This window comes from Dasypus novemcinctus, chromosome 1 (genome assembly GCF_030445035.2).
Source record: "Dasypus novemcinctus isolate mDasNov1 chromosome 1, mDasNov1.1.hap2, whole genome shotgun sequence".
Classification (NCBI taxonomy): Eukaryota; Metazoa; Chordata; class Mammalia; order Cingulata; family Dasypodidae; genus Dasypus; species Dasypus novemcinctus.
The window spans coordinates 102,299,484-102,371,572 of record NC_080673.1 but is presented as its reverse complement, the minus strand read 5'-3'; the positions used below and the strand labels follow the sequence as shown (position 1 = coordinate 102,371,572).

The following is a 72,089-nucleotide window of genomic DNA, read 5'->3' as shown; positions in this document are numbered from 1 at the left end:
GGATAATTTTAGAATATTTTTTAGAAGGTACCAAAGAATGAAGGCCAGATCTCATGCTTGGGAAGCAGGTACTCAACCACTGAATTACAACTGTTCCCCCATTTTAGACTATTTAATGGGAAAGTACAATCCATTAAAAGTTAAAATAATATTTTCAAAATGCTTCCATCTGGGCTTCCACCTGAAAACTTCATGAATATTATTATTGTTAAGGTGACCAGTAACACCTTGACCAAACTCAGTGGATCCTTTTCTTTCCTTATCTTACTTCTTTACAACACTTGACCCTGGTGCTGTTGTTCTATCTTGAAAGTTATTTTTCCTTAACAGTAATTGCTCTTGGTTATTCTCTTTATTTTCATGTCACTTGTATTTCCTTGGTCTCTTTTGCATTCCCTCAGGGACCTATCTTCTGAATCCTTCCCCTGACATCCTGTAATTTTCCTTGAGCAATTGTATCAATGCCCAGGAATTCAGTGAACACATGGTGCTGGTCAAATTTCATCATTATAAACAACAGATTCCTCCCAGCCGGTTTATCCAAAAGACATTTACTGAGGATATATATATTTAGCTCACAGAATCTTTGAGACGGTTGAGAATCATTCTATGCTGAAATTTCAGGAATAAAAGTTAATACCTGGTTTGCCAAGTCAGCTGAGCCTTTGCTTTGATAAGTGGGCTGCCCTTGCTTCCATTGTTTTAGAATGGATACTGCCTTTCCAGTTTCTTTGTGACAAAAGCAGTTCTGGATCATGGTCTCCCATGGGTGTATTTGGTTGGCAGAAATTAAATCACACTTACGTACCTGGCAGTTTTAAAAAAATTAAATCTTATGAAAGGAAGATTTATTTTGTACAGAAACATTAGTATCAGAATTGACCCAAAATCTATATATTTTGCTCAGAACACATTGCTTGGTTTTAGCCTTCATTTAGAAAACTCATTTGAACATTCTATAGTTATTTCAAACTTGTCAATTTCAATGCCAAAATTAAAATAGTCACCATAGAAACACAAGCTGGTGTTTAGAGCCCAAGTTGGTGATCCACACCCAAAGGACGAAGACACACATATTGGAATCAGACTTGATTCTCCCAACTCAACCTTGTACTCCACTCACACAAACTTGATGCTAAAGCGCATCTCTTCCTCTGAGTGGGTTATCAAGACCAAATAGGTACCATAGCTTGTATATATTCAAAATATTCAAGTAATTCCAGAATTATAGAAGGATAAACATGGTAGTTAAGACACTCAAGTAAGTTAAGAGAACAATGTTCATGTTCCCTCACCCATCCCCCCCCCATGTTAGTACAAAGATTGTTGTGAAGTTCTGGAACCACTCAGGTCTTCAGAGAACTGACCTAACTTCTCTTTGTACTGTGCCTATTTGACCATAGAGGAGGGGCATGTACCCTAATGGTTCCTGCAGCCTCATTAGCTACTTACCTTAAAAGGAAGAGACCTTCGTTGGAATGAGGTTCCACTTCAGCTAGATCCACTGGACTAGGTCTTGGTTCATACAATGGAGGTGATGAAGCCCCTGCTGGAGGTGCGCTTCAAGGGACTTCCGGGTCTGGACATGGGTCATGGCAAGGTGGGCCTCTAAGAAGGAAGTCATTTAAATATCTTCTTCCTCCTTGGGAGGGTACTTACTCTGTGCTCTGTGGATTCTTTCTGCATAGCACAGCCTATAAGAAACAAATTGCCTCAGATGCCCTACCCACCTCCTTCCCCACCAAGCAATCTCAGGACCTTCCCAGGGTTGAAGGGGGGACTCAGGCCTCATGAACAAATGCATTTTCAGTTTCTGTTGGAGAAAATACAGTGCTTACTGGGACATGGAGACTGAAATGACTATTGATAAAGAAAGATTTATTGAGAGGCTCTCCCAATAGCAGGGTCAGAAGAACAGACTTCCGCCCCCTCACCTGCATGGTGGGGGTCTGAAGAGAGACTTCAGCACCCTCCCCCTCCCCCCCCAAAGGGGGGATTTGGATTTATACAGAACTTTTCTAGGCAGGGAAATGATAGTTGGTGGGAGGGCATTGAGGGTCCGAGAGGAATGAAAGGAAACCAGTAGGAAGCCCTAAAAGGTATAACTTTTTCCTGATAATGACTGGAAGATAGTGGGTTAGGGAGTTATGATTTCTTGGAATGCTGCAGGAGCAGATGTTTCTTTGTTCTGTAGGAATTTTATCTCCCTTTGATTTGTAGGTAAGGAAGGTTTCCATTTCCCTTTACTCCCATCTCTGTGTGGTTTCTTTATTTAACCTGTGGGGAAGCACCATTTCCTTGGACACGTAGGCTTATAGGGGATGGGGTTAGACTTTCCCCAGTGAATAGCAGGGGAAACCGAGCTACAGCTTGCTAATTATTGCAAACCTCAAACAGTTTCTAAGGCATTCTAAAGCATCTCTCAGATCCAAAATGAGGACAGCAGTATTTGGAAGAAGAAAGGCACTTCTAATTAAAAGGAGTTATCTAGTGGCCTAAGCAAATGATACAATAGGTGATAGCTATTCTGAACTCACAGAGAGGGCCTGGTAGACTCCCAAGGGACTCTGCTCAACTTATGCCAAATGCCGAGTCAGGTCTCAAGGACATTTTCACCCTCCACCCAGAACTTCCTTGGATCTACACAGAGTGAGGGCTCTCCCCTACCACCTCTGAAGAGGGAGCTGAAAGTCTGGACAGACAGAGTTTATGTCTAGTGGGAGCCTATCCAGGAACCCCTTTAAAATGGCAGAACCAAAGGAGGGCATAGACAGGCTCTAATTAAAAGTTTTGACTCACCAGTCCTTGCTGGGCATCAGAGAGGGTAGCCTGTCTCTAGAACTCCTGGTTGACACTCACAAAATGAGGTTGGGGAAGAGTTGGATTCCTCTAGGATCTTGGCTATATCATTTTAAAACATGCGAGTTTAATTAGGCCAGTAAAAAGAAATTTTTGAGAAATGGGGGAAAAGAACAGAGATTGCTGAGAAATGGGAGAGAAGGACAGAAATATGCTCAGAGGTTTGATGTGAGCTCCTCTAGGCAAAGAAAGCGATTTGGCTTGTGTGGTTACATTTTGAGCTATTTATTAGTCCTCCCATTGCTAATGTTAGGGGGAGCTCCAGCTGTTTGCTGTTCTGATTGATTACTCCACCAATCAGTTCCCAGGGACCCTAATGGTGAAGCCCCTGGAAGGTATCTGGGTCTTTCCCTCTTTCATTTAAAAAAAAAAAAAAACTGTGTTTTTTAGAAAGATATTTAGATTACATAAATGTTACATAAATGTTACATAAAAAATATAGGGAATTCCCCTATGCCCAACTTCCCACATGGCCCATATTTGCCTCCATTAACAACATCCCTCATTAGTGTGATACATGCTTTGCAATTGTTGAATACATTTTGTTGCTTTGCCATGAAGTGTAGATTATAGTTTCCAGTGTAGTATATACTCTCTACCATGCAATTCTGTAACTTATAGCAAGATATATAATCGCCTGTATCTGTCATTGCAATGTCATTCAGGACAATTCCCAATTACTGAAAATGTCCCCATATTACAACTGTCTTCCCTCTTTCTGACTCAGAACCTCCAGTGGCCATTTCCTCCACATCAGTGGTATAAGTTTTTCCATTGCTAGAAACACAATAATTCTATAGTAGAATATAAGTCCGCTCTAGTCCATTGTTCATTCCCCTATCCTGAGGATTCTTGATGGTGATATCCACTCCACTTCTAATTGAGAGGGGGCTTTAGTCCCATATGGCTGATAGATGGCACTCTCTTATTTGCAGTTGTAGGCTCTCTTGGTTCCTTGGTATGTTGGTTCCTCCTTGTTAGTTGTCCTGGGTGAGTCCAATGAACTGGAGAATAGGTATTGCAGCTCCATTGAGGATCAGGGCCCACCTGGCACATGGATAGTTCAGTGATTCTAGTCTCTTGCATGTGCACCTACCAACTCCAGCACCAAGTGTAGGTTCAAATAGAAGGAACTGAAGAGCCATTTGTAGGGAAACCACAACTAAGGCCAGTTCTGTCACACTTGGGAGCACAAACCCCAAAGTGGGACCCACTGGCAAGGTACCAATCTCATGAGCTATCTACCCTGACCATAGTTCTTGGGTGTCTTCAGAGCCCTCAGGAGCCCAGCTATTTAGGATAGAGTCTATAATTTTCTAATTTAGCAGTCAATGAGATCCTGCTGAGATGTGCGTAAGTGTAAACTCTGGAATGACCCCCAACTCAATTTGAAGTCTCTTAGCCATATAACCTCATTTGTCCTTACCTTTTCTCCCCTTTGGCCAAGGTGTTTTTCCAGTTGCATTGCTAGTGGTGCTTGGTATTAATCACTTGGTGCCAAGGAGGATCATCTGAGGGAGTCATGTCCTGCACTGGGGGAAAGTTATTGCATTTATATGCTGAGTTTGACTTAGAGAGAGACCTCATTTGAGCATTAAAGATGCTTTTAGGATGTAATGCTTAGGCATCCTATAATACTATGCTAAGTTTCTATTTCAAGTATAAAGGTTCAGAGGCACAGCTAACAATATCAAGGACCCATCCTCCTTCACTAATCACTGCAGTTGTACTTAGGGGTTTCTTGCTGTTCCATCAGAGAATGTGGCAGATCTCCTCAGGATGGGAATTCAATATTCTTTCAGTTATTGTGTGAATCTTCACCCTGGAGTTTCTCTTAAACCTGGACAAGATCTCATTCCAGTCTTGTTGCAAATGGGGTTTTTCGTAGGGTCCTTCCAGCAGCTTTCTTGGTGGCAGTCATTCCCTCAGAGTATTTCCAGGTGAGGTTTTTTTAGTGAGGTCTTAAACTTTCTTCCCTTTTCCTATACTACCCTGTATCAACCACCTTTCACAGGGAATTCCAACAATTTTGAGGTTTTTTCCCCCCAGGGAAAAAGAATAACCAAATTTTTAATTATACCATAGAGGTGCTTGGAGATCCAAATATAAGTTAGCTTGTTGAAAAAGTCAGAATTTATAACCATGCATATAGATCCACAAATTCTGTTTTATTAATCTTTTAAGACTGTTAGCCAAATTTATCTCCACAATCTTAATAATGATGTCATAGGTTGGTACTGTATTTTTTCAATGAAATTATAAAACTAGCTCAGAATGTTTGACTAAATTATAGTAGGCCACAAAGTAAGTAGTAGGTCATTTTCACTAATACTTGGATTCTCTGCACATTATCAAGTATTTAGTCGATATGGCAACAAATATCACATTTAGAAATAAAATTATAACTATAATGCAACTTTTCATGACACCTTAAAGATAAAGCAAAATGATAAATCTTTCCCTGTGAGTGGCAAATCAATATTAAACAGGTGCCATGGGTTTCATATTTCTTCCAGGATTATCAAATAAGTTATCAACTTCTTCCAGGATTATCAAATAAGTTACAACATGATAGTTAATAGATGAAAATATTCCTGTAAAAATGTACCTCTGTATATGTGTATATGTATCTTTATTCCCAGAAGCTTCTGTCATTTCTTAGTAGCTCAGTTTACACACTGAGTTCTCAATGGCTTCATTACTATCCCTTTTCTTCAATTCACTATATTAGTTTCTAAATTATCTTATGCTTCGGTTCTTAGTCAATTGTGATTAGCAAGAATAACACATTAAGCATTTTATTGGTAAGAGTTACAGACATTTTGAGTATAGTCCTAGAAATAGTTCAGTTTTCATTTAATATCCAACATCACTTCCCATGTGGCAGGAATCCTGCCTTTATTTCAAGCAAATATCCTATATTTACTTCAAGTAAACAGTAGAAACAGTAAAAACCAATTCCCTTTACTTTATGAAAATGTGTAGCATTTCCCTTGACTTAGTAAGAATTCTCTGGATTTAGATCTTGATTTTCTCCCCTTTTAAATCCGTGCCCACACAGTCTCATGCTGCAGTTTTTACCCCAGAAGTTTTGAACATTTCAGAAGAAGGGAAATACAGGCAGAGGTTATAGAAATAAAAATCAATGGCTACAAGCACAATAGCCCATAGGTGTGTGTTGGGGGCACAAATAATGAGTGGTCTTCTCACTGGGCTTCAGTGACTAAGGGAAGCAAAGGTGCATAAAGGCTTTGAAGTACAAGAAATATCTTTGCTCAGTTAGAAGAACAACACATATCAAATGATCAAGAAGGAAAATTTACTTCTCTCCATTGCTCAACTGATTTTGATTTTCACTTCATCTGTCTCTCACTTGGAGTTCAGACATTTGCTTGAGAAATGATTTCAGGGAGCACAGGGCATTTTTGGACAGTGAAAAAATTCTGTATGTTACTGTAATAGTAGAGATGTGAGATTATGCGTTCATAAAAACCCATAGAGCTATGCAAAATAAAGAGTGTACCTAAATTAACCCATGGACTTTAACAATAATAATGTATCGATATTGTGTTATGAATTTTTACATATATATCCCACTAATGCCAATGATAGGAATAGGAAAAATGCTCATAGATATGGTGGGGAGTGAATATATAGAGAGAACTTTCTGTGCAATTTTTCTCTAAAACTGAAAGTGCTCTAAGAATCATTTATATTAAAAACACGCGCACACACAAAGTAAAGTTTTCCAGCAATTTCTGTTTCTCTGGAAATTCTCCCACGTGTATTTATTGATAACGTCTCTGAAGGGCAGGGTCAATGCTGTTTGGCTGCTGTCCTAGGTGAGGAGGGCCGGGGGCAGTCAGAATGCAGGTGGAGGCGTCTGTGTGGATCAGAACGTCAGCACCGTACGGATACTGATATAAAAAAGAAAAATATCAATTATTTTAGCACAACATATTTGATACTCTTCTTCATGAGAATCCAATAGTATTTGATGTTTTTCTGTGGAAACCTGGCTGTGTTTCAGTCACTCCTTTCCCATCTCTATACATTCACGTGCAAACACGTATAAAGGAAGCTCATCTTTTAATCCTTCTCTCTGATGTATTCTTAAACACAAGACTCACTCGTAACACAGTCACACCTTCTTTTAGACTTAATTCTACAGAAACACTTTCAAAAATCATTTTTGAAATCCCTAGTGACTTGCATATTAATGAATATAAAATGGTAATGGGTAGTAATTGCAGCAGTTTCTTGCTCTCTGCCATGTAGTTTGTAGATGTTTCTCATGGGTTATTTCATTTAAACCTCAACCTAAATAAACATGTGAAAAACAAGGATAAATTTTGTTTACTATGTTCTATGACATTATTTATATATATATACACACACATATGTGCATCTATACATACATATGTGTATTTATGTATGCATATCTGAATTGTGAATCAGTGCAGTGTAATAGAAAATAAATTAGCTTTGCTAAGAAACAGGTCTAAGTTTGAATACTGTCTCACTTGTTCACTAATTGCATGTCCTCTCTGAGTCTTGTTTTCTCCATTCTTAAATAGTGAAATTAAGACTAGATAACAGCATTCACTAGGAGTAACATGAAATAATACTGACTTTATATATTGGCTGGTGTTTTGTTGATTCATGTTTGTTTTCTCAAGATTATATATACATATATATGTATATTATATATATTTATTATTGGATATAGTGTTTAGTACAATATAATATGCATCTGGCTACCTAAGATAAAGAATTTCAACTGATCCCTCATGAGAAGCAGTGTCAAGTTGCAGAAAGATATGGCCTGTTGAGCTAGATGGTGAAGGTTAAAAAAATTGCTGTTACTAGTTGTGCCTTTTATCAATCCAGGTAACAAAATTCATCTCATTAGCTGATGGTAAAACTTAAATTTTAGAAGTACAAAATGGTATTGGCTTATATTCTTAAGGTATTTTTAAAAATAGGATTTTGAATGCTACCCCTTTTCAATAGCTTTCGTTTGTGAGAATATCTTTGAATACTTCAAAAATAACAGTAATAAGTGGTATCTTTTATGAAGATTTATAAAGACAACAGCTCCAGTATAGCTCCACCTTCTCCTATAATGAAAGTTCTGGGCGTCCTGATCATAATCTAAACCTCCATGCATTGAAGGCCAGCCTGCATTAGGGGCCAGGCAGAGGCTGTGGGGGCTCCATGGTCAGAGGATGCCTGGGTGAGTCCAATCCTCTCTACTTTCAAGGGTGAGTGCCCACCTGTCCAGAGGCTGGACTGTGGCTTTCCACACAGTTACATTTGTGGAAAGCCACAGAATTTGTCTTTAGCAGAATTGCAAATGCAAAGCAACTGCTCTTGCAGCCTGAAAGTAAGATCTAAAATATTCTACATGTAAACAAACTTGTAAAGGAAAACCATACTTTCCACCTTCTCATAGATATGTCAGTCTCTGAACAAATTTTTTTCCATGCTAGACTAACCCCTACCATATATATGTATAGAAGAAAATCTACCTCTTTCCAGAGCGAAGCAGGTCAAATCCTTCATTTATTTTTTCAAAACGTAAAACATGGGTTATTAATGGATCCAGTGGAAACTTGTTGGCCAAAAAATCAGCCACAAGTTTGGGGACAGAATCTTTACTCTTAGAGCCTAGAAAGAAGACATCATTGTTAGATTCAGACAGTGTACCATAGTAGAACTGGAGAGGAGAATTTTCAAATAGAATTAAAATCAGTATATAAATGAGGTATATTCCACAGACTGCTATTACTATGGTTAATAAGAAACCATGTGCTTTAATATCCTTTTGCAGTGATTTTACCATTTTTGTTGCTTATCCCTTTTAAGTTAGTGCCCTACATTATCAGCTCTCTCATAGAGTAATTATAAGGCAGATGACTGTGTCCAAATTCAGGGAGCCAATTTAGCAGTTGTCTAAAATTGGACAGAGTGCGGAAATGGTGTATTGGTAAGGATTTTGTCAGTCCTACAGTATATTTCAGTTCATTTTAAAGCCACCAGTATCTAAAGAAGTTTGTTATAAGTATTAGCTAGTTTATTGGGATATCAGAAATTGTGTCTTAAGAGCTTCAGTCTTCACTAGTTCCACTATTAGTGGATTGGAGACTAAAAACGCATCAGGACTTTAAATTAACTTTGACCACATTGTTTTTCATAACTTGGCTTTGTCATTTATAAAACAGAACAAAATCTGAGGTTAAAAATAAAAAATGATAATTATGCTTAACTACGTACCACCCAAAAGTGCCCCTTTCAAGGTGCGTCCAGTCAACAGCAAAATAGGGTTCACGGAGAGGTTTTGGGAAGCTGGAGGCTCCCCTATAATGACACTTACGCCAAATGCCTCATGACAGCATGACAGGGCCTCAAGCTGGAATGAAATTAATTTTAGTATTATAAAAATTTCTGTTCATGATACACTACAAAATTCATGTAGTATCAGTCTAGATTTTGAGTGCATAGAGGACAGGCTTTATTTTTTGCTTCTCTGTTCTACTTTTTGCATACTTTAGTGGCTTTGACATCAGGGAATACATGGAAAATATTTTTAGGTGCAAAAAGTATGGATATAATTGTGTGTGCACACTTTTCCTTAGGATGTATTAAAGAGACAAAAATCATTACCAACACAGATGAAGTTGGTTCCTCAAAAACGTGTGATGTTTCATTTTCATGTGAATCTTAGGCCATCTATTAGGAGGTTAATCATTCTTTAATAATTTATCAAGTAGTTTGAACTTTGCTCTTAGATCAGGTGTTTAAATGGTGTACAAACTGTTTCGTTAATTGCAACATTAAAATTTGCCTCTTGCCGATTGATCCATGTCTTTTTAGTGGATCCCTATTTTATTGTCCATCTCAAAATTGTTCATTTTGTACATGTTGCTTTTATACCCCAAACACGGGTGTGAGTTTTACTCTAAACTTTCCCTACTATTCTAGGATCTCAATAGACAACCCAGAATATCTTCTCCTCCAGTCACGCTTTTAGTATCTTTTTTGTAGAAAGTAAATGGTTTAGGATTCCACAGGATTGTGGACTTCTCAATCCTTCAGATTTGGCTTATGATTTAGAAATCAGACATCTATAGAACTATCAAACATTTTATATCTTCAGATAAAGTATATATCTGTGTCCATGTGAGAATACAGGAGCTATACAATAGAAAAAGAAACCAAAGAAACAAACTGCCATCTTACAAATGTTGGAATCTGTCGGAAGTTCAGTTGCCTGTGGGATATTGTCCCAGAACGAGGCTCTCGGGGTGCTGCTCCACAGCAAGAACGCTGGAGCTTACTAGGAAATCTCAACTTTGTCAGTATGTTCTGGAGAATTCCGGTTAGATGGGATGTAGCTGGAGAGATGTTAGCCATCACAATAGATGATATTTGTATTTATTTAAAAATTGTATTTGAGCAGTCCAAAAATGACATAAGCACTTCAAGATTGGAAATAGTGTTTTATTATAACACCTGCTAAAATTAACTTGAGTGTTTATCCCCAGCCAGGTGGCAATAAGCTAAAGATTGTACATACTTGTAATAATATGTCATGCTATTTTATGTTTGTAATGATTGTGAGAAACGTATGCTTTTTAATGTTATTGTAAATGCATATGATACTATTAGATATGTTTGCATTGAATTTGTTTGGTAGGAAAATCTTTCAGTTGTTTTCATGTTTCCACCCCACACATGGATATTTGGTGCCAATTAAATGACAGGCCCTGTGCTATCTGCTTTGGGAATATATAGTGATGTCTTAAAATAGTAACATTCTTCAGCACATATTTTTTTAATAACGAAATGATTTTTTTGGCCTATATTTTATCATTATTCAATTTAATAACAGTATGACATGTAAAAAGAAATATACATTCCTTAAACCTAAAAATTATTTTAACTTTTTTGTTAAGTATGTGGGGAAAATAAAAAATCAATTTGAGAATAGAATTTGTATTATTTATATTATCTTAAGTTTGAATTTGTTTATTAAAATTTAATAAAAATATATTTATAATGACCTAATATAAAATATCCTTTAAAGGAGAACGATGAAGTGAGTCATATTTGTGTAACTGAATGAATGAAATTTCCTTATAATCATGGAAAAGTAATCATAGATAAGAAACAGGAGATAGACTATTATAATTTATAATTTAATGAGTACTTTTATATATTTGTATTCTTTTGTTTAAAAACAACCTTGATTCCAGAAGCATGAAGTAAAGCATGTAATGTACCTACCACGGTGTCGATCCGACCAATGACTTCAAATGAAAAGTCCACGCCACCCCCGGTCATTTCCTTCAGCACCTCATGGACGGGTTTCTTGAAGTCCTGAGGGCTGATGCACTCAGTGGCTCCCAGCTCTTTGGCTGTTGGAAATTTGCCTTTGTTGATATCCACCCCAATGATCCTGGCTGCTCCAGCCTCCTTACAGCCTATGACGGTAGACAAGCCGACTCCTCCAAGGCCAAACACAGCACAGGTGGAGCCCGGGGTGACCTGTATTTTCAGACAAGAAAAGAATGGATTAAGTAATGATTGTTAGCAACAGTCTAAGCTGAACAATGTGTCAACTGTTAAAGCTTATGATGTGTAATGAGTTTCTCAGTCCACCCTACTGAAGTATCAACAGCTTGTTCACCTCTGATAATCTGGTGAATTTCTTAGGACATGTTCTCAATTCCTCTGGGCATATATTTTACTGATTATGGCTCCTGAAATTCTATAGTGTATATCAGTGCTCTTATGGTTCTAGAAGGAAAGCTCTTACTTAATTTAGAGGAATTATCCATGATTCCTGGGGGAAAATGTTTTTAAAAATTTGAATATATGTAGAGTTGTTGCCTTTTGTCATTCCTACTTTGGCAACGTTGACTGCAGATCCATAACCAGTAGAAAATGCACAGCCAATGAGGCAGACTTTCTCCAGTGGGGCAGCTGCATCAATCTTGACCACCGAGATCTCATCTACCACTGTGTACTCAGAGAAGGTGCTGGCGTGGATGAAGTGGTGGATGGGCTTCCCTCTGCAGGTGAACCTTGTGGTGCCGTCCTGCATGGTCCCCTGGCGGTTTGTCAGTCTGGTCAGTGTGACACAGAGAAAGGAGCAGAAGTCATGAGAAAGGAGCTTAACTGGTGTGCAAATTCATTGGCTATGTGCAAAGTATCAGAAACCTAAACCTACTCCAATTTCTCACAGTAGCTGGCTCCTGGGTGTTTACAAAGGGTACATTTTCCACACTGGGGAACACACAATGGGATGACTTTATCACCTGCAAGAGGATAAAGCAATTTATTATTAAATTCTTACCCAAAATTTAATGGAACAAGAAATTGAGCTTAGATGTATATATTAGAGGCCCATGTCCTGGAAAGGTCTCCCAGGAAATAGAGTGAAATAATCACTACGTCGTTGGTTTATCCATTTTTTTTATGGTCCTGAAGATTCCCAAAGAAAAAAATGCAATATGGGAAACAACATAAATTTGTATTATATTACTGTATGAATAATTAACTTTTACCATGTGTAGATTTCTATTTGGGCTTTACACTCTTCATCTTATTTAATCTTTAGTTAATTAATTCTTAAATAGTCTCACTATAAACATTAATAAAAATTTTAGTTGCATGCTGGCTATCATAATGATGATATGATATTTGTAATAGTTTGGTTATAATAATGAGAGTTTTGATAACAATGATTTTTTAAAATCTCTAGCTTATCTTTACTAGGAAGTGAATGCTTAACTTTTATTTAGTGTTTTTAAAGGAATGTTAAAAAGTATGAGAAAAAAGCTCTTTGTGAAATTTCTCTGAATATTTCCATCATTCCTAATGCAGGAACTTTCTTGTAGGATAAGAAATCCTGACTTAAATGGATTTAGGCAGTTAACTTACTTTGTGAGTTTTTACTTTTTTCAATGGTGTAGGGAGCAGGGGTGAAAATAAGGGTGTCATTTTATTATTTATATTTTCATACAAATGAAATACTACCAGTTCAAACTCAAATAAGACAACGTCTTTATTTTTGATCTTAGGTTGGTTAAATATTTGATAAAGGAAGAGATTGTGTATACTGATTGAATAAATTTTTAAAAATTATACATAATTTTTATTTTTAATCAACCATGCTATTGTTTGTATATAATCAAATAATGATTATATTAAACACATTAAATAATCTTCAGGTGGAATTGATAGCATGGAAATTTTTTTAATGCACCTCTTACTTCTAAATTATTCATCTACATTAATATACAATGCAATTAGTATTGATTAAATGCTAAAAATATATATTTGGTCAATAATTCATAATCGTACATTTTATACTATGGTTAAAGTCATAAAACAGACATTCTTCTGGCAGGATTCTTTCTGCTAGATCTCCTCCATCTGGTCTAATTCATTCATTCTATGTTCAAGAATGGAGATCATATAAAACAACAATTAGTGGACAAAGTTCAGTACTGAACATAACAGATACCACAATGATTCAGCCAAAATCTCACAGCTCCATCTTGTGAATTCAGAAAATCACAGTTAACATATACTAATCCATACACTGACATATTTTTTTTTCTCTTGTCTCATGTAGTTTCCCTTGTCCAATTTGTGGTTCTCTTTGGGCCCTGAAGGTAGGTAGTGCTCAGGAATACTAAAATGGCAGCTGTTAGAGTGTGAACCCCAGGAGGCAGTTACTCTGTCTCCTTTGTTCCAGGATCCTCAGGATCTAACCTGGAGCCTGACATCTAGTAGCAACTCCACAAGCCATGTTTAAGGAGAGAATCAGGAGGTCAGGTCTGCAGACACGCCTGGACACAGGAAGGATGTCAGGCAGGGAGAGGAAACAAACACATCCCTGCCTGGTCCTGGCTCTGTTGCTGGCTTTGTCTGGGGTCTGGTGCAGGTCTTTTCCTTCCTCTGCCTCAGTTTCCTCATCCAGGTTGCATGACCTTAAAGGACCTGAACAAAGACACATTCTTTGAGTGTGAGTCCAGTACCTGGTTTGACTGCAGTCACCCCCTCCCCGATGCTCTCCACGATGCCTGCTCCCTCATGGCCTAAGATCACAGGAAGTGGGGTGACAAAATCCCCATTTATCACATGGTTGTCTGTGCGACAGATCCCTGTAGCCACCATCTGTCAGGGAAGATAGAGTGATTTTATTCAGATAAATGTATGGCCCACAGATAGACTTAAAGCATATAATTCCCTGAAGTTGGATTTCTAGAATTCAGAATTTTCCTAATCCTTACTCTTCCAAATAAAAAAATTCAATCAAATTTTAATTTAGTCTAAAATTATCACTTTCCTTTTTTCTGCATTAGATAACCTTGAATAATCACAAAATCATTGTTTTTGTAACATGTAATATATAATATACAATAATGCATGCTCTCTATAGAAGTAGATATTCCATATTATCACCAGGAAAAGTCTTTTATATTCTAACCTCAATTATTTTGAAATTTTGTACTATATTTCTCTACAAACACATAAATTATTTTATATTTCCCAGAACTATACTGTACATTTTTACTGGGATTACTTTAATCAATTTAAAAATTTTAAATTATATGCCATTTATATTTTTCTTAACAACCAATGTATTTCCATTCAGAATACCATAATTTTTTTTGTCTTTATTTTTTTAATATTACATTAAAAAAATATGAGGTCCCATATACCCCCCACCCCCTCACCCCACTCCTCCCCCCTTAACAACAATCTCCTCCATCATCATGAGACATTCATTGCATTTGGTGAATACATCTCTGAACACTGCTGTACCTCATGGTCAATGGTCCACATCATAGCCCACACTCTCCCACTTTCCACCCAGTGGGCCATGGGAGGACATACAATTTCCGGTAACTGTCCCTGCAGCATCACCCAGGACAACTCCAAGTACCAAAAATGCCTCCACATCTCATCTCTTCCTCCCATTCCCTACCCCCCAGCAGCCACCATGACCACTTTCTCCACACCAATGCCACATTTTGTTTGATTACTAATCACAATAGTTCATGAATAGATTATCAGTAAGTCCACTCTAATCCATACTCTATTCCTCCATCCTGTGGACCTTGGAATGGTTGTGTCCACTCCACATCTATATCAAGAGGGGGCTTAGATTCCACATGGATGCTGGATGCAATCCTCCTGCTTTCAGTTGTAGGCACTCTTGGCTCCATGGTGTGGTGGTTGACCTTCTTCAACTCCATGTTAGCTGAATGGGGTAAGTCCAATAAACCAGAGTGTAGGAGCTGAAGTCTGTTGAGTCTCAGGGCCTGGCTATCACATGGTCAGTCCAGAGATTCAGGTCCCCTGGGTGTATATTAAACCCCAGAACCAACTATAGTTCCGGTAAAAGTAACAGGAGAGGCTTCTGGACAAAGATCACATCTGAGTCCAGCACCATCACTCAGAAATACAAACTCCAAAGTAGGGCCAACTGACATGGCACTGAACTCCATCTGCCATGACCATAGAACCTGTGGGTCTCTGTAGCCTTCAAAGAACCAATACCCGGGATTGTATCTACTTTATTTGTCTCTGGGACTCTGCTGAGGTGTGCATAAGGGCAAACTCCCTCTGATAACCAACCAGCTCTTTTTGGAGACTCATAGCCATATAAACTCATTTGTCCTTTCCATTTCCCCCTTAATTCAGGTCAAAAAGCATTTTTAACTCCTGGTATTATATGTAGATTGAGATATTCTGCTGGTCCGTGTTGACCCTTTTATTCAAGGTCATTTTCTAGTTACATCATCAGCTGGTACTTGGTAGTAATCCCTCGGCACCAGGGAGGCTCATCCCTGGGAATCATGTCCCACACTGGGGGGAAGGCAATGCATTTGCATGCTGAGTTTGGCTTCGAGACCGGCCACATTTAAGCAACACGGAGGCTCTCAGGAAGTAACTCTTAGGCACCCTGCAGCTCTAGGCCTTGTTCTTATTTCAGGTGCACAGGCTCACAAGCATAATCATTAGTATCAAGGGCTCATTGTTGGACCTTCATTCTTTTTTGGTCTTTGCCATTGCACTTGGGGGATTGTTGCTGCTCCTTTAGGGACTGTGATAGAGCTTCCCTGGCTAGGAACTTAGCACTCCCTCAGTTGTTGTTCCCAATTGTAACCACTATGAAAATATCCAAACATTTTTATGTAGCCTGGATATAAGCCCTGGAGAACTCCCTGTCAACCATGTGTTCCCTGTCAATAACATCCCACACCAGTATTCCTCCCCTGCCATTGTTGAACTTCTCTGTGATCCAAAACTTCCTGAAAAGTGAAGCCCAATATATTGCCTGGGTCCATTAATAGTAAAATGGAATATAGTGATGAGTTTAAAGTTTAGATATAGAATACATATTAATTTGAAAAAATTAAGGTAAAAATAATTTCGGGTATCAAAAAATTAAAAAATGCAAAATCTTTGTTTTTGATGTTTTGCCTTCCATCACTGCAATAAGTGTTGCCCTGTACACAAATTGGCAAGGCAACTACTTATGTCTTTTCCTCAGTGTCTATGTCCTATCTTTTTCTTTTCTTTTTCTAATTATTAAGCTTATCTTCACAAGAGTTTTAAATCTCAGTAATTCATATATACAATATACAGTACTCCCGCATATCCAACATAAAACCTTTTCCCTTCCACAGCAATAATCTTTTTACAAATTCATATTATATTTACTGAAACTGATGTACAGATATTGAGCCAATAGCTTTCAAACAAGGTAACATTTGTGTTTACATTGTGGTTTATATTTTAGACTATACAATTTTCTAAATTTTTAGTTATCTTATGGTTTACATTATGATTTACATTTTAGCCTATCAGCCCCTATATATTTTTGGTGTAATTTTACATGTCTTATATCCATCCTTGCGTACTCTTGTGGAATACTTCTATTGCCCAACAGTTACATTGGTTCCATCTATTCAATATCTCTTTCCCCCTCCCCTTAGGGCCCACTGTGACAGTCAATCTTCATTGCTTAAAAGGCCATGTTCAGAGATACTTGCAACAGTGTTGAGGGCTTGACATGCTCAACTTCCCTAATGCACTAGGAGCCACCATTTCTCTTGAAAGATACAATTCCCTGTATTTGAGGGCATCAGTCCTCCCCAGGATGTGGATATACTTTCATTCTCATTATATGGGTCTCTATATAATGATTTAACCCACTATGGCAAAATGAGCATTCACATATTCCCTAGGAGCCTGTCCTGCGTCAGATTATCTCCTTTAAGCATCTTAAACAGGTAACCTTCCTTATTATATTTTTGAAAAAGTTTCTCAGCATTATACTCTCAACCAAATACCTGACAATCTCCTATGTTCATATGTTGCCCCACCCTCCCCCCAATGTCTTGGGCAATATTACCCATCCTCCCATCCCTAGCCCCGCTCAAGCCCTCAAAGCCCCACCCAAAGGTAACCCTATGCCCCCATTTTATCCCTTCCTTATACAAATACTTACCTCCAGCTTATCATAGATTTCACCCATGTAGGTGTCAGCTTACATCCTTCCTCTACACCCCAATTTCCTGTAAGCCTATCATCCAGTCTCTAGCTCTCTGAGGCAGCTTGGTTTACTTATTTCATATCATTGAGGTCATGTAGTATTTGTCCTTCAATGCCTGGGTTGCTTCACTCAACATAAGGTTCTCAAGATTCCATAATTTATTTAAAAAGCTTTTCAGTGGATTTTTCATTGTTGTTACTTTTAATATACTTTTTTATTAATACTTTCTATTTTTTTAGAATGCTTTAGATCACATAAATGTTACATAAAAAATATAAGGGAATCCCATATGCCTCATTCCCTACCCTGCCCATACTTTCCCACATTAGCAACATACTCTATTAGAGTGGTACATTTGTTACAATTGATGAACACACATTGGAGCATTGCCCGGAAGCATGCATTATAGTTTAAATTATAGTTCACATTCTGTCCCCCACAGTTTTGAAAGTTATAACAAAATATATAATGGTTTGTATCCATCATTGCATGGTCATTCCGGACAATTTCAATGTCTCAAAAATGTTCCCATACTACACTTGTTTTAAACACTTTCTCCTTCCCCTGAGGTCCTCCAACAGACACTGCATCCACATCAATGATAAAAGTTCTTCCACTGCTAGAATAACAATAAGTCTATAGTCGAATAACAATGAATCTTCTCTAGTTCATTGTTCATTCCCTCATACTGAGAATGCTGGGATGGTAGTGCCCACTCTGCCTCTAATTGAGAGGGGGCTTAGATCCCATGGTGCTGATTGATGGGATAACATGCTTGTAGTTGTAGGTTCTCTCTATTCCTTGGGATGGGAATTGTCCATCATCATCATCTTATTAATTGTCCTAGGTGAGTTCAAGGAACTGGAGAGAGGTGTTGTAACTTGGTTGAGATTCAGGGCCCAATTGTTACATGGACAGCTCCAAGATTTCAGTCTCTTGGACATATAACAGTCAAGCCTAGTACTAACTATAGATTCCAATAGAAGGTGCAGAAGATCCATGTGTAGGGAAATAAAAAATGAATCCAACTTTGTCACATTGAGGAGCATAAATTCCAAATTGGTTCCAACGGCAGGGTGACAAACTCCTGGTGGTCTGCTCTGCCTATTGTGTCTGGATAACTCTAGAGCCCTCAGGAGCTCCACTATTTGAGACAATATTTACTGTGGCAGTCAAAGAGATCCTGCTGACATGCATAAGCATATCCTCTGGAATGGCCTCATGCCTCACTTTGAAATCTCTTAGCCATAAAAACTCATTTGTTTTTACCCTTTCCTCCTTTTGGTCAAGGACTTTTTCTAGTTGCATTGCTTGTTTGTACTTGGTAATAATCCCTTGGTTCCACGGAATCTCATCCCAGAGAGTCAGGTCCCATGTTGTGCATATATACGCTGAGTTAGGCTTAGAAAGAGGCCACATTTGAGCTACACAGATGCTTTCAGGAGGTAATTCTTAGGCAACATATAATACTAGGCGAAGTTTCAATTTCAAAAGAAAAGTTTCATAAGTATAGTCGTCAATACAAGGGCCAACTTATTAATAAATTAAATAGAGACAGAAAATGGTTTCACCTTAATACGAACTTCATAGGCCTTGGGGGGTGCGACCTCCACCTCCTCAATGGACAAGGGTTTCTTTAGCTCCCAAAGCACAGCTGCTTTGCATTTTATTACCTGCAAAATCAAACACAAGGTAATACCTGTTTTCACCCAATCTTTAACTTAGGGATTTTGTGTTCCCAACTTTTATTGATACATGTATCCCATGTCTAGAACAAATAACCCCTATGTTGAAACAAACCAGTTCTTGTTAGGAAAGTAATAAAAATGAAAAAAAAAAAAAAAGGCAAAAACCAACAACATATAAAGCATTAAGATAGGGAAATAGAAAGAGGATTAGCCATAATAAGACATTGAGATAAATTTGAATAAATTTTTCTAGGTCATTTTTGCATTTCTTTTTTCCCCTTAAATATTCATTCTTGATATATTCTAATGCTAACCAACAGTGGGTTCTTTTTTTTTAAAGTATTTTTTAGCTTTTATTATCTTTTTTTAAAGATACATAGATCACACAAAATGTTACATTGAAAAATATGAGGTTCCAATATACCCCAATCCCCACCCACACCCACACTCCCACATAAACCTCTTTCATCAGTGTGGCACATTCATCACATTTGTTGAACACATTTTGGAGCACTGCTGCACAGCATGGATTATAGTTTACATTGTAGTTTACACTCTCTCCCAGTCCATTCAGTGGGTTATGGCAGGATATATGTATTGCATCTGTCCCTGCAATATCCTTCAGGACAACTCCAAGTCCCCAAAATCCCTCCATATCACATCTTTTCTTCCCTTTCCCTGTCTTCAGCATCTCCTATGGCCACTGTCTCCACATCCATGATACAGTTTCTTCCATTGCTAGAGCCACAATAACTCTATAGTAGAATACCGGTAAGTCTACTCTAATCCATATTTTATTCATTCATCCTGAGGACCCTGTGATGGTGATGTCCATTCCACTTCTAAATCAAGAGTGGGCTTAGATCCCACATGGCTGTTGTAGACTTGCAGTTGTAGACTCTCAGTTCCCTGGTGTGGTGGTTGACCTTCCTTACCTCCCTCTTAGCTGACCTGGGTAAGTCCAATGAACCTGAGACTAGGTGTTACAACTCTGCTGAGGCTCAGGGTCCAGCTGGCACATGGCCAGTCCAGAGATTCAAGTCTCCTGAGCATATACCACTCCCAGCACCAACCACAGGTTCAGTAAAAGTGACAGAAGAGGCATGTGTAGAGAGGTCACATCTGAGTCCAACTCCATCACACTCAGGAGCACAAATTCCAAAGTAGGGCCCACTGACAAGATCCTGAACTCCAGAGCCATCTGCCATGACCACAGGACCTGGGTGTCTCCACTGGCCTCAGGAGCGCCACTACCTGGGTTTGTTTGTTTTTTAATTAATTTTATTTTTTTTTAATTTTGATGATGTGGGATGAGGGAGGAGGTTTGGGTGTGGGGTATATGGGAACCTCATAATTTCTAATATAACATTTTTTGTGATCTATGTACAATGGGCTCTTGACACACAATTTTTGTTGTATATGAAATTCAGAATGACTGTTATTTCATTGATATTGCAGAAGGTTGTCTCTTCACTTAAAACCTACTAATGTAATGTAGGGATTAGTTCCACCACCTCGGCAAGGGCACAGTTAAATGATTTATTGAAGCTCATCTGATCTTGCTTCAGAGCAAAAATAGCTCTGCCCTTGCTTTTCTCTGCACAAGCTATCTCTTATCATTTGAAGTTTGAAAATGGCTTCCTCTTGCCCTTTCTGCCATTAGATAGGTTGTGAGTCTGCAGATAAGGTTTCTTGTTCTAAGACAAAACATCCTTGAGAAATTTAACTTTAACCACAGCCTTTGGCCAAATCCAAAAATACATGATATATAAGCAAGAGAATAAACCAGACAGAACCTCCCTGCATATGAGTTTTGGTGTGCGAGTCTTTCATTTCCACAGCAATGTAATGCTGAAATCTACTTTATGAAAAAACAATCTGAATTTAGGATAACAGGTAATATTTGCCTACTGCTTAGAAAAACATCTTTTTGTTTCACTCTCTCTCTTTTTGCCTTTTTATTAATTATTTTTTCACTTCCTACCACTTGTGTGTGCTCTTGTTGCATTACTCATTTGGGACATTGCTTTTGCCTCTGTTTTATTATCTGATTTATGTGTAGCATCTCCTTTCAAAGCACATTTCAACCAAAAATACACGGTTAAAATACAAGTGACACATGCAAACACAGTCCCATATGAACATATACATAACTCGAAATCAAGAGAACTGTGCTTGTTTGAATAGCAAGTGCAGACATATTAACCTCAAATATTCTTGAAGAGTTAAACACATATTTCCACCATTGTGAATGGTCCTTAAACCCTGTTTTCAAGGTAGCAAAGTTTATACAGATCAAATGCTTCTGTAATAGTGAAATGACATACCTGCAAAATGTGATCAAATCAATTCAATGGGAATGTTTTCCTTTGAAGTTAATTTCCATTATTTAGTTATCAAATCTTGCCAGTTTTCAGGCTTTGTGCTATGGGCAATGCCACAATAACTGACAGGACTTGGAAAATGTGCACTGACCACTGTAGGTCCTGAGTGTTGGTGCCTATGAGGTGACAGGCTCCCTGTGGCTTTTTTGGGCACTTCCATGCTTGACCTTTAACCTTAAAGGGATGCTACCAGGGTGGAACTATTGGAATACTGGCCTTATTTTTCAGAAGCAAATATTGAGGGTAAAAAGACTGAGTAGCTTTCCCAAAAACATAAATCTGGCTATTTCAGGAATTAAGCTGCACCCATCATTATCTTTTTGTGACCACATAACTCATTTGAAGATAACTTCTTTTTTTCCCCAGAGATCTCAGCCTGAAAATGTCAGATCATAACCCTAGATCCCAGCACTTTCATTGACCAAAATCCCTTTGTAAAGAATCTGTTGGATGCTGACCACAATGTCTTCCCTGGGAACACCAAGGGACAGCAGGCAGGGACATCATCCAGTAACTATCTAACTAAAGCACATTTATTTAAAGGAAGGAGAAATATTAATAAAGATGATATATATTCTGGTAGAGAGAAATGGGAATAACCTATTTCCATTGTAGTTTAGGATTGTATATTATATTTCAGTGCTTATTGTTTCTAATTAATAATTGCAATTTAAATTATTGATTAAAACCAGTATGCATTTAAATATTATACAATAAATATAAAATTTTATATTTATTTATTATACATAGAGGACATAATTTCCAAGTAAAATGTTTTTTGCTTACTTTTCCTGCTGTGCTCATGTTGTCTCTTTCTTCTCTGCAGACCAGGGACTGGTGAATTCTTGCACACTTCCTCCCTGTTTGAGGACACAGAGTAAATATATTGCCAGATATTTTGTTTGTATTAGTAATACCTATCTGCACACGTAGTCTGGAATTTTCAAGCCACACCCACCGGTTCTTTCTCAGACCAAGTTGAAGCATTTATGAAAGGGCACCAGACCAGGATTCAAAACTGAACTTTGTCTGCAATATGCAATATGTCAGATATAGTATCTTGATTGCTTTAGGTTCAATACTTCCAATCAAAAAAATTTAATCACTCTCTCTCTATTATACTTTATCTTACTCCCTCCCAATCTCACAAAGGTAATTGAGAGTTCTGCTTTCTCTTATTTGCATTAAACTCCATTTTCCAATACATTTGTTGCAGGAAGACAAGGATGTAAAGAAGCAGGACAGATGAGGCAGGGCAGAGAGAGCCAGCAAGCTGAGGAAGGTGCTGGATTCAGCAGCCTCTTCTTTTTTTTTTTTTTTTTAATTGACTTTGTAATAATATTACATTAAAAAAATATATATATGAGGTCCCATTCAACCCCACCACCCTCACCCCACCTCTCCCCCCCCCAGCAACACTCATTCCCATCATCATGACACATCCATTGCATTTGGTAAGTACATCTTTGGGCACCTCTGCACCTCATGGTCAATGGTCCACATCATGGCCCATACTCTCCCCCATTCCATCCAGTGGGCCCTGTGAGGATTTACAATGTCCGGTGATTGCCCCTGAAGCACCATCCAGGGCAGCTCCATGTCCCAAAGACGCCTCCACCTCTCATCTCTTCCTGCCTTTCCCCATACCCATCAGCCACCATGTCCACTTTTCCCAATCCAATGCCACCTTTTCTATGTGGACATTGGATTGGTTGTGTCCATTGCACCTCTATGTCAAGAGGAGGCTCAGATTCCACATGGATGCTGGATGCAATCCTCCCACTTTCAGTTGTAATCACTCTAGGCTCCATGGTGTGGTGGTTGTCCTTCTTCAACTCCATCTTAGCTGAGTGTGGTGAGTCCAATAAATCAGATTGTAGGTGCTGGAGTCTGTTGAGGCTCAGGACCTGGCTATCACATTGTCAGTCCAGAGATTCAAATCCCCTAAATATATCTTAAACCCCAACACTAACTGCAACTCCAGCACATTAGCATGAAAGTCTTATGAAGAGAGATCCCATCTGAGTCCAGATTCATCACACATAAACACCAGTTCCAAAGAGGGGCCATCTGACCTGGTAGTTAACCCCATCTGCCATGACCATAACTCCCATGGGTCTCTTTAGCCCTCAAAGGAACCAATACCTGGGGGGTGTATCTGCTTTATCTGTCTCTCAGACTCTGCTCAGTTGTGCATAAGGGCAATCCTTCTGACAGCCTCCAGACTCTTTTTTAGAGACTCGTGCAGCCTCTTCTTAAGAGCAGGGAAGTTTTAAACCCAGAAGGTCACAGCAAAGGGGCTCTCTGTCCTGGTATTTCTGCTCCAGGCAATACCAGTCAGCCTTGACTGATGGCCTCCCGGTGTCAGGATGTAATCCTGATACTTAGTGGAAGGCAAAGGTGATTAAGAGATGACATCTACCCAGAGGCAGAGGCAGTGTGGGTCAGTGGCTGTGTTCATGGCCTTTGGGTCCAGGCAGACCCTGTTCCTTAGAAGCCTTGTTAACAAGGACACACTGTTTATCTGGTTTGTGTCTTGGTTTCCTTATTTCTAAGATGATCATGAATAATAGTGCCCACCTCACAGGATTGTTTGTTAATTAAATGAGAAAAATTCATAAAGCACTTTTTATCATCCAGCAGAAAGGAAAACCCTCAATAATTGTAGGCTACAATTTTTATTCCTGAAAGAAAAGTCATAGTCTGTGGGGTAGTAGTGACAGGCAGGCCACAAGGCTTTTCATGTCAGCTGCCTAGAAAATACTGTGTATTAGCTATAAGGTAGCAGTTTGGTAGCAGAGGGGTTGGAGGTTGGTGCTATGCTCAGAATAAAGTAATCTTAGTTTTAAAAGGAGGCTTTTTAGAGGAGCAGGCATTTAAACCAGAATTTGCATCGTCTTAGAAAACAGAAAAATCCTCACTTTGGCATTTCTGTTGTCTTAGATTCCTTGAAACTGGTATGTGTAGGGTGTGCAGAGAATTGGAGTCTGAATTTTCTTTTATCCACTCTAAGAAGTCCTGTAACTCATAGTTCATATAGTTATTTGGTTGGATATTATCTATCTCATGGATATTTTAACATGAAGGACAAATCTCTCTAGTCTTTTCCTGGGAACAATTTCATGGCTAGTTCATGGATATTCAGTAATATCTTATGACATAGTTGTTGCACGATACAAAAAGGCTGGAAACCATTTCACCAGCATAGAGGCAAGTGAGGTCTTGTATTTTCAGGATGTTAATTAGGAAAGATTTGAGGAATGTAAAGTCCCAAACCTTGTATGTGCCTTTTAAGTCCCTTCTCTACCTTACTTTAAAGTTCACATCCACATTGCTCATTCTTGTTTCCTTGTTTTTTTAAAAATTTGTGTCTCTGGGAAGCAGATGTGGCTTAACCCTTTGGGCTCCCATCTACCATATGGAGGCCCTGGGTTCACTTCCCAGGGTCCCCTTGTGAAGGCAGTGTGGTCTGTGCTTGCAGAGGGCTGATGGCCCGCACCCGTGGAGAGCTGACAGCCCGTGCCTGAGGAAAGCTGGCACGGCAAAGATAATGCAACAAAGGGAGACAAGCAAACACAGAAGAATGCACAGGGAAGGGACACAGAGAGCAGACGGCAAGCATGGGGCAAGCATGTGGCAAGGGGGGAGGGAAATAAATAAATTTAAAAAATAAATCTTAAAAAAAAATTTGCTGCATCCATTGTCCCCCAAATCTGAACCCAATTCTCACTCTAGATTTACTCACCCTTTTCTTTCTCCCCAATTTCTCACCCCTTGGATCCATCAAATTTGACCCAAACTGCAACCCAGGTTCTGCTCATGGAGATGTGATCACTCCATCTCACATCACCCATCTGTCCCTGCATCCCTTTAGCACTAGCATCCTTCCACTGTCTTTGGGACCCATTCCCTACTGTTTGCTGTGGAGATGATTCTCTCAAACTCTCTTGGAAATTTCTGGTCAGAGGATTTCTTATATTTAATATGTATATCTTCTTTGGAGAGGTGTCTGTTCAACTATTTTGCCCACTTTTAAATTGGGCTGGTTGTTTTTATGTTGTTAAGTAGAAGACATTCTTTATGTATACGGGATATTAAATCTGTTTTGAGATATGTGGTTTCCAAATATTTTCTCTGATTCTGTAGGTTGTCGTTTTACTTTCATGATTAAATATTTTGAAGCATTAAAGTTTGTAAATATGATGAAGTTCTATTATTTCTTTTGTTGCTGGGCTTTGGGTGTAAAGTCTAAGAAACCAATTATTCACAGACGATCCTGAAGATGCTTCCGTACATGTTCTTCTAGAATTTGAGAGTTCTGGCTATTATATGTATATATTCTGGCTAATTTTGATTTGATTTTTGTGTATGGTTTGAGCTGGGGTCCTCCTCCATTTTTTAAATGGAGATCCAGTTTTTGCAGTACCATTTGGTGAACAACCATCTGATGGTTCATTTCTTGTGTATACAAATAGTACTGGGTTTTTGGGTGTTGATCTTGTACCCCTGTACTTTGATGAATTCACATTTATTAGCTCTAGGAACTTTGTTGCTAATTTTTCAAGATTTTCTGTATATTGGATTATGTCATCTGCAAATAGAGAACATCTTATTTCTTCCTATCCAACTTGGATGCCTTTTATTATTATTATTTTCTTTCCTAATTGCTCCTGCAAGAACATCCAGTACAGTGTTTATTAACTTTCGTAGCAGTGGCATCCTTATGTTTCTCCTGATCTTAGAGGGAAAGCTTTCAGTCTTTCACTATTAAATAAGAAATGCAAACTGCGGGCTTTTCATATATTTCCTTTGTCATGTTCAGGAAGTTTCTTCCTATTCTTGTGTTCTTAGTGTTTTTATCAAGAAAGGGTGCTGAGTTTGACCAAATGCATTCATTGATTTTCTAATGTTGAAACAACCTTGTATACCAGGGATAAATCTCACTTCATAATGGAATATAATTCTTTTAATACGTTGTTGGATTCGGTTTGCTAGTATTTTTTTGGTGCGGATTTTTGCTTCTCTATTCATAAGTGAAATTGACATGTAGTTTTCTTGTGTCTTTATCTGGCTTTAGTATGATGGTGGTACTGGACTCATAAAATAAATTAAGGAGTATTACTGTTCTGCAATTTTTGGGAAGAGTTTGAGTAGAATTGGTGTGAATTCTTCTTGGGAAGTTTAATAGAATTCCTCTATAAGCAATATGGTCCTGGGCTTTACTTTCTTACATGGTTCTTAAGGACTGTATCAATCTCTGTACTACTGATTCATTTGCTGAGATATGCTTTTTCTTCTTGTATCAATGTAGGTAGTTTGTATATTTCTAAGAATTTGCTCATTTTATTTAATTTATCTAAATCATTGATATATAGTTTTTCAGTGTTCTCTTCCTCTTAAAGTTCTTATTTCAGTGTGATTCGTAGTAATATCCCACTTTTCAATTCTGATTTTCACTATTTGTACTGTTTCTTTGTTTTTCGTTGCCAACCTAGCCAAAGGTTTTTCAATTTTACTGATCCTCTCAAAGAACCAACTCTATAATTTGTTGATTCTATTATTTGTTTTTTATTTTGTTTATTTCTGTTTTCATATTTGCTATTTCCTTCCACCTGCTTTCTTTTCCTTTACTTTGTTCTTTTTTATCCTAGTTCTTCCAATTTTGATGTTAGGTCTCTGATTTGAAGCCTTACTTCCTTCATTTTTAATGTTAGCATTTAGAGCTATAATTTTCCCTTGTAGCACTGCCTTTACTGCATCTCTTAAATTACAGTATGTTGCATTTTCATTTTCATTAGCTTTTCTGCCTGCAGCAAGAGTGGGGGTGTGGGCCCAGGTAGGCACTGTGCTGAAAGAGTAATTTTACTCTTCTTTTCCAGACTTTATTAGTTTCTTCCTTCTGCTTTTCCCTGGATGCTATAGCAGTTTCTTTGATTTATGGAGTTTCAAAATAGTTGTTTCAGATAGTTCCTGCCTGTTTAATTGTTTTTGTGGTGGAAGGACTGAGTCTGAGAACTCCCTATGCCAAAATCTTCCTACAATCCTCTTTTGGGATCATTTTTAAAGCTCTGTTTGCTGTATCCACATTATTGGACTCTTTATTGGTCTTTTCCTGATGTTTATTCTTTTCCTTTGGATAGGCCTTCATTTGCTGTTTCTTTGTCTTTTACTTGTTTGTTGCACACTGTAAATTTTAATATTTTTGAATATTTACCCTGGGACTTAATGTATGAGATACTGATTTTTTAAATTTTATAATCACATGGTAATATGGCAGATATTTTCTTGAACTTTCTTTCTCTCTCCTTTCAGAAACTGTGCAGGATCCTCTGTGTTTCTGGGCCTGTGTCTTGTCCTGGATGTTTACTTTAGCTGTTTTGGAGTTCTTCTGTTTACATGTGTTTGGTTGTTTCCTCTGTTTTCCATGAGACAGAATTTCCTCTCCCAGGCTTTTGAAGCTGGCAATCATTTGTCTCAGATTCTCCAGCTCCGTAGTTTCATCAATTGTTTTCCTTGTTTCAAACTATTTGGAAAGGAGGACAAATTCTGGCAGGAAGGTCATGCAAGAGGAGTATTTCCCAATTAATGTTTCTCATCTGAATCAAGGCCAGGGACCCAAGATGCGGGTAAGGATCAATTCCAAAGTTCCATGGGGCTGGACAGGAAGCGTGCCAAGAGCATCTTCCGTGGTTCCCCAAATTGAGCTTCCAGCAAATATAGCCCTTCAATTCTCTGTCCTCTGCCACCCTAAGGAAGCATAGAATATCTAAGTCTTCTCTGCCCTAGCCTTTGTCTGGTGTGAATTGAAACAATGGCCATTGTTACCTTTGCCTGGGGCAGAATGAAACTCTGGCCACACTCAGAGCCAGGTCCCAAGTGATCCAAAGATGCTAATCGAAAACTGGTCTGTACTTAGCCAAGATCACTTCTATCTTAGGAAAGGGGATTTTTATGTCCCTTTCTGTCATGAGTAGGCTAGCCAATGTGTAGACCCTATGGTGGCCTGCCACAATAGTGGGGTATTGGTGCCAGTAGTCACCACATGGAGACAGCAATTTACTGTTCTTTCCCATAATTTATCAGCCTCTTCCTCCCTTTGTTCCCTGGATGTGTTTTAAAAAGAGTTAAGACAGTTCCAGTCTGTTTGATAGTTGTTCTGGTAGGACTGGATTCTGGAGTTTCATATTCCAATACCTCCACACAATCCTCTTACTATTTACACAAATTTATTCTATATAGCCAGGGTTCATAGTTCATGAATTCAATATCATTTCATCTCTAATAATGTACTTATAGGTTTTTGAATTTTAAAAAAATTTCCTTTCTTGGATTATTTCTCCCACTATTCCATCTTCTTTCTTTTTTTTTTTCTTTTTTTACTTTTTTCTTTATTTAATTTTAGAAAAATTGAATCCATGCAAATTTCTGTTTTTAAAAATTTCTCCCTATGTTGAATAATAGGGAACTGACAAACTATACCATATTTACACATGTCGAATTTGTTGGCAGAGAGATTTACAATCTATGATTAAGTGGACTTTGTTGATGGGGAATCTGCATGGTCTTAGGTTTTGGTCATATCTCTTGGGTTGGTGAGATTTTTCAGAGAATTTTCTGATTTCCTGAGTGCTGGATATGTATTCAGCTGTTAGTATTCTGAATTCAAAGATGCATTTGAAGACCCAAATATAAGTCACTTGGGAGAAAATGACAGAGTCCCAAATTATTCATGTGAAGCAGTTTGATATTGTTTATGATTTCCAAAAACAGATATTGGATTTTGTTCATGAACAGGTCTGTTTTTCTGGGCATATTAGATTATATTAGATTCAGAGGTTTCAGTTTTACTTGATCAAATATTTATTAAGGCTTTTGATGGGACCACGCTAGTAGAATGTTGAGTCCTCTGTGAGGCGGGGACTCACAGAGAAAATGACTTGGCAGAGGAAAAATGTAGAGTTTTGTTCATAGAGCCCAGGAAGTAAGCACATAGAGAATGGTCCATTAAATATGGCAGAGGCCCTGGGAGGAGAGATAAACCATTTGCCTGAAAATTTGCAACTGACCTTGTGTTGAGAGCAGAGCAGCTGAACCTGTAGAGAAATGAACCCCAGAAGAGAGACAAGACTTGTTCCAGCCATGTGGCAGAGATTGGAAGAAGCTGGGAACCTGGAGCCTTGGGAAGATGAGGAAACCTGGACACTGACAGATGTTGGCAGCCATCTTGCTCCAACATAAGGCAACACACTTTGGTAAGGGAAGTAACTTATGCTTTATAGCCTGGTAACTGCAAGATTCTACCCCAAATAAATATCCTTTATAACAACCAACAGATATCTGGGATTTTGCATCAGTACTGCTTTGGCTGGCTAATATATCATGTAAATCTAGAACATCTCTCTCATTAAAGTCTCAAGAGTACAAAACCAAAATCTATTAGAGTTTATAATAAACTCATGTTACTAGGTCAAAATAGTTCAAATAACGTGAAAATCTTTATATATCCAGCCTGATACAGCTGTCTTAGATAACCTCAGGTTCTTGAATTATCCATTAATTAAATATATATTTATAAATGTCTAAGTAATATGCAACATGGAAAAGAGGTTTGAAGATCTTAACAAGGCCATAGAGCCTGCTGAAGTTAGTTTATTTGAATTTGTAGTTTATTTGGTATTTGGCCATTGAGTTTGTTTTGCAATAATAAAAACAAGTTTCCCACTCTCTTTATCTCACCATTACATATGAACAATGACAATGTAAGTCTTTATTTCATTTCTTTACAGTTTCTTTATAAGTGAATAAATTAATAACATAATAAAGCTAATTATAAAGCTCAATGTAAGTGATACAAAATACTTTTAACTGAAAAGTTAGCATGTTAACCTTGGTTCTTCAAGTCCCATCATTTATAGGGGCCTGACTAATCAGCCTGTTTTGTACATTTCTATACTTTTCTCCATACTCACACAAAATTAATTATAAAATAATGGAAATTTAAATTTGTTTTTTTCTCTCATAAATATTGGATCATAAAATACACATTACTCTGTACTTCACTGTTCATACTTAATGATACATCATATTCATTCCTCTTTAAAGATATAATCTACTTTTTAAAATATCCAGTAATATAATCTGCTCTTTTAAATACCTACTTAATGTTAAAAAATAATCATGTATTATCTTTTATTCAAAAGATGTCTGTCAATTAATTAGACTTTTTAAAGCTTTTTTTTTTTTTGTCTTTACAAGTGACCTTGATTTTATATCTTACCCAGAAGAACTCTATTTCTAATGTTCAGACTGCCAAGGGTGGTATTCCGCCCACTGAGATAACACTGTATGACAAGATGAACGCTTACAGATTACATAGAAGCATGCCCCAGGTGTGCTCCATCCCACATATCACCCCACCACCAATGCCATTATCCAGTAAACCCATTTGCCATATTTGCCAAAAAAACACAGACCTACAAATCCCCAGAGTTTATCCATTCTATCCTCCAGCCATTCCCTCAGTTCCGTGGATTGTCCAACATTCCCCACACTACTTACCCTTACAGTCCAGCACCATTGACAACACTTACATCCCTGTACCACTGTCACCCCATATAGTGCCAAACCACACTCTTCCACCTAAATCATAAATTTTGACCATGTTGAACATTGGCACCACACTCTACTTCCTATCTTCTGATAACTCTTCTTCCAGACTCTAGCTCTGTGAGTGTGCTCAGTTAGTTTAGATCATATCACTGAGGTCATGTAATATTTGTCCTTCAATAACTGGCTTACTTCACTCAACATAAGGTCTTCAAGAGTCATTTCATGTTGTCCCATGGGTCAACACTTCATTCCTTCTTACAGCTGAGTAATATTTCATTGTATGTATATACCACTATTTGCTTATTCATTCATCTCTTAAAGGATACTTGGGTTGCTTCCAGCTTTAGGCAGGCATGAATAATGTCCTATGAACATTGGTGTGCATATATCTATTCATGTCCCTGCTTTCAATTCTTCTAGGTATATACCCAGCAGTGGGATTGCCAGACCATATGGCTGTTCTACAGTTAGCTTCCTCAGGAACTGCCAAACTGTCCTCCAGATGACAGCACCATTATACAGTCCCTCAAGCAGTGGATGAGGGTTTTCTTTCCTCTACATCCTCTCCAACATTTGCAGTTCTTTGCTTTTTAATAGCCACCAGTCTAAAATGTGTAAGTTGATATCTCATTGAAGTTTTGATTAGTATTTGCCTAATAGCTAGTGATGTTGTACCATTTGTGTATCTTCTTTGGAAAACTGTCTATTCAAATCGCTTGTCCACTTTTTAAATGGGTTGTTTGTCTTTATATTTGCAAGATATAAGATTACTTTATATATGCTGTATATTCGACCCTTATTGGATAAATGGCTACCAAATATTTTTTCTGAAAGAGCAGGTTGCCTTTTCACTATCTTAACAAACTTCTTTGAAGCACCGAAGTTTTTAATTTTGAGGAGTTCCCAATTATCAACTTTTCTTTCTTTGCTCACCCTTTGGGTATCAGCTTATGAAAACTTTTCCTACTATAAGATCTTTTAGATGCTTCCCACATTATCTTCTAGGAGTTTTATGGTTTTGGCTCTTATATTTAATCTTTGATTCATCTTGAAATTATTTTTGTATAGGGTTGTGATGGTGATTCTTTTGGATATGGATATCCAGTTCTCTCAGCACCATCTGTTGAAGAAACAAAAGTGTCCTTGTTGAGTGTATTTGGTGTACTTGTCAAATATTAGTTGACCATATATGAAAGGATCTATATCAGAACTCTCAGTTTGGTTCCATTAGTCAAAATGTTTATCCTTGTGCCGGTACCATGCAGTTTTGACCACACTAGTTTTGGATTATGCTTTAAAGTCTGGTAGTATGATTCCTTCAATTTCATTATTCTTTTTCAATATATTTTTGGCTATCTGGGGCCACTTTCCCTTCCAAATAAATTTAACAATTAAATTTTCCAATTCAGTAAAAAAATGGTGTCACAATTTTTATTGGGATTGTGTTAAATCTGTAAATCAGTTTGCACAGGATTGACATCTTAATGATGTTTGATCTTCCAATCCATGCACATGGAATGTTCTTCCATTTATTGAGGTCTTCTTTGATTTCCTTTAAAAATGTTTTGTAGCTTTCTGGGTATAAGTCTTTTATATCTTTAGTTAATTCCTAAATATTTTAGCTGTTATTTTAAATAGATTTTTCTTGATTTCCTCCTCAGATTGTCCATTATTGGGTACAGAAATATTACTGATTTTGCATGATGATCTTATATCCTACCACTTTACTGAACTTATTAGCCCTAGACACTTTGTTGTAGATTTTTCAGGGCTTTTTATGTATAGGATCATGACATTAGCAAATAGTGAAATTGTTGCTTCTTCCTTTCCAATTTGGATGTCTTTTATATCTTTTCTTGCCTAAGTGCTTGAGGAAATACTTCTAAAACAATGTAAAATAAGAGCAGTGATAGTGGGCATCCTTGTCTTTTTCTAGATCTTAGAGGGGAAGACTTTAGAATTTCACTGCTGAATATGATGTTAGCTGTGGGATTTTCATATACACCCTTTACCATGATAAGGAAGTTTTCTTCTATCACTATGTTTTGAAGAGCCTTTATCAAGAATGGATGCTGTACTTTTTCAAATACTTTTTCTGCACCAAGAGAGGTGATTGTGTGAGTTTTTTCTTTTGATCTGTTAATGTGGCACATTAAATTGATTGATTTTCTTATTTTGAACCATCCCTGCATACCAGGTTGCCAACTCAGTGTTCTGAGAGGGTTGGACCTGTGTGCCAGAGATTAGGGATAATGTTGCCACCACTTCGCTGTTATATGGGTGTTGAGACTGCACCCCAGAGATTGGGGAAAGAGTGGTCCTCACCCCAGTGTTTTTGGAGGATAAGGTCTAGAGCTTAGTTGCCACCCAGATGCTTGATCATAGTGAACAAAGGAAATGGCTGTTGATAAAACATGTGGAAACGTTTGGCCTCAATGGGGCCCCAAGGAAGAGAAGAAACCTTTATCTTAAGAAGGATTTTCAGACTTTGAAATCTAATAGAGTATGCCCTGCATGTTTTCACAACTGTAGGGGACCACAGATGCATATTCTGCTCCAAATTCTCCTTATGGTAATGTAAATGTATATAATATGTCCCTTTGTACATTGGAAGCAGGTAAATTGTTTTCTAAATTTCACAGGTCTGTAGTCAGAGGGGACTTTGTCCCAAGACAAATCAATTTTGATATGATTTTGCACTTAACATTGTTACTGATTTATAATTCTTTTTGAATATTTTAAAGGTCTTTTTGGAAATCAGAAGCTCGAGTGTAGCTCTTTGAACGTCTTTATGAATTCTAAAAAGAGAAATGGATTATGTTTGTAAATTGGTCTTTTCCTCAGGGTGTGATCCCCTTTGATTGCTTTAGATTCAATTGAGATGTCTTTGATTAAATTGTGTGAAGATTAGGGCTTTGATACTACCACTTCAGTAGGCTATAACTCAGGTTATGTCCCCTCCCCTTGGTGGACTGATGTAAAAGGGTACTCAGTCAAGAAGACACACAGAAGAAGAGAGAACTTTGCCAGTTTTGGTCTTGGAGCCTGGGGAGAGATAAACCATTCAACTGATAGTTACAGCTGACCTTCTGAGAAGAACAGAGCAGCTGAGAATCCCTGAGAGATGAGCCATATGCCAGCCTGCAGCTGAGATCAGAAGAAGCTGGGCTCATGGAGTCTCATGAGGAAGAAGGAAGAAGAGACTAGGGGAGATCACCTAACATCTTCCTTCAATACATGGCAACTGACTTTGGTGAGAAACCAGCCTTAAGTTGGAATCTTTAGAGCCTTATAACTGTAAGCTTTTACCCAAATAAAAACCACCAGTAGCCTTGGAAGGCTTGCCACATTTTAAAAAACAGTGTAGGGTCAGTCTTCTATGAAGATGGGAGCAAGTTTACTTAGTATTTTTAATTTTGAAAGGAGACAAAACAAAATGGACATAGCTTGGCTTCATAGAGCTTGAATGAATTGAGTTTTAGATTTATTTATTTATTTGTTTGTTTGGTTTTTATTTTTGGTCTTGAAGTCCTGATCATTTTTAGATGAATCTTGTTTCCGTAACTAAATGTGTGCAGGACAAGAAGTTTTTATCGATTGCATTTTCATACGAACTGGAAGACACCATAGATAAATAGCATCATTAAGATGAGTGGGGGGAGCAGATATAATTCAAGTGGTTCACTGCCTGCTTCCCATGTACAAGATCCCAGGTTAGATCACTGGTATCTCCTAAAAACAACTCTCATTGTGGAGAAGATCTTGCTCAGTGGTTGAGCACCCGCTTCCCATGCATGAGGTCCTGGGTTCAATCCCTGGTACCTCCTAAAAGAGTAGGATGAGTGAGCCAGATTTGGTACTTTGACCACAGAATATCCAAGTTGCATAATGTACATGCCATGAAATCCTAGACTCATTATATTCACATATTGTATAATTCAGAGTTTTAAAAAGTATTTACTTTGGGGGCTGGTGTATTTCATTTTATTCCTGCTTTTCATAAATTCTGTAAATTCACAATGTTTAAGGATGCCTCTCCTGGGGCTTCAAGCAGCCAGTGGGCTGCATTATGGTGTTAGAATTGGGATCCCATGTAGTCTGCTTATATCTGCAGACCTCAAAAGCAATATACCACTTTTTCTGCCAAAATGACCTCCCTGACCCATCTCTTTCCCCATCCACTTCTACAATCTGCTACTCTGGACTTGTATTTGAAACTTGTAGTAATTTAACATGAGCTATAAGTATGAGTTTTATGCGGTTAGAAGACATGATTTTCTATATCTGCCGCTGATAAGAATACAAAGCAGATACAGAAGAACGCACAGTGAATGGACACAGAGAGCAGACAACTGGGGCAGGAAAGGGGAGAGAAATAAATAAAAAATAAATCTTAAAAAAATTTTTTTTGGTAAAGTTTTAGTTTGAAGAAAATTTACAACAAAAATAGAGGGGATTCCCATACACTAATATCTCACATTTTCCCCTATTAATAACATCTTACATGAATATGGTATATCTCATTTTTTATTCATGAAGCCAATGTTTGTGAGAGACTTTTCTCTACTAAAGATGTGTTTTTTACACTACACAATTTAATAGGTTTTTGACATAATGTATAATGGACTGTATCTGTTATTTCAATACAATGTAGAACAATTTCAATGTCAATATCCAAATACCCCATTTTAAACCTATTCTTCCCATCCCCTTCCCTCAGGTACTCCGGTGATCACTATCTTTATATTAATGTTATAAATTCTTCATTACTAAAATAATGTTAAGTCTACTATGGTCCATAGCTGCATTCCCCCCTTATGTTTTTTCATTCCTCAAATTTGAGGCATTTTGGATGGCAATGCCTACTCTGTTTTCGATTGACAGTGGGTTGTAGATACTCTATGGTTTTTTTTTGGATGGACTTGAACATCATCATCCTTTTGTTAACTTTCCCAGGCAAATATGATGAACTGGAAAGTAGGTGTTAGTCTCAAATCTGCCGAGATTCAGGGCTCAACCAGCATATGAACAGACCAAAGACCTTTGTCTCTGAGACATATAATGGATATAGTGTTAGTTATAGTTTCATACAGAAGGAGCAAAAGAATCATGTGTAGGGAAATTATAAGTGAGTATAATTCTGTTAGTTTGGGGAAATAGGTTATCAAATATTCCAAGGTAAGGCCCACTGATCGGATGCCAATTTCATGGAGTTGTGCACCCTGCTATAGTTCCCAGATGTCTCTAGACTTTCAGGAGTACTCCTGCATGAGGCACTGTTTACTATGGCAGTCAGTGTGAGATCATTCTGATATGTACATAAGCATAACATCTAGAATGGACTCCCTTTTAAATCTATTGTCCATAAAAACTCATATATTTAATATTTCCCCCCTTTTGTTCAAGGTTTTTCCCAAATCCTCATTAGTTGGCACTTGGTAAGAATCCCTTAGTGCCAGGGAGGCCCTTCTCGGGGAGTCATGTCCAATAACAGGGGGAAGGCAGTGAGCTTATATGCTGAGTTTGTCTTAGAAAGAGATAGGCCATATTTGAGCAACATGGAGGTTCTCAGGAGATAACTCTTAGGCAATATATATTACTACAATTTTACAAGAATAAGGTTGTAATTCTACAAGAATAATTATTAATATCAAGGGTCTAGTGTATTGGTCTGTCCATTTTCACTAGACACTGCCTATGTACTCTAGAGATTCTAGCCATTCTAATAGAGAATGATGCAGGTCTCCCAAGAATGGGAATTTAATATATTTTTGGTTATCATGTGCATCTTCACCCACTGAGATAATACCCTATGACCACATGCGTACATTCATATTCCACAGAGTCATACTCTGGGTGGATCCTTCCCCACACACTCTCCTTTACCCGCTGACACAGTGCACCAGTGATCCTCCTCTGCCTTAGTTGTAATTTTTTTTTGTAATTCAAAACCTCCTCAAAAATGAAGCCAAAAGAAATTTCTTGTACTGTGCCTTTCATCAGGGTAAGAACTGTTATCTTCTATGTATCTTCACAATTTCTTTTGTGTGGTCCCCCAATGTTTTCTTATTTTTTACTTAATTGTCAAAGAATTTTTAGGTTACAGAGATGTCACACTGAAAATATAGGGGATTCCCACATACCCACCCCTACCCTCTCATGTTTTCCCCTTCTAACGACATCTTACATAAGTATGGTACATGTGTTACAATTGAAAAACACTTATTGAAGCATTGTTACTAACCATGGTTAATTGTTTACATTATGGTTTACATTTTCCACAATATAATTTTCTGTTTTGACAAAATGCACAATGACCTATATCTATTGTTGCAAAATCATGTAGAATAATTCCAATGCCCTAAAAATGCCCTCTGTTCCAGCTATTCTTCCCTCTCCATTCACTTGGAAACTATGGTAACTGCAAAGTTTCAGTTTTTCAAGAATAAGTTCATGGTTATATACTTTAATATTGAGTGCTTGACTATTGTTCTGTTTTCTTTTGTTAGGTGCAGCCTTTGTACTTGAAAGATCTTGACCTTCTATTGGAGAAGTAGCAGGACACCCCTGAATGGGAGGTTAATATTTTCTTGTTTATTGTGTGGGTCTCCACCCATTGAGATAACACTCTATGACAAGATGAACACATTCAGTTTCTATAGAAGTATGCCCTTGTTGCACCCTTTCCACACATATCCCCGCACCAACACCCTGCACCATTCATCCTCCCCTGCCATATTTGCCAAAAGAACATTCCCACAATTATATTTTCAACCACAGACTTAACACCTCCCAAGCCAGAGTTCACCAGTTCCTCTCTCCAGTCCAACCACCTCCACCCTGGTCACACCACATTCCAGCACTGTTGACCCCACTCACATCCCCACATCACTATCACCCCTATTCAATGTCAATCAATCCTCTTCTGCCTTATCATAGGTTCTGCCCAAATTGAGCATCAGCTCACCACTCTCTACTCCCTTTCTGTCTTACGATAACCTATCCTCCAGGCTCTAGCTCTGTGAATCTACTCACTATTCTTAGATCATAACAATGAGATGATGCAATATTTGTCCTTTTGTGACTGGCTTACTTCATGCAACATAAGGTCTTCAACACTCATCCATTTTGTTGTTCATGTCAGTACTTCATTCCTTCTTCCAACCGAGAAATAGTCCACCATATGCATATACAAAATATTTTTATCCATTCATTTGTTAATGGACTCGGGTTGCCTCCAACTTTTGGCAATTTTGAATAATACCGTGTTGAACACGGGTGTGAATATATCCGTTCGCATGCCTGCTTTCATTTCTTCTAGGTATAGTCCTCGTAGTGGGACTGCTGGATCATACGGCAATTCTATACATAGCTTCCTGAGGAACCACCAAATCAAACTCAACCATGAGTGGCTGCACCAGTCTACATTCCCACAAGCAGTGGATGAGTGTTCTTATTCCTCTACATACTCTTCAACAGTAAATAGTTTTCTGTTTATGTGTTTTAGAAATAGCAGCCTGAGTATAGGTGTACAATCATATCTCCATGTAGTTTTGATTTGCATTTCACTAATGGCTAGTGATGTTGAGCATCTTCTTATGTGCTCTTTAGTCATTTGAATATCCTCTTTGGAAAAGGATGTATTCAAATATTTTGCCCATTTTTCAAATGGGCTGTTTGTCTTGCTTTAGTGCTTAAGCAAGTACTTCTAAAACAATGTTAAATAAGAATGAGGCAGTAGGCATACTTGTCTTGTTCCAGATCTTAGAGGGAAAGCCTTTAACCTTTCACCACTGAGTATGATGTTAGCTATGTATTTTTCATATATGCCCTTTATCATGTTGAGGAAGTTTCCTTCTAATCTTATGTTTGAAGTGTTTTTATTAAATAGAATGCTGTATTTTGTTGAATGCCATTTTTACATCAATAGAGATGATCATGTGATTTTTTCCCTTCCATCTGTTAATGCGATGTATTACATAAATTGATTTCCTAATGTTGAACCATCCTTGTATGCCTGACAAAAAACACACTTGATCATAGTGTATAATTTGAATGATGTGTTTTTTATTTATAAGCAAAAATTTATTGTGGATTTTTGCATCTAAATTTTTTAGAGAGATTTATCTGTAGTTTTCTTTTCTTGTAGTATCTTTATGTAGCTTTGATATTACATTGATATTGGCATGATAGAATGAATTATATAGAATGAATTATACAGTGTTTCCTCCTCTTCAATTTTTTGGAAGAGTTTGAGTAAGATTGGTATTAGTTATTTCGGGAATGTTTGGTAGAATTCACCTGGGAAGCCATCTAGTACAGAGCTTTTCATTGCTGGCAGTTTTTAGATGACTAGTCTCATAATTAGTGATTGGTCTGTTGAGTTTTTCTATTTCTTCTGTCATCAATGTAGGTTGCTTGTGTGTTTCAAGAAATTCAATAATTTCATCTACATTGTCCATCTTGTTGGCATACAATTTTTCAAAATACCCTCTTATGATTTTTTTTTTTTTTACTTCTCTGGGGTCAGTGGTGATATCCCTTTCTCATTTCTAATTTTATTTATGTGCACTTTCCCACTTTTTTTTGTTTTTTGTAATCTAGCTATGGGTTTTTCAATTTCATTAATGTTCTCAAAGAACCAGCCTTTGGTTTGTTAATTATTTGTAATGTTAATTTTTTATTCTCATTTCATTTAAATATGCTCTAATCTTAGTTATTTCCTTCCTTCAGCTTGCTTTGGGATTAATTCATTGTTGTTGTTTTCGAGTTCCTCCAGGTATACAGTTAGTACTTTGATTTTAGCACTTTCTTCTTTTTTGTATAGGTATTTGGGGCTATAAATTTCCCTGTCAGCATTGATTTAGTTGCATCCCCTAAATTTTGATATATTGTGCCCTCATTTTATTTGCTTAGAGTTAGTTGTTGATTAATCTGGCAATTTCTTCCTAGACCCATTGATAATTTGAGTGTCTGTTGCTTGACTTCCATATATTTGTGTCTGTTTCAGTTCTCTGTCCTTTATCAATTTCTAGTTTCATTCACTTGTGGTCTGAGAAAGTTCTTTGTATAATTTCAATCATACAATTTCCTAGAGACTAGTTCTAACACCTAGCATGTGGTCGATCCTGCAGAGTGATCCATAAGAACTCATGAAAAATATATAACCTACTACTCTTCGGTGTAGTGTTTGGTATAAGTCCATTAGGTCTAGTTCCTCTAATGTACTGTTCAAAGTCTCTGTTTCTTTATAGTGTCTCTGTTAAGATATGCTGCCTAATAATTATAATGGTGCACTGTGCCTCCTACTATGTTTGTAGTGGCATCTACTTTTCCCTTTAGTTTTGCCAGTATTTGCCTCAAGTATATGGTGTTGCCTCACTAAGTACATATATATTTATGATTTTTCTTTCTTCACAGTTGTGTGCCACTTTTATTAATATATAGTGACCTTCTAAGTTTTTCTCAATAGTTTTGCATTTAAGTCTATTTTATCTGATATTAGTATAGGTATTCCTGACCTTTATTGGTTACTGTTTGCATGGAAAATCATTTTTCATCCTCTCACTTATAATCTGTTTTTGTCCCTGGGTCTAGGTGAGTTTTTTGTAGACAACATATAGATGGGTCATATTTCCTAATCCATTCTGCCAATCTGTGTCCTTTGATTGGAGAATTTAATTCATTAACATTCAATCTCATTACTTTAAATGCAGTACTTTCTTTAGGCATTTTTTTCCTTAGGTTTATGTATATGATATATTATTTTTATTTTTCCCCTTTTGGTTACTTTTACCATTAAACTTCCTTTTTACATACTCATCTCCAAACCTTTCTCTCATGTTTTTTCCTTTCAACCTGCAGAACTCCCTTTTCAAATATTTCTTGAAGGACAGGACATTTGTTGACAAATTCTCTCAATTTCTGTTTATCTGTGGATATTTTGAAATCTCTTTCATTTTTGAATGACTATTTTGCTGATTATAAAGTTCTTCATTGGCAGGTTTTTTCTCTTAGCACCTTAACTAGGTCTTATCTTCTCACCACCATGGTTTCAGATGAAAAAATCAGCACTTAATCTTATGAAGCTTCCCTTATATGTGGTGGATCTCTTTTCTGTTCTACTTTCAGGATTCTGTATTTTTCTTGAGCTTTTGACAATCTGACAATTATGTGTCTTGTCGTAGGTCTGCTAGGTTTTATGGTGCTTGAGGTATACCGTGATTCCTAGACATGTATATCCATGTTCCTAAAAACAGTTGTGAATTTTTTGGCCATTATTTCCTTAAACTCTCTGACAGCTGCCTTTCCCTTCTTTCTCCTTCTAGAATGTGTATGTTTGTGCATTAAGAGTAAGTAATAATAATTATTATAAATAAAAGATTAAAAGGGAAGAAAAAAGAAAAAGATAATAAGGGAATATAAAGGACAAGAGAACTAAGAAGTGAAGAAAGAAAAGAAGAAAAACAGGAGAAGAAGGAATACTGATATGGAATAAAAGAGGAAAAAATAAGCTAAACAAAACAAAATAAACAAAGGGAAACAAAAATCTGGGACATCTCAGACTACCAGAACCAGCGAGGCTCCTCCTCTCAGACTGCTTGTTTTCGCTAATTGATCATGCTCCCTACTCCCCCAAAGAGTTAAGAATAAAGAAACAAAAAATAAAATTCAGGCCTCCCTCTGAAGCCACCAGCAACTCAGTTGTCTACTCTTCTCCAATTGCTTGTACCTACCAATCACCCCAAGAGCCAGCCTCTCCATCAGTACCCAGAAAAAGGATAAAAAGGAAAAGAAAAGGGAGAGAAGGAAATCACAAACTTTTGGCTAAGTTCTCTCAGATCTTCCCATGGCTCACCTGGCTCTCCCCTACCTTGAGCAGGCTGGGCACAGGCCCACCTGTGGGATCAGTTCTCAGCAGTTTACAACTCCCCAAGCAGGCTATATGGCTACCCCTTCCCCAAGGGTGGCTGTGTGACTTCTTCTTACCCTGGGCTGACTTTATGTTGCAGCTTCCCTTTTTCCTGGTGCCCCGCTGGGACCCTTCCCTTTCCAGCTGCCCTCTCTTATCGTCGCTGCAACACGCCAACTTCCCTTATTCCTAGAAAGCCTTTCTACTTTCCCACAGTTTCTAGAGAAAGAATGCAAATTGTAAGTCCCTACTCCACCATCTTGTATCACTGCAAGTCATCCTTAATGACACCGAAACTATCCAAGTTCCTTGCCTTTATCCTCAGAGTTGAGTAACAAGTTCCTTACATATGAAATGCACCTAAACACTGGGAAGTAAAGGAGGCTGGTGAATAGCATTGCAAAAACATCTGAGATTTTATTAGTTTTAAATGATTTATCATAAAAATAATTTTTTCAATTACTCAGATATCCCGTGCAAGTGCCCTGTGACTTTAATCATGATGATTACATGAATTGGGCAAAATATAAAGAACCACTTCGTAAAGTTTCTCTTCCATGATGGTCATTTTGAATTCATAAACCAATTCCCCAAAATATAATCTATGCAAATGCTAATCTTATTTAAGTGATAATCCCCATGTACTTTCCTCTTTACCTCAAAAATCTTTCTGTATGTTAACCAATCATAATTTCCTCTACTTATTTGTGATTTATCACATTTTTTGTTGCTTGTGGCAATTTCTTCAAGTATTCCACTACTTCTTTTGCTTTCAATTTTACTTATTTCATCTCTTCTTATTATCAACATGTTTATTTGTTACCTATAAATTTTTTTAATCTCAAAATTACTGTTACTGTCTTTTAAGTCTAACTATTAAACTTTATAAAAGAATTTGCCTCCATTTATTACACCACCTTCAGTTCTTTAACCTCATGTATTTAGTGTCTCAGGAACTTAATAAAACTCTTCTCAGAGTTAAGGAGAGATTTCTTCCCTCACTTCTCCTTCAGCAGCGTCCGATACCACTAATGATCATCTGTTCATGTTTTGGTTTCCATGACTTTCACTCTCATTTTTGTCACACCTCCTTTGGTTGCTCCCTTCCTGTACCTTGCTGAACTTGTTTTCTCCCCACATGAGCTCATATCTCAATGGCATTCACTGGTTCTAAGATATCACTTTTGTTCTCAAAGTTTCAACTCTGGCCTGGTAGACGAGAACATCACTCTATTAATTTCTGCTTCAACTTCCATGTTTGCTTCCCCACCATCTCTTTGGTATCACTTTGTCACCTAAAGGGGGAAAAATAATTGTTTTACAATGCTCATTTGCTGCTCTGTTTCTCCCACCATCTCACAATGGAGACCATATTTAGTATTTATCTTTCATGATGATTCTTGCATCATATTCCATTCTTATTTAACTGATGACTTATTTAACTGTCCCTAAATGGTCTCCTTATTCCTAATCTATTTTACACATTAATATCTTTAAATGTCTTTAACATTTCAGTTGGGTCATCACTCCTTTTTTACTAAATCTTCAATAGTCTTTTTCTATAACAAATATGAACCAAAGCCTAAAACAGACATTAAAAATTCTCTCCAGTCTAACTACTTTTTATCACTTTAATTTTATTTCTTATACTTGACATTTCAAACCAGCAATATCTTTTACTCAAGGTCCCAGAGATAACTAGGAGAACATTTCTGGCTATGACATTTGCTTAAATAAATCTTTCTCCTCAGAAATCTTGCCTTGAATTTTTTGTTTTGTTTTGTTTTGTTTTGTTTGCTTGTATTTACCTTTTGCCTTGCCCTTTTTATTTTTATTTTTTGCCTTGTCTTTTGCCCTTCTTCTCTCCTCATCTTTTCTCTCTTTTCTCTGTATCTATGTGCTAAATGACTCCAAAGTTCACTGACTTCATTGGGAAATTTTGTTTCCCACGTCTGAGGACCTCTAATTTTTCTGTCTTTAAAAGTGGCTTAGTATTTGACATATAGTAACTTAGAGTTCTCTCTTCCTCTCTTCCTCTCTTCCTCTGTGTCAGTGTGTATGTAAATGATGGTATGTGTATTTAAATTATACGATATATACATTTATTTATATGTACATACATCAGTTACCACTATAAAATTTTTGTTAGTTCCTTGAGAGCAAGAAGTTCAGAAGCTATGAGAGAAAATGGTAGAAAACAAAATTCTTTTACACTTCTGTTTGAAGTATTATGGGTAGAACACTTTTGTGGAATGGTTGTCCATTTAAGCATCATATATTATAATGTTTATTGGGAAAATGCAGTCCACTAAATGAATGCAACACTTTCAGAGTACTTTTCTGTAGAATTCATCCTCAGAACTCCATTGATAGGGTGCGTCCTAAGGTCAATATTGTCCTTGTACTTGGATTTAGATACCACTTTGTTTAGGTCAAGGTTCATAAATAATAGAATCCAATCTAGATAGTTTAGTTGTAAAGGGATTTGTTGAGGGATATAGAGAGTTCATTAATTATTCTGATGACTGATAAACTGATTGTAGACTGAGTTTACAGGAACAACTTTTAGAATCCTGTCTGGCAAGAAAACCCCATGTCACTATTGAGAAGCTGCCAAAGCACCACAGCTATTAATTCCAGAGCAATACTGCTTCTGCTGATACATTCACCAGCAAATGAATGTTACATTCTCTGATTTTTCCCATTAATTGCCACTAAGAGTTAAAATATCATGAGGGTTCATCAGGCAAGTAGAATGTAAAGCACAAATCTGAACGATATGTACAATGGTGGCTAGTAAATGTAGTTTTTGGACTTACATTGGGAAGGTATTGTTTAACTTGCAATGAAATATAAAAGAATTTAAGTTTTCAAAACTGAGGGGTAAGGCATGAGTGAGTTTTATGCTGATACATCAAAGTTAATGTATTTAGTTTGAAACTCTCTTCTTCTATCCAGATTTTTACTAGGCTGCTTGACTATTTTAAAGACATTTCAGTCTTTCAAGCCCAATTCCAAACTTAACATCTTCATCACAAAATCTGATGCTGTAGTCATATCCTGTACTTGTGAATAATTCCACCATTTACACGCTTTTTCCAGTAAAAGCTTGATTGTCTTTCTGGATTCTTCTCTTTACCTTGTTCTCACATCCCCCAACCATGACACCAAGTTACTTATAGCTCTTAAGGATGTTTTATCTGTCCATTCCTTTCCATATACATCTCAGCTGTTTTACATTTTTTCCTTTCTTACCTGTACAATTGGAACACTTCCTCACTTCCATTTCTAATTCATTCTCTACAATGTGAACAGAATGATTTTTCTCATAGAAAAATCTGATCACATTACATTGTGCTCAAAATTCTCTATTAGTTCTCTCATTGCCACAGATAAAATCTAAAGTGCTTTGTAAGGGATTCAAAATTGTGTTTGGTGTCTCAGTAAACTCCCATCCTGAAGTGTGTAAGCCAGCTATACTAAACTACTTGTGAATTCCCCAAACACTATCCTCTTTCCTAATGTTTACAAAGACTGGTATGCTCTCCTTAGATTTTGCTTCTAGAGCATCATTCATCTTACTTCTAATCTCATCTGGAACATCTGCTTCATTATGAAGCTTCTTTTGAGATTCCTAGGGAAGTTTAAGGACTCCTACAGTCTCCAGGTTGCATATCCATTTCTTAAATTTTAGGTCTATAACTCTTTTAAACTTTGTACATACTTGGGTGAGAGACAAAGTCTTTTCACTGTATATCTAAAGCATCCATCTGAGTTTCTAGAATATACTTATCCTTCAGTAAATAACATCCTGATTATTGAATTAAATTATAAATTAATGCAAAGTGAAAGGAAATAGAGAAAGCATTAATCTTCTTCTTAGACATGGATGAATTTTCCAATAACTTATTTTCTTTATCTAAAAGGAAAGAATATATTCCAGGTTAACCCAACATTTTTTATATGATTCATTAGGCCTTCCAAGTAGAAATCATTCTTTTCGGGTCCAGGTTTGTATAAAGTTACTTTAGCTGCTAAGAATGAAATGTATTAATGATGAACCAAAGTGTAACACAACATAATTTTTACTTTGATAAAGAGGAAAATAATACTTTATAAAAACATGGAATGCATAGCTCAAATAAAATATTTCATTCCCTATATTTTCCAAGGTCTTGGTTTTAAATATAATTGTTATTCATGGTCCTCCCTCTTATTTAATTAAAAACATTTTTTTATACCAATGTTACAATATAGTTAACACAAGGTAATAACTAAAATAGCAGTAAGTCTTCTTTGGTCAGTGGTTAAGATTCTCCCACCTCCCATTTTCGTTCACTCCACCTTATGGAGGGATTTGGGATGATGTCCCCTGTATGCAGTCCAAGAAAGGATGTAGATATATGGGGCAGTGGAAAGGAATTGCTTTGCTTGGAGTTGAAAATTATCCCTGTTTTGGTGTGGGGCTGGTCCATCATCATCATTTTGTTAGTTGCCCAGGGCAAACCTGTAGAACATGAGACAAGGAGTTGCCATATATCTTCTGGGTTTCAGGGCTCAGTCAGCTCCTCTCCTTCTGCTACCTTTCTTACTTGAAATTTAAAAAGCAGGACTTCTGCTTTTGACCATACCAGCACTGGACTTGACTTCTGCATAAACAATTAATAAAGACAATCTATGTGAAACAACTGTTTTTAGATACTAGATAATGTGCAATGCAGTACTCTGATTCCTGAGAAAAGGGAAATCATTGAGGTGAATTCCAGGATTATTACACCTTGTTTTTCAGAGGCACTATTGGGCAGGGAGGGAGAACCCAATAAGAAGGCGGCAGGCTGTGACTCTAGCAATGGAAGAAATTATATCATTTATGTGCACACAGTGGTCACGGGACTTGCTTAAGGCATGGAGAGGGGAAAAGGTATGATATTGGGGCATTTTGGGGACTTGGAGTTATCCTTAATGGTATTGCAGGAACAGATGCAGGACACTATATATCCTGCCATAACCCACTGAATGGCCTGGGAGAGAATGTAAACTACAGCATAAACTATAATCCATGCTGTGTAGCAATGCATCAAAATGTACTCATCAAATGCAGTACATGTACCACACTGCTGAAAGAAGTTGTCGATGTGGGCAGAATGGGGAGTTTGGGAAGTGGGGTATATGGGAACCTCTTATATTTTTTAATGTAACGTTTTGTGTGATCCATTAATCTTTTTTTTAAAAAGCCAATTATAAAAAATACATATAATGATGTAAAAAAAACAAAAACAAAACTTCTCCGATACTTCCTGACAGAATAATTACCTTAAACTGATATCCTAGACTGTTTTTACAGCTCTGGAAACCAGGATTTTTCATTTCCATTAGCGTGCATTTTAGGATAATAAACAAGTTCTGGGTTTATTTGATATGTGTGTTAGTAGAGCACAGAGTGTCATGTGGATACGGAGTCCAAAAACATTTCATATATATTATCATTAATCTCTTTAAACACTAATTTGAATAAAGTTATGGAACTATAATTATACTTTTATACATTCTCAGCTCAGTGATTTTATCTGTTATAATGCAGTGGCCTACTAACAGATTATTGAAGGGAAAATTGTGCACAAATAGAACTTGCAGTTTATTTAGTCACACTTCAAAAATTTCTAGGGTACACTGAATACAAGTATTATAGTAGTCATTTCCTAGCAAATTTATATATATAAATATGTTGTTATCATATATAGGCTTTTATGTACTCTAATTCAGTTGAAACTAATTTTCTTATCATCTGTCTTGTCTTAAATTATCCTGACCTTTGCTCTAATTCTAAACTATCTTACATGATTCATAAACTAGCAAATCTTAATTAAGTAATTAAACATTACTCTTTTAATTGATACAATATTATTGAAATAGGTCAACATCAACAGAGTTGTTGGTTAAACATTTAGCTTGAAGTTCTAACTCTTGCTACTTTGAAGAGATCTTTATTCCAGAAAAGTCTTGTTCAAATAATTAAATATAAATTTTCTCTGTTGTGTAGTATATCCTAGTTCAGATTCACATCTAGGTATAACTAGGGAGGCTATATAACTAATCATCTGAACTGGAACATACAGAGAGTGACAGATGAACTATTAATAATTATTCTGGGACAGCAGTGATTGTCCTCAGCAGAGCAAGATGTCATCCAACTGTCACCATTCAAACTATAGCACAGGAGTTATGTGGACCATGAACTTAACATCTCATAAAAGGCATTCATAAAATGTTAAAGGAAAAAAATCTTGCAAAGCAAAAATTCAGGGACCTTATCACCATGAATATAAGGTGTGAAAATGCACAGGGAGACTATTTGGGGAAGACTAGTAAAAATGGAAGTTCCTGACTGGAGTAAAGTTTTCATTCAAGGACCCAATAGAGCACCCTGACTATTGTAGACACGTCTATAGGCTTTGGATTTAATCCACCTCCTACCCCACCACTGTCAACAAAATTTAAGTGGCAGTGCTGGGCTTGAAGTTGCCTTCCAACCCATTGGAGGACTCTACCTTCCTCTTCAAATCCAGACTATTCCACCTGCGCCCAGATCTCTGCCAACCTTCATTGCTGCAGGCAATTTGGAGCTGGCGAAAGGTACTGAGGCTTTTATGACCCCAGTACTTCAACATGGCACTTAGAACACCTCTACCTTTTTCTACCTCATGCATAATCAGTAGCATTAAATAATCATGGAGCTGGTCCCACAGTGCTATCTCAGGGGATTGCTGAAGAATTATCTAGTCCCTAATCATCTCTTGTACTATGTTTGACATAATAATTACAACTATATTCTTCAAAGAAAAAAACTTTCACTAATGTGTTCTCATTCAACATTCATAATTGTAATGGGGTTGAGGGAACTATGATTAAGTCTATGTTATTTTACAAATGAAAAAACAGGTTATGAGACATACTCAAGGTCACATTGCATGCATGTGGTAGATCTTTTATTTAATTCCTGTGTCTTTTCTGAAAAAAAAAAAAGGCAAATTGCCATGGAAACTTAATTTTGTTTTACCTGAAATAGCTTTATATGTAACAAACCTGTCCTTACATATTTAGATAAAGCATGAATAAATTCATCTTCAGAATCATAATTAATATCAGACTTCTTTCTAAGAGTGAGATATTTTAAATTATTAAACAACAGAATTAATCAGATAGCTTAGTGCAATGCTAAATCCTGGGACAAATGAAAACAAATTTATCTACTTTACAATGTTTTTTCTCAGGCTTATCCTTACTGGAACTAGTATTCTGGGAGAAACCATAAACTTAGCCCAAAAGCATGACTAAGTTGTACTACTCTTGAAAGATTTATTTTAAGCATCTTGTTTATTTTGTTTCTTTATACTTAAATTTTGTTTATTGGTTTATTCATTCATTTATTCAATAAACATTTGTAACAAAGTTGAAAATTTATGCACACTACATCTCAGAGGTACAATTCAGATGTGTTTATTACATTGTTATTCTTTTCTCATGACCATCTATCTAGCAAATAAAGGGAGAAAAGTAACCTCTAATCTTATTTAGTGTTAAACTTGGATAATTAAATAATTTAAATTATTCCTAGAAGTTGAGCCATTTATTTTTTGTGAAAAGAAATGCTATTTTCCCTCAAATCTTATTGTCTCTCTAACTCTCTTTCTCCGGGGATTTTGGAGGAAGGAGGACTATATGAACTACTGGTATGGAAGTACCTGAGCTCCTCAGCTATTCAAGATGGTTGCCTTCATACAGGCTTCAAGATGATGCCACTGTCTCCCTGAGTGCTACTTGCCAACTGCACTTGCTGCTGAGGTCCTCACCCACTTTGCCTGTGGTCTGGTTGATGTTGGCTGGTTAGAGCCCAGTGTGTCTTTAGTGATTACTCAACTCATCTTACTTCTGCCTTGTGCAAACATCCTCATATTCTCCTCTCTTCCTTCTCTAATGACCCATCCCAAGCCAAGCCTGGGGATACCTTCCTAACACACCAAATCATATCAGCACACCTGTCACCTGGCCCTTAAATCAACTGATTAATAGGCACCTTCCATCCCATGCCAAAACAATGGAATGAAGTAACATTTAGTCTCTATCCTTGTCTGGTATTAATAGAAAGCAGTCCTGAAAAGCAAAATTTCAAGACTGATCTGTGTCACACTTTGATACCAAATTAAACTCTGATATGTCTCTAATCAACACTGGGAGGAGAGCCTTGGTTGGATTCTTTGAATAGACTCAAAGAAGATCCATCATCACTCTTCCTCACACAGTACGCCATCTCTCCTAAGACTTCATCGTGGGCAGAAGACCAGAGAGGAGATGTTATGACTGCTTTTGGATCTATGCTTTTGGATCTGTGTGTCCTTTCCCTTTTTCCTCCTCATACATCCCTTGTACCAGAGGGATTGCACATTCTGTCTTCATCTGCATCACACCTCCTTCCTAACATCCTGTAGCAAAAGCCCTGGTGTCATGTGCAGATGTTGTATAGGATTGACCATTGTGTGAGAAATCTGATTCCTGTCCAGGCTTACAAAAATGGAAGGAAAAGGAATTTACAAAATTCTCTCCCCTAAAAAGTGTGGCACTCAAGTTTATTGTTTACTTCAAAATCTTATTTTCAATATCAGGAATTGAATTGAAATACTCCTTAATTCATATTCTCTCACCACCAGCCATATTGAAGTTTCAGGTCAGGTGAGAAGATCTTAGAGTGAAACAGAAGGCCAACATTGGAATTCTTTGGAAAATTCTAAGTCTTTCAAAGGTTCCATTTTTGGCAAAGCCGAAGGGGAATGGTTATTGAATGGAAACATCAGGTTATTTTCTTCTGGGCTGCATTGTCACTTTTAGAAGACATCATGCTATCTGAATGCCATCATGTCCTTAATGAATGATTTTCAGTTATCTCCTAACTGCAGGGTTTCTATGAGAAAAAATGAATGAAAAGTTCCTAGTCCTTAAGAGTCAAGCCCTTGTAGCCATGTGTATATACAAATTAAAGCACACAACCATCTGTGGTTTCCCCCACATGTTCACCCTGTTTCCACTGCTGCTCAAAGAAAAGAAAAAAATAGTTCTCATTCTAGGTGGCCATGTTTCAGCTGGTATACCACCACACATTTCAGCTTAATTCAAAGCCTCTGGCAGAAAGAGATAGAGATAGAGATAGGGAGAATAGAGACAGAGATAGAGGTAGAGATAGAAATAGAGAGGAAGGAAGGAAGGAAGGAAGAGAGGAAGGAAGGAAGGAAGGAAGGAAGGAAGGAAGGAAGGAAGGAAGGAAGGAAGGAAGGAAGGAAGGAAGGAAGGAAGGAAGGAAGGAAGGAAGGAAGGAAGGAAGGAAGGAAGGAAGGAAGGAAGGAAGGAAGGGAAGGAAGGGAAAGATTGGTAGTTATAATCTGGCTTTCAGGGGATAAAAACTTCTTGGAACACCATGCAGTTAATGAAAATTGACTTAATACCAGGCAAAATGCCCAAGTCATAAAGTTAGAGTTTACTCAATCAGTGTATTCCTTCATACTCATGTTTTTATACTGTTGGAATACCAAGTTAGCAAAATTTAAATTCAGGGTGAGTTTTTGCATTTCATATGAAACACTTTCCTCAAAAGTATGAAAATAATATTCAGTAAAAGTTAATCATAAGATCAGTTTGTAAAACTCATCTAAAACAAAGAGATAATTCAAATGAATATGATTGTAGGTTTATTGTATAGGACATATTAGAAAGTAAAATTAAGAAATTTAAGTAATCAAAAGAATATAAATTTCTTTATACCATAAATTTATCTTAAAGGTTTGCCATCACTTCCATTTCCCTATTCTATAAGGTAAGAATTACATGATTAGTTATTCTGAATTTATTATCAACTGTAAATGATATTTGACAAGGAATATCATGAATTCTAAGTGTTATGCATTCAAAATTTGAAAATATCTATTTTCTATGTCCTTTCTGACTTCAAAATTTTCTCTATATATATATTTACACACACACACACACACTCATATAAATATTATTTCATTTTGGGGTTTTGTTGGCAGAAATTTAAAGTTGGTTGGGGGAAGCGGACTTGGCCCAGTGGTTAGGGCATCTGTCTACCACGTGGGAGGTCCGCGGTTCAAACCCCGGGCCTCCTTGACCCGTGTGGAGCTGGCCCATGCACAGTGCTGATGCATGCAAGGAGTGCCATGCCACGCAGGGGTGTCCCCCACGTAGGGGAGCCCCATGCGCAAAGAGTGCACCTCATAAGGAGAGCCGCCCAGTGCGAAAGAAAGTGCAGCCTGCCTAAGATTGGTGCCACCCACACTGAGAGCTGACACAACAAGATGACGCAACAAAAAGAAACACAGATTCCCGTGCCACTGACAACAATAGAAGCGGACGAAGAAGAAGATGGAGCAAATAGACACAGAGAACAGACAGATGGGGCTATGGGGCGGGGGAGCAGGGAGAGGATGTGAGGGAAGGGGAGAGAAATAAATAAATAAATATTTTTTTAAAATCACAAAAAAATAAAGTTGATTGGGACCATTTAATCTAAATTTTTCATTTCACGTATGAAAAACAGAGGTCACCTTAGATAATACAAAGTTTTTTCACAGCACACACAGTGAAAGGTATGGAACGAAACACTGCAGTTTTCAGTATGTCTTACATATGTGTATGTGGTAGTCCAGTCATGGGTTTCTTAGTTCTCTAGGTTATTACATCCTTGTGTCTGTTTCTGTGTTAACTTGATAAGAGACTAGCCATGCGGGCTACGCCTTGACCCAACAAATCAAGAATGACCACAAAACACAGATGTCTACCATATAAATTCAGTACGTCAAAATAGATTTGCCATCTGTAATAGCAATACGTTCTTTCAGTCATACCACACACTTTAGCCTTTGAACTAGGTTGGGATATAATGAGGACATGAAGTTTGCAAAGGTTTTATTTTATTTCTCTTCTTTGTGCTTTGTTGAAGGTCTGGGTTGTAAAGGTCACTGAGAAATCTGGCTATTCTTGAATTGACCATGAATTAATGTCTTTGTACATAAGAATTATTCTATTCACCCTAACCACATGCTACAACATAAATGCCTCCTTTTGTCCATCCAGGCTTTTCCTAGAATGTAATACATTGTATGAAAGAGATTTGACAAAAGAACATCTGGGTTGCATCTTGACTTAAGGAAAAGTGTTTTAAATGTGGATAGAGTTACAAAGGGTTTGGAAGCAATTCATGAGAAGGTCTGGTCCTATGTGCTGTAGTCATGTAAGAACTGCACACAATGTGGTAGTTGTAATACTAGGCAATGCTAAATGTTTTAGGACCCCAAGTAACCAGAACCATGAGGAATAAGAGGAACCAAGTTGTAGGATTAATACTTCTTGATTTCAACACTTAGTATAAAGCTACCATATTCAAAATAGTGTGGTATTGGCACAACGAGACACATTTAGACGAAGGTAATGGATTGAGAATGCAGAAATAAACCCCTTCATCTATGGCCAATTGAATTTTGACAATCCTTCCATGACCACAGTTTTGGGAAAGAAGTGACTCTTCAACAAATGGTGCTGAGGATATCCCATTTCCTCATGCGAAAGAATGAAAATGGACTTTTACCTCATATCACATACAAAATTGAATTCAAAGTAGATCAAATTCTCAAATATTAGAACAAACACTATAAAACTCTAAGAGAAAAACATAGGGAAATAAGTACAGCATCTTATATTATGCAATATATCCTTAAAATTGCACTAAAAGCAGGAAGAACAAAAAGGAATGAACTGGACTTCATGAAAATGAAAAACTTTTATTCTTCTAAGGATATTATCAAGAAAGTGAAAAGACAACCTACCAATGGGAGAAAATATTGAGAAACAATCCGTTAAGTGTTTAAAAATGACAATATAGAAAGAAATAACTCATGAACAAAAAAAATGCAATTAATAATGATCAAAGGTCTTGAATATACTTTTCTCCAAAGAAACTATACAAATGGCCAATAAGTACATAAAAGGATGATCAAAATCATTAGCCACTTGGGAAATGCAAATCAAAGCCACAACAAGATACCACCTTACATACATTAGAATTTCCTATTACTAAAAAAATGGAAAATCATAGGTGTACATAAGGTTGCAGATAAATAGGAATCCTTGTATACTATATTGATGGGAATGTAAAATGGTACAACAAATGTGGGAAACATTTTGTCTGTTCTTCAAAAAGTAAAACACACAGCTATTACATGACCAGCAATCCCACTTAAGTACATATCCCCCAAATAATTGAAAGAATGGATTTGGACAGATATTTGTATCCATTTTCATATCGGCATTATTCACAATAACCAAAAGGTAGAAGCAATTCAAATGTCCATCAGCAGATAAATGGCTATACATAATATGGCATATTAATATAACTGATTATTAATCATCCTTAAAAATGAATATTATGATACATGCCACTACATGGCTAAACCTTGGCAATATCAGTTGGAGTGAAGTTAAGTCAGACAAGAATGGACAAATAGTGTATGATTACCCTCATGTGAAGTATCTACAATACGCAAATGCATGGAAGCAGAACACAGAGTACAGGTAACCAGGAGCAATAGTGAGGTGAAATGTGAAGTAAATGTGTAATGCATGTAAGTTTTCTATTTGAGGTAATGGGAAAGTTCTGGGAATGGGTGGTGGCGAGAGTAGTCAAATACAGAGAATGTGGATGGTATGTCTGGCAGTGGTTGAGATAGCAAAGTTTATGTTGTATTTGTGTTTCCACAAATAAAAAAGAGAGAACAACTAAAGAGGCAATGATAATTAAATGCAACACATGATCTGGGACTGGAACTAATAGTGTTAGAGAAAAGGCACAAAAGACATTATTGCGCTGATGAAAAAATTGGAATATGGACTATAATATTGATACCAATGTTCAAGTTCTTGAACTTGATAAGTGTACTTAATGTGTTTACATAAGTGAACATCCTTGTTTTTGGAAATATACATGGAAATATTATGTATTCAGGGAGCTTGTTGTATACAACCTTCTCTTAAACCTTTAGAAAATTGCTAGCTAGATAGAAGGATAGAATGACACGGCAAATGTGGCAAAATGTTAAAATTAGTGGATATGTGTATCTGGGAGGGACTATGTTGGCATTCTCTGAATGGGTTTTGTATTATTTTAACACCTCTCCCTTCAGTTCGAAACAATTTCAAAATAAAAAGTTTAAGGGAGTAAAATGGACTAGTAGCTGTGCACATAAATTAATTGTTCACTTTAGCTGCAATAGGAACTTCGCAATGTATAGAAGGAGGAAAGAACTGCTCCACTCTTTCTATTTTGGATTTTTGAATACAGGTCTTTAAAGAAAACATAAACAAAGGAAAACTAAAATAGTACTTATAAAATGATACTTCAACATAAGGAAAGGGAAGGGGAGTGCCCTAAAATATTAGAAGAAAATAACTATTTAAGACATTAAAATTTAAGAAAGCAATTACTTCATTGGCCTTCACCAAAGGTATGGGTACATGACCTACATGAAATGGACATCTTTACTTAGTAGGTAAAGGTAATGGCTGGAATGCAAGTGAAGAGGAAATTTATATTGTAAATTAGAGGTATATTACTAAAAAAGCAATAAAATATCTCAACATGGAAATAGTAAAAATAGAATAGAAACTACTGACAAATTCCACAATGTGGAAAATAAATGTGAAATACTCATCAAGAGATCTGAAAATATTTACCCAAAAGTAGAGATTTCTAAATGCCTTATAAATAAAAGAATAGGTGATGACAATTTAATTCTTTTAAATAATATTGATTACATACTATGTTTGAGACGTATTATTGGACAGAAAATGCATGATGATTACATAATACAGCATTGAGTGCAAGGCAAAGAGGTGTGAGAAATGAAAAGATTAGTGAACTCTGAAAGAAAACAAAACAAAAAGAATTAAACATGGAAAAAAATGAGAAAAACATTATTAAGTGGTGGGACAGCTTCAAAAAGAATGACCTATGTGTAACTGTAGTTTTGGAAAAGAAAAGAGCAAGGGAAAGAAACCATATTTGAAGAAGTAATGACTGAAAGATTTCCATACTTCAAGAAAACTATGAACCCACAGATGCAAAAAGCTCAGTGAAACCAAAAGAAAAGTAACATGGAGAATGTTACACCGAGGTACACCATAAGCACAATGCTCAAAATTGGTGAGAAAGAGAAAATCTTAAAAGCAACCAGAGAATAAAAATTCATTAGGAAAAAAGAACAAAGATAAGCAAGATAATAGATTTCTCATTGTGAACAAGCAATAGAGAAGAGTATGATGCACCATCTTTAAAGCATTTAAATAAAATACCTGTTGTCTAGAATTCTATGACCAGTGAAAATACCTTTCCAAAACACCAGTAAACAAAGACCATTTTTTTAGCATACAAAATCTGAAAGAATTCAGCATCATAAGAGTTGCAGTCTAAAAAATACTAAAAGAAAAATAGGTAGTAAGAATCTCTATAGTGACAAAAACAACATTAGTGGTTGACTTGGGGATAGGGGAGAACAAGGTGGGGTAAGAATGAAAGGTTGCCAAGGAGCACAAGGAAATCTTTTGGAGGTGATAATGTTTATATTCCTGGTTGTAGTATATCAAATTGTACCCAATTGTATACTCTATATATGTATAGTTTGTTGTATGTCAATTAATATTTATAAAATTTTTAAAAACTTGCATATACCTTATGAGGATAATCCAGGGAACTCTTACTTGATTATTTATCCACCAGTTTATCTTCTTCTTCCTGAATTCAGCTGTGTTCACAGTCCTATAGTAGAGCAAATAATAAATGCCAGGCTGTAGTAATGAAAGTCTTTGATTAAAGGTACTGCATCATAAAATCATCTTTTTAAAATGTTATGAAATTAAGCATAACAAAGGCAATCTTTCCTACCTCCTTTATAAAAGAAAGATTTCATTTATTTTTCCACGTACGGTAATCTTTACAATTTCTCCAGAAGAAAAAGTAGTTTGGTTAATGGAGAGACATAAATGACTAATATAAGACCCATTCGAAAGGTAGCTCTAAAATTGGGAGAAGGACTTGAGATTGTGGAAGCTAAATGCAGACTTAAGATATGTTCTATTTTTTTATAGGACGCTAATGGCTCATGCCTTTTTTCTCAGCATAATTATTAATACTGCTGTATTTCATTCCCAAAACTGTATGAGTGTGGATAATAAATTAAGTGAGCACCTACCTAGGGTAGCTAAGATGTAGGAGATAGGAGACTCAAAAGGTGGAGAAAAGAAGCAGAAGGAGTATGTGGAGAACACATATCAAAGTCTCGTGCATCTCTGAGACACCTAAATCTCCTGCTTCTGTATCAAACCATCAGTTCTGAATTAGGTGAGTTTGATTTTAAATTTGGGTGCAGGTGCAGTTACTCCAATTCAATGGGAGCCAATTCCATAATGCATGAGAAACAACAGAGATCATGGAGAGCAAGGTGTACCCTGCTCAGCTCAGATGGCTCAACCAGCTGGTGGGGAGCACACAAGCAGAGCAAGAGGGACCTGTGGGCTTGTGTCTTTCTCATGATCCAAAGGTGAAGGTTAGTAGATGTCTGCAGGAGTCAAGAATTGGTTAGTTTAAAGTAAGTGTCTGTGGAAAGGGAAAGGGAGCAGGGTTGTAGGTTGGTGAGGATGATTAGTTCACTATTTGGGACCAGCTGTGGGTATTGAGTGAGGTATGTATATGGTGTAGGTGTTGGCTGCAGATGTGGGTTCATGCTTTGAGGGAGTTTATGCCCCAGGGCTGGAAAGCTGCCTATTAACTAGACCAAATTTCAGCATTGAGACAAGTGGCTTAGCCAATGCAAGATAGATGGTGAGCTGGACACAAACCATTTTGGTGGTTACAACACTGTCTATGAGAGCATGGATCATTCGTGGGAATGGCATTAATCCCCACTATTTCTCATGACTTGTGCAGGAAGCCAGAGCCCTGTGATGGAAAAACAAGCCCATTCTTACAAAGAAGCAGATAGAAACAATAAAGAGGGATACTGCTCTGAGTGTAAGTTGAGTTCCTGGCTTGAGTTTTTGCCGAGATACAAGTCTTCCTCTTCTGTTCATTGTTACATTGTTTATCCTTCCTTGCATTCTGTAAATTAAAGAAGTCACAATTTGTAATAGACATCTGTTATCATTGAATCTGGAGCATTCCATTATTCCTTCTTTTAAAATTAAATCATCTTCATTTGGAGAATTACTCTTTCCTGACCTTGTTTTTCAATGGAGCTGTCTCTGCAATACCCTGGCCATAGGTCAATCACATCCTTCCAGCCAATCACATCCTTCCAGCCAAAGATATCTGCTCAAGATATAGACATATGACCAAGACAGGCTTGTTTCACTCCTCTTTGATTTTTAAACAAAGCTTCTTAGAGAGGGAAGTTCTTTTTCTTTTGGGACTGCTGTGCTCTGATGGCATAAGCCTTAAGCGTTGTATATCCCAATCACCCAATATACAGGAAACTTGTGTCTGCAATGCTTAACTGTTGCCGCCTTTCTCCGCCCCTCCTCCCCTTCCAGCCCCCGCCACCCTTCCCGCCAGTCCCGCCCATATTACCAACCTACAATCTGCCCTCTTCCCCAGTAACTGCTTACGGCGTATTACCAGAGGTCTGCCCCCCCAGTTTTAGCCAATCCGCAGCCACCCCTCCGCCCTGCTCTCCCCTTCATACTCCACCCCCTTCCCTGCCTATATAACCAAGTGTACTTCCACAATAAAGCAGACCTGTTCTTGCGCTCAAGCGGTCTCCGTGGTTTTTCCCCAACCGCGCGTCCCCCACGCCTGGAGAACCGGTGGTGCTCTCTCTCGGGGCACCCCCCGCCGGTTGACGGCAGGAGCAAGCCCCCCCGACTCCTGGGCCTGAGCGAGGACGAGACCCTCACGCTCAGCTACACTTAACAATATATGGAGACTTGGTAAACAGAGACTAAGAGTGGATTTTCATTTGCAACACTGCAACTGGGGATACTTCACCATATCAATAGATCACTGCAAAACTGCTTCGAGTGATTATATTATGCTCCTTTTCTACATAGAAGGAATTGGAGCTGAGAGACATTAAGTAACTCTTCCAAAGTTTAGTGTGGTATATTGAATTATATATCCTAACAAAGACACATTTTTCATCTTAATTCTCAATCTTGTGCATATGAGCTCGTGTATAAAGAGGTCATTTGGAAAAGTTCATTTTTATTAAGGTGTGGCCCAAATGAATAAAGTGAGCCTTAATCAGTATTACAGATGAAATTTAGACATAGGAAGGCAAAAATAGCCACACAGGAAAAGCCTGAAATCAGTATAAACCAGGAGAACAGACAAAATGAGAGAGATTGCCATGTGGCAGGGTACAGAAATGCAAGCCAAGGGAGCCAGTGGATAGCAGCAAGCCAGCATCAGAATACTACAGACTTTGGTATGAAAATAATGTTCTTTCCAATACTGTGATTGTGAGCATTGAACCTCCAAAATGATAAACCAATAAATTCCTGTTATTAAGCTAGTCCACTGTGTGGTGTTTTTGTCATAGCAGCCTGGAAAAATAACACAATTAGAGTAGAATGGGTACTTGAATTCCAAAGCTGGCTTTTCCCACCTTATGACTTTGTTTCTCAGAGCAAGTTCACTCTGGGTGAACAGATAGAGAGTGTAATATATACCAAGCACCACTGTAGGAAAAATTCCTGCAGTTGTTCAACTTACATTCTAGTAGGGTTACTCATTTTTTTATTTTCTAAACAAAATGAATAATTAAATTACATGATAATTTAGGAATGATAACCCTTACATGAAAATTAAGGAAAGGCAGGATCAGTTTCTTGGGAAAGGAGCTTGGACAGAGGAGCTGGAAAGAGAGGGGCTTGGGATAGAAGTAGGGAAAGACAGTTGACAGTCATCACCAACCACCAAGAAGTACTGGAATGTGGATAAATGGTCAGATCTGTTCTCTGGGACATATGAGGTAACATAAAGGCTACTTCAGCAGACAGGGCAAAGGTGAGAGTTAGAAAAAGGAAGAGTTCAGCTTGATATTAATAAACAACTTCCCCAGAATAACTATTCTACAATAGAACACATTTGCTTGCACAGCAAAGATTAACCATGCTGGGTTATGTCCTAGCAGAGATTACATAAATCCTTGATAGAGTATAGTAGAGAGAAGCCTTACCAGAAGGTAGGGATTGCCATATCAGATGAATTACTAAGCCCTTTGTAGCAGTTTGATATAATTGATGAATTCCAAAAAGAAATATTGGATTATGCTTGATCTGTACCTGGGCATGATTGAGTTAGGATTAGGATGTTGGACTCAACAAGGGGTGAGGATTCACAGAAAAACGGCGTGGTGAAGAACAGAATTGGGGATTTCTGATGTTTGAGTTTGATCCTGAAGACCTGGGAAGTCAGCACCCAGAGGAAAGAGAAGCCAGCACCAGGAAGGAAGGAACCTTGAACCCAGAGAAAAGCAAGCCCTAGGAACATAGGAACCTAGGAAGCCTGAACCCTCACAGACATTGGCAGCCGTCTTGCTCCAAATAGACTTTGGTAAGGGAAGTAACTTATGCTTTGTGGCCTGGTATTTGTAAGCTCCTACTCTCAATAAATACCCTTTATAAAAACCAACCAATTTCTGATATTTTGCATCAGCACCCCTTTGGCTAACTAATACACCCTTCAAACTCAGAGATTCAAATGCTCTAGGTACCGGCCAACATGCAAGTTCCTATACCTTTTCACAGCATAGAGGACAACAGTTGCTTCCTTATGAAGCTTATGAGAAGACACATCTGCTGCTAAAAACTAGTGCCCAACTGAAAGGAATAGAAGAAACTACAATACCAAATGAACATGGTTTCCTATTCCTTCTTCAAACAAATCAGCTGGATGACTTTATTTTCCATATGCCTAACCTATAAAATAAGGTGTTAGCATATCATTAATCTAATGTCAGGAGAATGATAGGCCTGGAATATTAAGAAGATTGGGTGGGGAGTGGGGTATTTAGGAACCTCTTATGTTTTTAAATGTATCATTTTGTGTGATCTATTAACTTTAAAAAAAGATAATTAAAAATAAAATAAAAACAGTATTAAAAAAAGATTGTCCAATTGTTATCCTGTAAAACTCTCAAGGTTCATAGGGAACCATGTTCCTCTATTTCTCTGTGTGTGTGTGTAACCCAATCCTAGTTTTATATAACACTTCAATTCAACCAACTCTTAGGCAGCAATTTCAGATTCTCAGGAGGGAGGATATAATTGGCTCAGCTTAGTCAGGGAATCCCTATGTGTGGGCAGACAATGGTGCCCAAATGTTTCTGTGTCCTCATCTCTGGAACCGGTAAATGTGTCGCCTTACATGCAAAAGGCATTTTGTAGATATTATTAAGTTAAGACTTTAAAATATGAAATTTCCTGAAGTATCCAGGTGAACCCAGTATAATCATAATGGTCTCAAAATTGGAGAACAATTCCAGGCTAAGATTAAAGAGTCAGATGTGACTTGGATGGCCATGTTTGCATGATTCATTGTTCTACTGTTGTTGTGACAAATTGCCACACCCTCTCTCAGTAAGTTAGCTGGAAGGGAAGAAATGGCAGCTAGCATTGTCTGATCTATTTCAGTTCTTAGAATTAACTTATGAAATAGATACCATCACTGCACATATTTTATAGATGAAAATACTGATGTGTCCCTAAACTTCCCAGCTAGTAGAGGAGCCAGAATTTCCAGAGTCCTAACTCCAGGGTCTATGCACCTACCGCTAGTCATAATCATCAGCATCATCAGCATCATAGCCAATACCATTGCCACTCTTTCCATTTTTCTATCCCATTATAATTGCCTTATATTTATCAACTCGTTTTGAGTTGGCTATTTGTGCTATATGAGGGAAATCGTTTTTACAGATGTATGTTATAGATAGTGTCTCTGTCATTATTAAAACCATTCTTTGGAATCCAGAATATGTCAACACTCCTTCTAATATAATGCTTAAGACCGAATTCATTTTCTTTTTTTTTTATTATGAGCATTTATTTTTATTGCATGTTTTTGAAGATATGTAGATCATAAAAAATGTTACATTGAAAAAAAAATAAGAGGTTTCCACATACCACATACCACACCCCTACTCCTCCCACATCAACAACCTCCTTCATCATTGTGGCACATTCATTGCATTCGGTGACTAAAAATTGGCACACCGCTGCACTGCATGGATTATAGTTCACACTGTAGTTTACACTCTCCCCCAGTACATTCAGTGGGTTATGACACGACATATAATGTCCAGCACCTGTTCCTGCAATATCATTTAGGACAACTCCAAGTCCTGAAAATGCCCACATATCACAACTCTTCTTCTCTCTCTCCCTGTCCTCAGTAACTACCATGGCTGCTTTCTCCATATCAATGCTACAGTTTCTTCCATTACTAGTAGCAATAGTTCTATAGTAGAATACCAGTAAACCCAATCTAATCCATATTGTATTCCTCCATCCTGTGGACCCTGAGATGGTGACGTCCACTCTACCTCTGTATCTAAGGGGGCTTAGATCCCACATGGTCGATGGATGCAATTCTCCTGCTTGGAGTTGTTGGCACTCTTGGTTCCCTGTTGTGGTGGTTGACCATCCTCACCTCCCTGTTAGCTGACCTGGGTAAATCCAACGAACTGGAGAGTAGGAGTTACAACTCTGCTGAGCCTCAGGGCCCAGCTGGCACATGGCCAGTCCAGAGATTCAAGTCTCCTGGGTATACACCAACCCCAATACCAATTACAGGTTCAGTAAAAGTGACAGAAGAGGCAGATGTAGAAAGTTCACATCTGAGTCCAACTCCATCATACTCAAGAACACAAATTTCAAAGTGGCACCCACATAAGGCATTGAACTCCAGAGCCAACTGCCATGACTGTAGAATCTGAGTGTCTCCATAACCCTCAGGAGCACCAGTACCTGGGATTGTAGCTATTTTGGCTGTCTCTGGGATCCTGCTGAGGTGTGCATAAGTGCGATCCCTCTGATGACCTTCCTACTCTTTAAAGACTCTTAGCCATATAAACTCATTTGTCTTTTCCATTTCCCCCTTTTATTCAAGGTGTTTTTTTAGTTGCATCACCTGTTAGTGATTGGTAGTAATCTCTCAGTGCCAAGGAGTCTCATCCCTGTGAGTCATGTCCCACACTGGGAGGAAGGTAATGCATTTACATGCTGAGTTTGGCTTAGAGAGTGGCCACATTTGAGCAACATGGAGGCTCTCAGGAGGTAACTCTTAGGTACCCTGCAGTTCTAGGTCTAGTTGAAATTTCAGGCCCATAGGCTCATGAGCATAGTCATCAGTATCAAGGGCTCATCATTGGACCATCCTTCTTCACTGGTCTTTGCCCTTGCACTTGGAGGATTGTTGCCGTTCTACTGGGGAATGTGACAGAGCTCCCCACTAGGAACTCACCACTCCCTCAGTTGTCATTTGTAACTGTAACCACAATGAAAATACCCAGTGAATATCCAAACATTTTTATATATCCTATATACATGCCCTGGAGAACAACCTCCAACCATGTGTCCCCATCAATAATACCCCACACCAGCGTTCCTCCCCTGTCATAGTTGAACCCCTCTGTGGTCCAAACTTCTTCAAAAATGAAGCCTATTATATTGCCAAATTCAATTACTAGGAAAATAAAATAGCAATGATAGGTTTAAAGATTAGAAATACAATACATACTAATTTAGAAAAACTAAAATAAAGTAAAAATGAATTGGTGTATTAAAAAATGATAAAGTCATAAAACTTCGTTTTTGACATTTTGCCTTTCATCACTGCAATAGGTGTTGCCCTGTATGTACAGTGGCAAAGCAATTCTTTCATTTCTTCCTCAATGTACACATCCTTCTTTTTAAATTAAGAGTTGATATAAACACTGGAAATTTTATACCCAGCTAATCATCTTCCTCAAATCAATGACTTGCTACAGTATTTCCTTTGTGTGAGCTGCTTCTGGGCACAGTGCTGTCCTGGATGTTTCTCAGAATTCTCAGGGAATCTCCACACTTTCTCTAGAGTGAGCAGCTTCTTCCCAATTCCCAGGTTTTTTCTTTCCTGAATTATTTGATCAATCAGCAGCCACATCCTCAAGATGGTTTCTGAAAATTGGTGTATGGGGAGACTCCTTTTTTTTGTAGTCTTTTAAGTTTCTATTGGATTTTTATTCCTGCTATGATAATTTTTAGTACCTAAGAGCTTTTTAATATTGCACATTTATTTTTTAAGGCAAGTGTTTGAATTTTGTGAATACAATTATTTCTTTGTCTCTTTGAGAAAATAAATAATACCTTTTGTGAAAATATTTTGTAATTTCATTTTATGGATTATTTTCTTCTAATTTTTCATGTTTATGTTTGCTTTTTTATTTTCATGTAAGAAAGCTTGAATCAACTTAGTTCTCTGGTAATCTGATAATACATATTTTTCTGCTTCTGTTGAATAATTTAAACTAATAACCTGTCAATGAATGAATGCATGGGTGCAATTGTTGACAGTGAGAATCATCATAGAGTCATCAAATGGGCTTTATTGTTCGAGAATATACAATATCAAGACATTTAGATCTTTTTCTCTTCAGCTGGCTAAATTTTTCAGAGCATGTTCCAATATCCAATATGTGGGATATAGGTTCAGCTGCTAGCACTCTGGGGTCCAAATGGGATAAGGCAAAGCTGTAAGTTACAGAAACACTTCTACAACTTCCACAAATTCTGCAAAGACAATTACTGATAACAACTCTAAACAGTGGAGTAACACAATAAAATTCTGACTCTAAGTATCCATAAAAAGGCCAGATTCCAAAGGTTAAGGAGAATCCTCTACAAAATGCCTTTTAGGTAGCAGTCACAATTACTGGGACTCAGGCGATGCACACTTCTGACCAACTAGCTACAAATCAGGGGTTCCCAACATCCTGTAGTGTTTGAAATTTTCTAAAATAACTCACAGAACTCACTGAAACCAGTATACCTACAATTAAAGTTTTATTATAGTAAAAGGATAGAAGTAAAAAGAAGCCAAAGAAGAGAAACATAGAGAATGGATTAGGAGGGTCTCAAATGTAAGTTTCCATGTCTGTCACACCTGGAGTTAGAAGACCTCCCCTTCTTGTCATATTACTTATCCTTTTGTGGGCTCCTACTATCTTGAGTTTATAGGGAGGGTCTCATTACAAAAGTATGTTTGATGGAATGAATGGCAATGTGGTTGCACTCAATCTGCAGCCTCCTCCCCTCTCAGAGGTGTGAGCTGTGAGCTGATATGACCTGGCTCTAAGCCCCAACCCCTAATCACTTGGTTGGTCTTTCTGTCAAGTCCAGACCCACCCCAAGACTGCAGGTTTGGCTGGCCCCACCCTGTAACTCTCTGTGTTCTCCTTGGCCCTCCTTGAAAAATAAAAGACCCTCCTCTCATAGAAAATTTCAAGGAAGTTTTTTCTTCAGGAATGGGGGACAAGGACCAGTTTAACTTTCATTGTTACACAGGTGTGCTTGGAGATTCAAATCTAAATCATCTGGAGAAAAAGAATTGAGAACTACCCAGGTAGATTCAGAAATTCTGTTTTATTAATCCCTAAAAGCTATTAGCAAAATCTATAAAACATTATAATAATCTTAAGTTTAATAGCTCTCGATGTTTTCTTTTAATATATGTGAACATTTTCTGTAAGGCCCAATCACATGTTTTCTCCATAGGTCACATGGTGAGTCTCATTCCCTACACACCTTGGCCTCTTTTATTCTTACCACTGTTACAGTCCTTGGGTGGCTGTTTTCTCAATAGTAAACTCTTTGAAAGCAGGGACTTGTCATATATCTGTCTATTTCTCAGAGATGTGAAATGTGCTTTGCATATATATTCAATAAATTTCTTGCCAATGACCATTAAATTATAAGGGTGTTAGGAAACATGGAAGAAAATAATATTATTTAATATATACTTCCTAGGCACATAGATGGTTGAGCATACTATCTAAACTATTGTTTCACTCTCAGCATAATTTTAGAATATTTTTTAAGAGGTACCTGGCAATGAACCCAGAACCTCATACATATGAAGAAGGCACTCAACAACTGAGTTATAGCTTCTCCCCCCATTTTAGACCATTTAACGGGAAAGTAAAATGCAGTCATTGAAAATAACACTTTCAAAACATTTCTATCTGGACTGCCACCTGAAAATTTCATGAATATTATTATTGCTAAAGTCACCAATAGCACCTTGTTGCCAAACTCAGTGGACCCTTTTCTTTCCTTGTCTTACTTCTTTGCAACACTTGACCCTGGTGAGTGTTCTTCTATCTTGAAAGTTATTTTTCCTTGATAGCAATCTCTCTTGGTTATCATCTCACTTTTCAAGTCACTTGCATTTCCTTGGCATCTCTGTAGTATCCTTTATTTATAGGAGACCCTATATGTATTACAGTCGCTCAGGTCCTATTTTTGAATCATTCCCCTGCCATCCTATATTCTCTTCTTGGGCAATTTTATCAAAGCCCAGGAATTCAGTGAACACATGGTGCCAGTAAAGTTCATCATTATAGACAACAGATTCCTCCCAGCTGGTATACCCAAAAGGCATTTACTGGGAGATACACACACACACACACACATATCACAAAATCTTCAAGATGGTTAAGAATTACTCTATGTTGAGCTTTCAGGAATAAAAGTTAACACCTAGTTTGCTTAGTTAGCTGAGCCTTTGCTTTGATAAGTAGGCTGCCCTTGCTTCCATTGTTCTAGAATTGATTCTCCCTCTCCAGCCTCTTCCTGGCAAAATCAGGTCTTGATCATTCTCTCCCATGGATGTATCTGATTGGCAGAAATTAAATCACACCTATGTACCTGGATTTTCAAAATTAAATGTTAGGAAAAGAGGATTTATGCAGAATCATCGATATTATAATTGACCCCAAATCTATATATTTTGTCAGAACACATTGCTTGGTTCTATACTTCAGATAGAAAGCTCATTTGAACATCCTACAGTCATTTCAAACCTGTCAACTTCAATGCCAAAATTAAAATATTCACGATCGAATCACATGCTGGTATTTAGAACCCAAATTGGGGCATGGGCCTGTGATCCACACCCAGTGGACAAGACACACATATTGGAATCAGACTTGATTCTCCCAACTCCACCTTGCACACCTCACTCACACAATCTTGGTGCTAATGCACATCTTTCCCTCCAAGTGGGTTAGCAATGCCAAATAGTTATCATAGCTTGTATATATTTAAAATTTTCAATTAATTCCAGGATTATAGAAGGTTATAAGACATGATAGTTAAGAGACTCAAGCAAATTGAGAGAATAACGTTCATGTTCTCACATATCCCCTGTTAGTTCAATCTCAGGGACTTCCCTGAGAAGAAGTAAAACCTCAGGACACTAACAATGGTGGGACTCAGGCCTCACTAACAAATGTACCTTCAGTTTCTAAGGCATTCTAAAGCATCTCACAGGCTCAAAATGAGGACAGCAGTATTTGGAAGATGAAAGGAACTTCTATTTAAAAGGAGTTAATCGTTGGCCTGAGGAAATGATACAACAGGTGATAGCTATTCTGAAATCAGAGAGGGCCTGGTAGATGCCCAGGTGACTCCTGCTTGACTTATGCCTTATGCTCAATCAGGTCTCAAGGACGGTTTCACCCTCCACCCAGAATAACCTTAGATCTACATGGCATATGGGCTCATGTCTACCACATCAGAAGAGGGAGCTAGAAGTCTGGACAGACCCATGTTATGCCCAGGAGAAGCCTATCTAGGAACCCCTTTAAAATGGCAGAATCAAAAAAGGGCATAGACAGGCTTTAATTAAAAGTTTAGACTCACCAATCTTTGCTGGGTATTGGGGACAGTTACCTGCCTCTGAAACTCCTGGCAAATGCTTGTGAAATGAAGCCGGTAAGTATTGGATTCCTCTAGGCTCTTGGCTGTGTGTCATAAAAGAATTTAAAAACATGCCAGTTTAGTTAGGCCAGTAAAAATAATTTATTAAGAAATGGGAGAAAAAAACAGAGCTTGCTGAGAAATGGGAGAACAGGAAAGAAATAGGCACCAAGATTTGATTTGGGCTCCTCTAGCCAGAGAGAGTGATTTGGCCTGTGTGGTTACATTCCAAGCTATTAATTATTTCTTCCTTTGCTAATGTTCAGGCAGGGGCCCCAGTTGTTTGCTGTTCTGATTGATTACCCCCACCAGTTAGTTTCCCCTGGCTATTGGTGAGGTCCCTTGAGGGTATCCCAGGCTTTCTCTTGACCCTGGATGAGATCTCACTCCAAATAGGGTTCTCATGGGGTCCTTCCAGCAGCCTCCTGGGTGGTAGTCTTTCTCTTTGGGGGTTTCCAGGTAGAGTTCCATGATCACGTGTTTCACAGACTTGTTTTTCAGCCAGGTCTTAAACTCATCTTCCCTTTTCCTAAACTAGCCTGCCTCACCTGTTTTCATAGGAAATTCCAACAATTTAGAGGCTTCTTCCCCAGGAACTGGGGACAAAGAATATCCAAAGTTTTTCTTTATACCATAGAGGTGCTTGGAGATCCAAACATAAGTTAGCTGGTTGAAAAAGGCAGAATTAATAACTACGCAGATAAAAATAATCCCATGTTTAATAGTTCTAAGTGTTTTCTTCTAAGATCTATGAAAAAAAATTTTTTATCTTGCCTCAGTAGATTAAGAAACCGCAGTTTTTTAAATGATCTAGTAAGAAAATAAACATATATCCTTTCCAGGTTTCCTATGGGCTTTTGCCCCCTCCTAAGTATAAAGGCACAGAGAAGTTTGAAAATATGAGCATTTCACCTCTGCCTCATCCCTCTGGTGAAGTTAGTATTCCTTAAGAAAAACTTTTATGAAAGCAGTTGTCTTGTCCATGCCAGGATGTCTACCTGCTGCTTCCCTCTCTTAGGTTGTTTAGTGGGACTAGACTTTTCTGAGGCTTCTGTTCTTCCTGAGATTCTATGATTCTCGAGGAGGCAAAAGTTTGCTGCTTCAAATGGGCAGAGAAAAGTATTTAGTTAGGAGACATTGCTGAGTAACAGTGGTGACAGTGGGCATCCTTGTCTTTTTCTGACCTCAGAAGTGAAGATTTAATTTTTTCACCATTAAGTAGAATATTAGGTGTGAGCTTTTCATATATGCCCTTTATCATGTTGAGGAAATGTCATTGTGTTCCAGGTTTCTTTTTCTAATCAAGAAAGGGAGCTGTATTTTGTCAAATGCCTCTTCTGCATTAAGATGATCCTGTGTTTTTTTGTTTCCGTCATTCTGTTAAAATGTTGTGTTACTTTAGTTGATTTTCTTATGTTGAACCAACTTTGTATGGCATATATAAATTCCACTTGATCATAGAGTTTAATTCTTTTATTATACTGTTGGATTCAGTGTCCTAGTGTTCTGTTACATAATATTCAGAGGATTTCTGCATCTATATTCACAAGATATTTTGGTCTGTAGTTTTATTTTCTATCTTATCTTTACCTGGCTTTGGTATGAGTTTGATGTTGGCCTCATCAAATGACTTAGGGAGTGTCCCCTCTTAGTCAATTTTTTGGAAGTGTTTGAGCAGAATTTGAATTAAATCTTCTAGAATGTTTGGTAGAATTTCCCTATGAATTCATCTGGTCCTAAGTTTTTCTTTGTTGGCAGGTTTATGATGGCTGTTTCAATGTCTTTACTAGAATTGGTTTGTTGAGATCTTCTATTTCTTAATGTAGGTAGTCTCTGTGTTTGTAAGAAAATGTTCATTTCATCTAGGCTATCTAATTTATTGGCATACAATTGTTCATAGTATTCTCCATAGTCTTTTTTACTTCCATGGGATTGGTAATAATTTCTCCCTTTTCATTTGTCATTTTTTGTCATTTGTATCTTCTTTCTTTCTTTTCCTTAGATAAGTCTATTGAAGTTTTGTCTATTTTATTCATTTTTTTCAAAAACTTACATTTGGTTTTGTTGATTCTCCGTATTGTTTTTTTGTGGGGAGCCACCCGGAGCTACATGCATTTGGGGTCTCCAGCAACATGGCAGTTTTCATAAGTACGCCTACTCCACCCCTGTAGCCATCCCCTTTGGATATTATAAAATTACCATAGATCTAAAAGATTGTTTCTTTACTATCCCATTACACCCGGCTGATCAAAAACACTTTGCATTTAGCCTCCCCTCTGTGAATTTCAAAGAACCTATGAGGAGATATCACTGGAAGGTTTTACCCCAAGGCATGACAAACAGCCCTACCTTATGTCAAAAATTTGTGGCTGCCGCCATAAGAGAAGTAAGGGCAATGTGGAAAGACCTTTATGTTATTCACTACATGGATGACATTTTAATGGCTGGTAAAAAGGAACAAGATGTCCTAACATGTTACCATGATATGAAAACAGCCTTAAAGGCACATGGGCTTCAAATTGCCCCTGATAAAGTACAATTACAAGACCCTTATACCTACCTGGGGTTTCATATGGCAGGAAATAAAATAACCACCCAGAAGGCCAACCTCAGACTAAATAGACTGAAAACCCTAAACGACTTCCAAAAACTCTTAGGCAACATAAATTGGCTCCATCCCTGCTTAAAATTAACCACAGGAGACTTAAAACCCGTATTTAACATATTACAAGGAGACTCTAACCCCAACTCCCCTAGAAGTCTTACTCCGGAAGGATGCCAAGCCCTTAAAATAGTCGAGCAAGCTATACAATCACAATTTGTCACTACCATGGACTATAGCCAACCCTTGTTTTTTGTCATATGTAAAACTTCTCTCACTCCCACGGCAGTATTTCGGCAAACAGCCCCCATAATGTGGGTGCACTTACCCGCGTCACCCGCTAAAGTAATTTATCCTTACTACCAAGCTGTTGCAGATATTGTCCGCCTAGGGAGAGAACAAGGCAAACGTTATTTTGGTAAGGAACCCGATACCATTATTCAGCCCTATACTAAGGAACAAATCAGCTGGCTGTTGCAGACAACTGACAGCTGGCCTATTGCTTGTGTATCTTATGCTGGACAAATAGATAACCATTACCCCAATGATAAGCTACTACGCATGACTTCATTTTCCCCTTCACCACTTCTCTCCAACCCATCACTGGAGCCCTATGAGTATTCACCGACGGGTCCTCCTCAGGAATGGCTGCTTATGTCTTTAATAACAAAACTGTCCGGTTTCAAACCCACTCCAAATCTGCGCAGCTTACAGAGCTACAAGCTGTCATAGCTGTATTCTCTGCATTCCAAGATGCCTCTTTCAAACTCTTTTCACAGATAGCGCTTCTTGAAACTGCCGCTCAAATAAAGAATGTCTCGGAAGCAACAACCTTATGTACTCAACTACAATCTCTTATTCAAAAAAGAAATCACCCCTTTTTTATCGGTCACCTTAGAGCTCATTCCAATCTTCCTGGTCCCCTTACCCTAGGAAACCATTTAGCCAATCAAGCCACTCGGCTACTGTGCTATGTTAACCAGAGCATGCATAACAACTCGGATAACCTTAACAAGGCTGTTAAAGCTCACCAATTACATCATATTAATGCACATACTTTAAGGCTTATGTTCAAAATTACCAGAGAACAGGCTCATCAGATTATTAAAGGATGCCCTTCCTGTGTAACCCTTTTACCTACACCTCATTTAGGAGTGAATTCTCGAGGTCTCATACCCAATGCCCTCTGGCAAATGGACGTAACTCATATTCCTGAATTTGGTAATCTAAAATATGTGCATTTTACTGTTGATACCTTTAGCGTCTTTATTTTCGCCACCCCACAAACAGGGGAAGCAGGAAAAAACGTTATTGCACATGTGTTAACTGCCATGTCAGTATTAGGAATCCCACAACAAATAAAAACAGATAATGGCCCTGGTTA

General features: G+C 37.5%; 1 protein-coding gene and 1 long non-coding RNA gene across 2 annotated transcripts; one reads left to right on the top strand and one right to left on the bottom strand.

Annotated features, from left to right (window-relative positions):
* Positions 1 to 6,614: 6,614 nt before the first annotated feature.
* On the bottom strand, positions 6,615 to 22,376 carry LOC101420379 (all-trans-retinol dehydrogenase [NAD(+)] ADH1B-like). The gene is made up of 9 exons (XM_004461971.4): positions 22,299 to 22,376; positions 19,012 to 19,113; positions 13,911 to 14,049; positions 12,095 to 12,182; positions 11,771 to 11,990; positions 11,149 to 11,409; positions 9,136 to 9,271; positions 8,391 to 8,529; positions 6,615 to 6,776 (listed from the first exon to the last, which is right to left on the bottom strand). Exons 1-9 carry the CDS (start codon positions 22,314 to 22,316, stop codon positions 6,752 to 6,754), a joined length of 1,128 nt encoding a protein of 375 aa, XP_004462028.1. The 5' UTR covers positions 22,317 to 22,376; the 3' UTR covers positions 6,615 to 6,751.
* A 15,255-nt stretch (positions 22,377 to 37,631) lies between these two features.
* On the top strand, positions 37,632 to 42,749 carry LOC139439702 (uncharacterized). Its single transcript, XR_011649746.1, has 3 exons — positions 37,632 to 37,699; positions 38,443 to 38,599; positions 41,450 to 42,749. It is a non-coding gene; the product is annotated as an uncharacterized lncRNA (long non-coding RNA).
* The last annotated feature ends 29,340 nt before the right edge of the window (positions 42,750 to 72,089 follow it).

Coding starts and splice junctions, on each gene's coding strand:
- LOC101420379 (XM_004461971.4), bottom strand. Junction 12,183..13,910: donor GGTGACTGCAGTCAAACCAG/GTACTGGACTCA, acceptor ATCCTCTTGCAG/GTGATAAAGTCATCCCATTG. Junction 11,991..12,094: donor AGCTACTGTGAGAAATTGGA/GTAGGTTTAGGT, acceptor CACACTGACCAG/ACTGACAAACCGCCAGGGGA.